Source organism: Falco cherrug, chromosome 2, assembly GCF_023634085.1.
Source record: "Falco cherrug isolate bFalChe1 chromosome 2, bFalChe1.pri, whole genome shotgun sequence".
Lineage (NCBI taxonomy): Eukaryota > Metazoa > Chordata > Aves > Falconiformes > Falconidae > Falco > Falco cherrug.
In genome coordinates this window covers 61,384,437-61,455,957 of record NC_073698.1, presented here as the reverse complement: position 1 = coordinate 61,455,957, position 71,521 = coordinate 61,384,437, and the positions used below count along the sequence as shown (strand labels likewise).

Below are 71,521 nucleotides of genomic sequence, written 5' to 3'. Positions count from 1 at the left end.
GGTGACTTGTTTTATTTGAAGCCTTTTCTTTTTTATGTTTTCATTGCGGGGAATGTGGTTATTTATAAAGTCTACAAAGATAGATAAATTCTGTTTTAATGAATGTTGGATGTGCATTAAGATGTTTAGCAATATTGTTAAGTTATGAAAGAGATCTTTATGCAGCAGAGAGAACAACGGTTTTAACACTTGTGATAAGAGAGATTCTTGCTCTTTGAATGTTGCCCTTGCTCCTTGGAGCGCTGAATCCAGAAGTAGCACTTGTTTGTATGTGTGAAGCCAAGCAGTTCTGTTAATTCTCAGGTGGACCTTTGAGTTTTATTTCAGCGATATTGTTCTAATGAAATACTAATTTCAGTTCAGAAGGCTTGATCACCACAAATTGTCACTTGAATTTTTGTTTCTCGATAACCTCCTTTGCTGACTTCAGAATTTGATAGTGATGTCATCAAAAACTTTCACAGTAACACAGACACCTGTGAAAATGTTGAAGGCTTTTTGTGTCATTGATCCTAATTTTGTGGTTTATAATTTTATTCAGTACCTAAATTAATAGAAGTGTTCCATACATATCTGTGATAAAGAACTGGAATGTGCTTAACAGTTTGAGAATACAGTGAGTGGTTTATCTTGGTATTCTAGAACTGTTTTAGTTCATATGTAAGTAATTTTTCTATACAGGTTTTGAAATTTTAAAATACTCATGAAGACTCTGTAGGAGGAATATGACATTTGAGTGACATTGGCAACAATAGTAAACTTTTTAAGGGAGAAACAGTATCAGAAAAGATTTGGTATAGAATTTTGATGCTTCTAGAATACACTTTAAATTTCAAAAAGGAAAAGCAATAAAAGTTAGAGTAGAAAACTGGTAGTTGAATAAGTCATGTGTAAATTGTGTTACATATGTTAACATATACTCGTGTTAGTGAAGGAAAGCAGTACTTTCTTGTTGACTGAATTAACTAGTGGATAATTCATATATTGAAAGTGACTTTCTTCTCATGTCTGTTAAAATCTTAATACATAGCCTAACTTCTGCTTTTTCCTATAATGCTAGTTTTCTATAAAGGCCTTGTGAATATAATGGTTCTTTTCCCTCAGAAGTCTGCTGAAATGTGAGCAGTTTGTTTTCTGGAGATTTTATAAAATTAGTCTTTCAGAAGTAAATGGAGCTTAATAAAAATACTTGTACATTAGTGAATTTATCTGTTTCTCTGGAGGTCAGGGTGGTAAATTTACACCTATATATAGGGTAGTCTTAAGTCCCTACCCTTTAAAAAAAAAAAAAAGGTTCATATAAACTACAGAACAAATGGTTGAGATTTATGTCTGTGTATTTGATTTTCTTGATAAACTCAAAGCCATCATATATATATATATATATTTGTAATATTGTCTTTGCCTGTGAATGTGAAAATATGTTTGCTTGGTTTAATTAAATTTGAATGGAATTTGTTGGGGTTAGGATTTAAACATGTGCAGGCACAGTGCTTTAATTTGAGTACATTGTCAGTTGCTGAGGATATTTGAAAACTTACTTCAGACATGAGTGTCAGGGGTATTTTTGTATGTATGTATTATCTTAATTCAGTTAGCTAACTTTTATTCCAGATTTCCCTGATGTTAGATGTAAAGCTAAAATAGTTGAATAAAACATGTGAACATGAGCCTTCTGAAGAATGATTTCTGTAGAACAGCCTCTTACCTACACTAAGCTTTATCAGTACAGGACAATGAGAGTACTCGCTGCTGAATAAATAGTCAGAAGAGGGAATAAAAACCTTTAAAAATAAAAGGGTATTTAGTATATAAAGGATGTTTAAGAATTTGTCCAGAGAGGATCATAGGTAGTGGCATGGCAGAGTCACAGTAACAGGATAAGGTTGATGCATTTTTCTGGATGGTGGTAGTGATCTAGGTTTTCATTTTGGTGGGGTTTGTTTGTTTGTTTTTCTGAAAAAAAATCACCTGAAGGTATTTTGTGTTGCTTCAGGAAAAGTGAATGCTGGCCTAATGTTCTACCAGCTAAGTTTCTTATCTCTTGAGGAACATAAGAAGGGTAATTGTCTTCTGGGGCTGAAAGTTGGTAAGTTGAGGGTTCCAGAACTTTGTACTGAAGGAGATAGACTGTCCGTTAGGTTCAGTACACTTTTGAAAAGAGGATACATGTACAATGGAAACTGGAAGCTTTTTCACCTCAATATTTCACATGTTTATCTAGATTAGTAATCCATATTTCATTATCTTCCTATTGCATATGTGCACATTATACACTGGGAAATCAAAATGTTAATAAATCCCGTAACATTTTTTTTTCTTTTTAAATTAGTTAGGTTTATGTCTCTCAATATAAATAAGGTAGGAAAATGGAAAAATTATGAAAATGACAGGATATTAAGATGTTACAACAGTAGTTGTTATTCTAAATCCTGGTTTCTGAGGCTGACGGGCCAGAAGATAAGTTTTTAAGACTGTTCTGTACTTCACAGAATACTTAAAATGAAAGTTCAGTTTCAAGGTTAAAAAGAACAATCTTCTTCCCAAAGCCCACAATAATTCTGTATAAATAGTACTATATGAAAAATAGCTATACAATATTTACTTTTATTGGTCTTTGGATATCCAGTTGCCATTTGTACTAGCAGTTACTACCTGAAAGATTTTTTTCTGATTTGGTAATAAACCTGCAAATTGACCTAATCTTTTTGTATCCTTTTTAGTGAAAACTTAAAACAATGATCAGGTTAAGTGATAATCCTGCTGCTAAATAAAAATAAAGACAAGATGACATTTGAAAGTATTTCCAAAATTCAGATCATGAAAAACTGTGAAGTTTACAGGGATTTGGTTAGTGCTTGGTATTGGTATATTTTATCTTTCTTGGATAATTACAGTAGCAACAGAGTGCTGCAATTAAGAGGTTAAGGACAGGTGAGGTACTTAAAATTTGATAAGGGAAATGATTGGATAACTAGATTAGAGATACAACACCTGGAATTCTTGTTAAAATTTTCAAATTACATATGTTACTACTTCTGTCTTCTATTTTAGTTATTAGAGATTAGTTTGATGCCTTTGAGGTGAGGGCTTTAGGACAAGATTTTACAAGAGATTATTGCTACATACAGCCTAAAAATGAGACCATTTAAATTCCTGAAGGGTAAAGGATAGCCAAAGTTTGGTGTGGTATTATTTTTTTTTCTTCTTTTTTTTTAACTTTTTTCTCCCCCCTCGCTCCCCCCGCCCCCCCCCCCCCCCCCCAAAAAAAAGAAAAAAAAAAAAGAAAAGAAAAGATCAAGAAGTAGTATGATAAGCTGTCTCCTTAAACTTAGTCCCTTGAGATGTGGAGAGATGCTAAATATGGTACGGTCTGAATGGGTTCCCTGCACTGGGAACACCGATTGCCTGAATATTCACTTTCTTTAAATGTAGGGCAAAACATTCTTTAAATATATATGATCTGTGTGTATAAGGTATAAAATATTAAAAGTGATTCAGTAGCGTGGCTGCTGCTGTGTACTTGAAAGAGTTTGTTTCAGTGCATTCATTGTTGATAGAAAAGTAATCCTTGTGTTTGCATTTTGTAGTCGTCAACAAGAAATTGAAGAGAAACTCATAGAGGAAGAAACTGCTCGAAGAGTGGAAGAGCTTGTGGCTAAACGTGTAGAAGAAGAGTTGGAGAAAAGGAAGGATGAGATTGAGCGAGAGGTTCTCCGCAGGGTGGAGGAGGCTAAGCGCATCATGGAAAAACAGTTGCTCGAAGAACTCGAGCGACAGCGACAAGCTGAACTTGCAGCACAAAAAGCCAGAGAGGTAACGCTCGGTCGTTTGGAAAGTAGAGACAGTCCATGGCAAAACTTTCAGTGTCGGTTTGTGCCTCCTGTTCGGTTCAGAAAGAGATGGAATACAGCAAATCTAATTCCCTTCTCGTATAAACTTGCATTGCTGCGAAACTTAATTTCTAGCCTATTCAGAGGAGCTCACTGATACTTAAACAGTTATTCTCCTAAAACCTGAACAAGGATACTTGATTTTTAATGGAACTGACCTACATATTTCAGAATTGTTTGAAACTTTTGCCATGGCTGCAGGATTTATCAGCGGTCCTTTCATTTTTGGGGAAGGGTATTGAAAATCTGTAATTATGTATCCTTCATTTGTTTCATTTTGTTTACCTAGACTGTAAGAGGCTTTTGCCTTCAGTCAGGCAAAAAGCAGGGTCCAGCAGTGAGCTGCAGTACCTGTCTAACAAATAGGTGTCTTAACTCTTTGTTTAAAATGAACATTTTCCTTGAGCATACATTGGACTAATTCTGGGACTTCGAGCATAAGCCCATCCATGTCTTCACGAAGGATCTATGTCCAAATCATGATATCCATTTTTAATAACTACTAACAACTCCTTTTTTTTCTCTAGAAGTTATAAAAGAGCAGGTTGCCCTTGTCTGAAGTCAAGCTGAACATGTGACTTGGGGTTGTTTTTTTTTTTGTTTGTTTTTGGTTTTTTTTGTTTGTTTGGTTTTGGTTTTTTTGGTTTTTTTTTTCATCAGCAGCTGGAGCAGAAGCTGAAAATGTCTTTCTGTGAGACAGTAACTTGCTACTAAAGGCTTTGATGCCTGCCTGCACCAATCATTCCAGGATCCAGAAATTTCAAGACAGACTTTAAACTGTAATGGAAATTTCTGCTAAATAATCATAAGTCTCAAATGCCTTTTTCAGTCTGTACCTCCTACATAATTTATTTTAAATTACTATTTTGATTGGCTTACAAAAGGAAAGACAGTAGCAATGAAGCTTTCTCCTCCATACTAAACATGACTTGTCTGTAACATAGCATCTTTAAAAAAAAAAAAAAGACAAAAAAAACCCCAAAACCGGAACAGTGAGTTACAACAAATATTAAGAGTATTAAATTACACTTGTTTTACAAATTCAAACCTTACCGTGAAAGAACTTAAGTTGAATTTAGATGTCTGTAGTCAGCGTACATTTCATATATAGAGGTTCTCATTTGATCAGATGGATGACTTTTTTTTTTTTTTTTTTTTTTCCCTATTGTCAGTGTGATGTGGAGAAGTCCCATCAGTTTTTTATAATGCAGAATAAACTTCCATGCCTGGAGTGAGGTGTGCTAGCTAGTAGCTGGTTACTAGTCATAGTAAGAAGTTTTCTCTTCGTATGCTTGCTTTGTTCGTATTAACTTTTTTTTCTTACACAGACACAATCTCTGGCTAACTTTAAATCTTCCAAATATTAAAATAATTGGGATATATATTATGTGAACTGAAAAACCTCAAAAAACTTTCACGCAGTCTTCATATTTATGAGTTGCATAACAAAGTTCCATAAAATTCACCAAGAAAACAAGAATTACAAGGCTTTATTTCCTGATCTTGCCTTCCCTGGACTCCTGAATTTCAAGTTCAGACTGCAAATGACAGTTTCAGCTGTCTTAAAATTGTCAAAATACTGAATGTTTAGTCCATTCTCCCCATGAAAGAAGCCCATAGCTCCATGAAGTATGGATTACCATTTGTATTTTTCACTAACAGTAAATGTATTTTTCTTATTAATTGTTTGCCTTAGGAATGATTTACATATTTTTGTTCCTTCTTATCATAAACATCTGCATTCCTCAGCTCAGCCTTCCTTGTATGTTGTTTCTTTATAAATGGTTGAGCTGCTGATGCAGGTATTGCCAAGCTAACAGTACAAATCATTTTAAAGAGGAAGCTGGCGCGTATGGCAGCCGAGGAGCACACTCTGCAGGACACTGGACAAGACAGTAAATATTCAACTTTTAATGCTGATTAAAGGAGTATAGGTAAAGAATACGTAGGTATACTTAATTGGTGAGACAAACTATTCACTTTATTTATATTTTCTATATTACTTTTTAATTTGGTAAATACTATCCAGTTTTCGTAGTTGTCCTTGTTGATTTGTGTGATAATAAAATTCTAGTAATAAATTGTCAGGATTCTGTGATTAGGGAGGGTTTAGTTGGTTGCTGTTTGGACTGGGCGGGATGATTTAAATTGAGTACTAGAAACCAGTTTTAGTGGCTGCACAATTTACCGTTGTGAGACAAAATAGGTGGCTGTAAAGCTACCACTTTAAGTCAGTTCACAAAAGAATTCTGAGAAAGATTAGTGAACATACAGAAAGGGATGTTTTACTTTACTAACATCTTGCCCTGTCCTCCCCTTTAGGAAGAAGAGCGTGCAAAGCGTGAGGAACTAGAGCGAATACTAGAAGAGAATAATCGAAAAATTGCAGAAGCACAAGCTAAACTGGTATGTGGAGATGTAGTTAACTGTTCTGTAGGGGAATACAGGTCCCTCTGCCTGATTTGCAACATAATTAAAATAAACAGATGGACCCCTTTCTAGATTTTAACTTACCATTGCCAGTTATGTCAGTAGCGTTGCTTTCCTTCCCTTGACCATAGGAGACCAGATCCTTAGCCGTAATACTAGTCTAAAAAACTAGTTCAAGTGTAGTTAGTTCAGGGGAAGAAAACTGCCTTCAGAATTTTAAAAATACATTTTTAACTATATCTCACAGGGAAGGTTGAAGTAAGTTTGCAAACTTGTTCAGCTTCTAGAACAGAAGTGACTAACTGTTTTGTTGAGCAGGACAAGTACAAACTGGATTTGAGAATAGTATAATGTTGATTTACAAGTGTTGAAAGGAATTTTCAGCATAAGCTTAAGATGTCTATGTTATGAAGGTCTAGCTTACGTTGGTCTCCAAGCCTATTTAAGCAGGTGCCGGCCTCATGAGAACTTTCAATATGTTTTAGCTGATTCTAATCATTAATGATAAGCCAAACTAAGCTTATTCTAAATCCCAATTAACTCTTACCGGTTTCAGTTACCCAAGTAGTTGCACGTTTTTCAGGTAAAGATGATGCTTCTTAAAACTGCTTGAACTATATCTGCTTTAGATCTCTTCCTGGTTTACCCTTTTCTCAACCCCCTATGGTGGAAATAAGACAAATAGAAAATTTAAAATATTAACTGACATAATGAACAAAATAAGCACCTTGTAAGACCACTGGAAGAGCTGTAAGAACCATAAGTCAGTGTAAGGATTGACTTACTCAAGATCAAGTAAAGATTGTTCTGAATTAGGAGGGAGTTTTAGATGGGTTTTGGAGTGGGGAGACCTGTTTGGCGGTCTGTTACTTCACTGTATTGTGCTTTCATCTGACACATGGCAGGTGTCGGGGGAATATCTCTATATGTACACTGACTTCTTTAATTAAAATGTAATATGTTGTTTGCTAGGTAATGCTGAAAAACATTGCAAGTAAGCACTCAAGATTTCAATACATTAGCTGTAGACAGTTTTCAGTGTTTCTCCTAAACTCCATTCAAGTAGCCATTTTATAAATAGTTTCACTGAAACCAGCTATGGCATCTAGCTCGGGTAGAACTGCTTACATACCTGTGCAGGACTGGACCTGTTTGGACATTAATATGGACTTGTAAGTGGCTTTTATGACTACAAAATATGCTGGCCTAAATTCTACCATTTTCATGTATAGGCTGAAGAACAATTGAAAATTGTTGAAGAACAAAGAAAGATTCATGAGGAGAGGATGAAACTAGAACAAGAGAGACAACGTCAGCAAAAAGAAGAGCAAAAAATGATCCTGGGCAAAGGAAAGTCTAGGCCAAAACTGTCCTTCTCACTAAAAAGCCAGGATTAAATTGCAACTCTGAACTCTTAAAAGAAACAAACAAAAAACCCAACAAAAAAGGAAAACAAAAAAAAACTTTGTATGGTAGCTTCATGTTGAAGTGTTGGTTGGTTTGGGTTTTTTTTGTTCTTTTTGGTTTTTTTCCTCTTTTATTTTTTTCCCCTCTCTTTTTTTGGTTTTGTTTTTTTTTTTGTCTTTTGAAAGTCTGGAAAGTTAGCTTGTTCTAATAGGGGCTGTGCTCTGCAATTCTTAAATATTTTTTTTTTTAAAACTTCCATTAAGTTAAACCCTTATCAGATCATTGTTGCCTTTTAGAGGGTAATCTGTTCTCATCAATTTTCTTTCTGTGGTAGTGGTCTGAAGCAGATCAGGTCACTTTGTGAATTGTGGATGATCTGATAAGGTTTTACTGACCTACTCATCAGAGTTTGACTCTGATAATTGACAGAACTTTATACTGGGTATTGCTGACTTTTAATATTTTTATTTTTTTTTAAGTCAGTAAATACATGAGTAAATTGCCATAGTATTACTGGACCTCTGTGGTTTATTGTTAAATCAGTGTCCTATGATACTGTCACATTGTTGCGCTTGATGTTCCTGATACAGGTAAGGAAATAGTTTGTCATACCTGCTATGAATACATAGAGGGAGTTCAGTATTGTCTCTGTTAGATTTGTTTTTATTACATTGACAGCATTCAACCAGCGTTCCCCATTGTGTAAATAAACCAATTTGCTGAATAAAGTGAAAGTCTTAAATTCATATGTTTAAGTAAATTTTTTTAGTACACTTCTATAACAGCCGAGTGACAATTTACATTGTTAAATTCGAGACTATAGTGGTATTTTTTTTTTATTTTGCTTTAAACTGTTGTGGCTTCTCCTGTTTATAATGCAAAATTACACACAGTAAAAAAAAAAAAAAAATCCCTGCAGTTGTGAATGTTTTTGATGGCTGCTGCTGCTGTTTTCATGAATGTTGGTTTTTATTCTGACAGAGACTTATTTCAGCTGTAGTATCACGCTTAAACAGCTGTTTGGCTTACTGCACCCGGACCAGTACTTCAATATCTAATCCCCTCCAGTTCACCTCATAATGCAGTATATTGTATAAGTTAACATCATTACCATATAATGAATCTGATGGGTCCTAAAGGATTTAAAAATGGAAGTTTTTTTTTTCCCAAAGAACTGGACTGGCTAGCATACTTGAAGTGAAAAACAGAAAGTGAGATTCTGTTGAAATACACTGTTTTATCCAGAAGGCAACTGTTACTCATATACAGATCTTGAACGTTATCCATTTATATATACAGGTTTTATTTTGAAAAATGAGAAACTACAGATTGAAAACCATATATAAACTCCCCTTTTGGTATATAATTCTTCTACCAAAACCTGGTTACTATAGCTTGTCCAGTTCTAAAACTTTCTTTTTCCTATTGGTGTGCAACATCTGTAGTAACCATAAAACAAAAACTACCAGTAGTTGTCTGAGCATTTGAATATCACTGGGCAAAGTTGGAAATCATTCCTGATGTTCCCAAAGGATCTGTTTCTGTAGATTTGGCAAGTTAAATGTGGGAGCAAGTTGCATGTGCCACTGAAAGCAGTATTCAACGTGCTTTGTATGAAACCTGGGCTTGGGGGCAGATTGATGTGTATCGCTTTGTCCAGTATGTCAAGAAAAATGTGAAGACAGTAAAATACCTACACTATTACTGTACTTAATTTGTCTATATCTTGTATTACAAAAGAAGGTTGAAGGTTGCTTAATGCATAAAAACAAAATTCAAAGCCAAATAAATCATGTACATGACCTGTTGGCAGGAGCAGGCTGTATTTAAAGCTCAACTGATACCTGTATTTCTCAAACAGAAAACATCCCCTTTTCCCTTATGAGAAACAAGCTATTAAAAGTCAATACTCAAAACAGACCTATGCATTTTTGTTTCCTCTCCTCTTCCAGAAGCAAGACACTTAAGTTCTCATATGTGCAGCTGTTGTACCAAAGCATTTTGTCCTACACTGCTAATTTGATGCTAATTAGTAGCATTTGTTCCTTACAGTTAACATTGCGTAGGCTTAGACTTGAGAGGCTATTTTCAGTCACACCTTCAGGACTACTGTGTGGACAAAATGTCCAGTCACAGTTAGGGTTGCCTTTTTTCCATTCTAAACTTGCTGCCTGTGTTTCTTTCCCCCAACCCTCAAAAAAGGGAAACCAGACACGTATTTCTATTTTTCTGTTGAGGCAGAATTTCAGTTGGTAGAAACTACTGTTCTAAAGCATTCTGTATTTCATAGGGAGGTCTCGTAGACCTGGTGTGGGCGGACATCATGTTTGCATTATTCTGGGGTTTTCTTCCTTTTTTAAAATGGAGGGCCTCAGGGATACGCTTGATTTCTAGGAAAATAAAGGTGGACACAGTTTGGGTAGGGGGTAAATTGGCTTTTGATGATAAGAGCTCAAGATATTCTTGTATTCCCTTAAAACTTGATACCTGTCTGATGCAAAGTAGGTTAGAACGTAGACCAGCATTTGCATAGTGATTTAACTGAGTGTGAGCTGTGTGTGAGTTTGCATCAGGATATGAACCTACCTAGAGAAATTGCTGTTAAAAATTGTGTTGGGTGTTTAATTTTTCTTCCATTATAGTTAAAAGTTTCAATTTCAAATTTTGGTTAGGCAGTTTTTTGGTTTGTTCTGGCTTTTTGCAAGGAGGTGGGGGTTTTTTTCTTCCCCCTTCCCCCTGCCCCCAGGAGGCATTTTTTGTTACCACCTATCTTGCACAGCATTCATTTCCCTTACATGATGACAGAAGAGATCTTAGTTTTCCCAAACCCTGTTCATAAATGTCCTGGAGAATTGTTCTAATGCTGAACAATGCATCTATCCAGCAGAGGCAGGAGAGAGTGGGAGTGCAGCAGAATCCTAGCAGTGTGCTGTTACTTTGGAGATTTGTTAAACCGCCCTTTGAACTTCCCATGTTTGCTATCATCATTTGTCCAAGCACAAGCAGAAAGCTGACTGCTGTGAAATGTGCTGGAGAGCTGGTGTCCTTGAAGCTTAGCAAAGCAGAGACGATTAGGTTGGCGAAGATGTCTAAGCTGCCAAGCAACTGCATACCTACGTACAGGCGGATATGTCAGTATTACCTTACTGAAGTATCACTACTTCATCCGCTCCTATCTTGTCTTGAAAAAGAAGGATCTTCATTGTCTCTGTTCTCTTAAGCTTTGTGTCGCCTCATACACCTCACCATGCCTATTGCCCTTGCTGACCCAAAGATTATAAACTCCTCTTTCCAGTGCTACTAACATGCCCTCTTACGATCCTTTTGAGCTTCTGTGCCATTTTTTGCATGTATACTGAAGGTGTTGGTTGTGATTCACTCACTGTGTGAGGTGTCTCAAACATCTTCAGAGTATTTGGGGATGTGTCATCCCTTTGGCAAGCAGGAGAAGAAGGATGAGCGCTGTGACCGCAGGGTCTCGGCTCAGTGCAAGCTCACATGAAAATCAGGTTGATAAACACTTTTCAGTTTGCGTTACAGAGGTAACATTTCAGGAGAGAACTGTGGAGCTGCCTGTCTGCCTACGGCTCTTTCCAAGACAGGAGAACCTGGTCAAAGTGCCCAGGCTGGTGCAGTTTCAGACCAACAGGCCTGTCCGGCTGGAGCTGCACCATAGCTTTTGCACATCTCTGTTCCGTTTTCATGCTAGTACTACCAAATGCGTGTGTTCTGGGTTATCCCCCTCTTCCCAACGCACTGTTCTGTTAGCCAGCTGAAGAGTGCTGAGCCTCTGTTGACATTTCCACAGGGAACAACCTGGTCAGCTCTGCTGCACAAGGGGACGTAAACCCTTAGAAAAGGCTGGTCATATAGAAGTTTGATCCCTGGTCTTGTTTCCCACACCACATATCTCATCGCAGACCACAACATAATGTAAGATTTTTGTTTTCTCAGGGTAATACTGGGAACCAGTGTAAAAATAAGTCATAAACAGAGAAGTAAAATGTATGGTTAGGACGTTCCCACTTCTTTTCTGATTTTTATTACAAGGCTGCTTGAATTCTGTGGCTGTATTTAGGAACAACCAAGCTCATTTTCTAAAGAAGCTATGGTTAACCAAGATTGCGGTTATAAAACAGACATGGAGAAGGCAAATTAACATCTACATATATACTCGCTCTACAGTAAATGCAGAAAATGTATTGTTACGGTGTGAATGAGATTTTAGGAGCTGTTTCAAGTATCCAGCATGTTTGTATAAACAGTAAACAATCCACTTAAATCAGTAAGTGTTAATCATGCCATCATTTGTCTTTATTAAATTTAGCAGTAATTCTATAATCTCTTCAACTTTCAAAATGGTAGATTTTCAAGTAATGGTGAGTGATGGTAAGCTGTTCCACTTAAAATATTTCACGTCCCGTGTATTCTCACTGCCGATGTTCAGACTGATGTTTAAGAGAATCAGGGATTGTGGGCCCGATCCTGATCCCATTCAGACGAGGTGCCTTTTTGTTACAGATTTCGCAGGATCAGAGCCAATGCCTATGTAATTATTGCCCAGATCACTGTCGGAAAGAAGCCGAAAGGGAGTTATTCAGCAGTAAACCCGATTTTTGCTCTCAAGCTGGCTGAGGTGCAGGAAATAAAGGTTTAAGCAGTGCAAATGGCAGATTCCAGGTTTTTCCCTGAAGGATGAGGGAAAAGCAGGTCTCACCTGCTCGCCGGGCTTGCGGATCCGTCCATCCGTCCGTCCTCCGGTCGGGGCGGCCCGGGCGCGGGGGGACGGGGCGCCGCTGGCCGGGAGCGGCAGCGTTTCCTCCCCCCGAAGCCGGTCCCCTGCGAGGTGTCCGCCAGGGAGCCGCGTTCCCCGCGCAGCCCGGAGTATCTGCGGGGCCTCCTGCCAAACAGCCCCGGAGAGCCGCTGCGGCGGCCGGAGCCCGCTGCTAACTTCCTCACCTCTGTGAGCTTTTTGGCTTTTAAACCCCGGTCCCCAGCCCGCACTTTCACGTTTTCTCCGTGTCCGAGGCGATTCCTGCTGCTCCTCGGAAGCGAGGCGGGAGAGTCGGAGGCCGATGCGGCGGCGGGTCGGGGACAGGGATGGGGAGGGAGTGCGGCTGCACCGCGGCTGCCCAGGGGCTCCGAGCGCCGCCTGCCGCCCCCGCCCCCGCCCCGCCCGGCCCGGCCCGGCCCCGCTCGGACCCGCAGGTTGCTCCGCGGCGCGCAAGGCGCCCGCCGCCCCGACCCGGCCGCGGGGATCGGCCCTTCGGGCAGAAAGGGCGACCCGAGTGGAGCAGCAGTCGAGCCCGCATTTCCCTAGATATCTTAACCTTTGTTGCTTGGCTGAGCTCGGAGATAAGTTCCCGGTTGTTCTCCAGGTTCTTACTTACAAGTGATTTTTATACACCTTCCCCGTGCATCACCAGGATGCTGGGGAGTAGAGTAAAACAGCTGTATTTACCTAAAATGATTAGCCGCTGGACAATAGAAGTGGAGTGATATATTTAGCTACAGGAGGATATTTTCAGACAATACCAGGGCTCTTCATTTCCTCTGGTTTACTTAAAGCAAGGATACGGGGAGTTAGAGGTCACAGTTTACTCACAGCTTTTACAAAACACCGCTCGTAACCTTTTGCTTCAAAACAAACAGAAGCAGCAGCATCAAAAAATTGAGGTAAACCTATCTTACACGTCTAAGAGCATTTATCAGGCTTAGTGTTTACATTGGCTCACGACTGGATACACACCACACATTTGTTTAAAAGTTCAATAATTAAGTACTTTCCTCCCCTCACTGGCGAAGCCCTCCTTTGATGCCCCTCGATGCGCATAGATACCCAGTCTCTGTCTCCCGCTCGAGTGCTAAGTTTCCGTCCCGGGAATCAGATCCTTTCCCACCAAATTGCGTCGCCGGATCTGCAATTCCTTCCTCACTGCAAATTAAATTTAATTAAGCAGTTTACTTAAAGCGTATTCGATGTTTTGTGTGAAAAGCAAACTGATTTCTTTGTTTCCCTGAGTGGTAGTTTTCATTAGAGAAGCTACCCAACACAATTAACACAAAATCTATGGGGCATCGAGCGCGCCTCAAACCTCCTCTCCCCTCTGTTGGGAGCGGGAGGAGCGTCTGTGCCAGGCGGGGCGAGGGGGGCTGAAACACCAGTTTAGTTAAAAACAGGGGGGAAAGCCAATATTTTTCTTCCAAATGGATCAGGGACATAAATTGCAGTGCCAGTCGTTTTCCTTATAAGGGCTTCTCCGCATTCGTCTAAAAGCTGAACGAGCAGCACCACTAACCCGATTTTTAAGTAAGTGCCCATATTTCTTAGGGAATAAAATGATGCGAAATGGGCTCTTTATTACGGTCTTGCCTAGCATGCTCTTCGCGTGCCTTAACTAGAAGGTAGGGAAATGGCAGAAAGAGCGCCGTAATTTCCCGGGATTTAATTTTTAATCCTTTCTGCAGATACTATTTTGGCAAGAAATCCCTGCTAGAAGAAATTCGGTAACCCCCTTCATTTTACGGGAGCGACTGTGACACGACACAGCCGGCGCTCAGCCGCGGCGCAGCTCCGGGCGCGGACCGTTGGCTTGTGCCGCCTCCCCGGCCCGGTGCCACCGCCCGCGGCAGCGGCACCGGCGCCTTACGTCGTATCGGCCGGCCCGTTTGGCGGGATAGCCGCGTAGGCGCCGGGCAGGGCAGGACCCGCGGCAGCCGCGGCCGGGGGGGACAGCCGAGGTGGACCGCTGTCCCCTGCGGAGGGCTGGCGCTGGCCGCTAGTGGGAGCTGTGGCCCCGTGGAAGCGCCGCGGCGCGCCGGGCACCGAGCGCGGCGGCGGCCGCACCCGCGGGGGCTGCGGCGCCCCCCCCACTCCGGCGCCCTCCACACTGCCGAGAGGCCCTCCGGAGCCGCTGGGGAGGGAAGCGTCTCCAGCGCTGCCCGCGGGCAGCTCCCTCTGCCCAGGAATTAATAATAAAATTAATTAGAAGGGCCAGGTGTCGGCGAGATACGTGGGGTCTGAAAAAGAACTGGATCCGACCCCCTCCCACCCCCGCGAGGGCGGAAGGGAGGGAAGAGGCGCTGAGCCATCCCCAGGGAAAGGCGAGGGAGCCCATCCCCGGCCTGAGCGCCGCCAGCTGCCGCTGCTCCGCGCCCCTCTGCGGGGGCTCCCCGTGCCCGACTCCTCTTTGCGGCGGGACGGCCCGCGGCTTCTTGTTGCGCAACCAGACAAACCTGGGAAGCTCGGAGACCCCGTGGAAAGGGTCAGTCGGGACCGAGCGTGGGAGAACCCCCTGCCCCCCCTTCACCCGGCGGGGCACCCGCAGAAAGTTGAGCGGGGAGCTCCTCGCCAGCGGAGGGCCGGCCCGCACAGTCCTTGCGCAGCGGCGCGGAGGTGGCCGCTGCCGCGGAGCGCGCTCTGCGCGGGGGCAGCGGGGAGGGTGCGGGGAGCCCCGCGCCCCCCGGCCCCGCCGCTGCCCCCCGCTCTTGAAAGAGCGGCACGCTCGAAAAACGCTTAGTTTTAGCAGACACAGATTTTGGGGGTTTAACTAATTTCACGTTATTCCGCCCCCCTCCCGCACAGCCCCTGCGTGACTAAGAGCGAGCGCGCCGTGCCCTCGCCCGGCGGCGGCCGCCCGCGGCGCGGCGGGGCCGGGGCTGGGGGTGTTACCTGCCGGCCCTGCTCGGCCGGGCTCGGCGCGGCCCCGCCCGCCGCCGCGGCGGTAAGTGACACGCGCAGCGCCCAACCAGCGCGGCGGCCCGGCGGCGGCCCTATGAGCGGCGGCGGCGGGGCGGCGGGGCCGCGCTTATATGGCTACGGCGGCGCGCTGCCGCCGGCCGCGCTCCTGCGCCGGGGACTCGCCGCGGCGGCAGCAGCGGGAGGGGCATCATCGTCGGCATCGCGGGTTGACGGCGCCGCGGTGGGAACGGCCGCGGCTGGCGCCGCTTTGCCTTCCCTCTCCTGCGCGCTGGGCTGCGCGGCGGCGCAAGTCCCACGCCCGGTTCTCCTCCTCCTGCCGCCGCCGCGCGCACTGCGGATCGCTCAACGGGAGAGTGAGGGACGTTTTGACGCTGCGACCACCCCCGTCCGCCCCCGTTTTGTGTTTGTGTTGGGTTTTTTAATTTATTTTAAAATTTTTTTTCTCCCCCTCTTTCTTCGCCTGCTCCGCTCCGGGGTCTTTGCCAGCGACAAGGACAGCAGCGCCCCTGGGGAAGCCGGAGCCTTGCGGATGCGCCTCCCCGGGACCGGGGGCGCTGACTCTCGGAGTGGATTTATTGACTCGCGGTTGCTTCCGAGCTCCCCCAAACAGCCCGGGCTGGTGCCTGTGCGGATTGCAAACTGCAGGGAGCAGTGAGAGACACGCAGGAGGAGCCTCCTGCCGAAGCTGTGTCCCTTTCCCCCGACCCCTTTATTTCTCTCACCACCATTTATTTTACCTTTTTTTTTAAAACTCATTTTCACGCGAGCCGTAGACACTGTGAACGTGTATGGCGCACTGGATCCAGATGGGAGTTGGCAATTTGAGTGGTATCTTCCAAGGCAGCCAGGAGACCCCCAGTAAGAGGAAGGACTGAGGCGTTTGCATTTTTTTGTTATTGCTCTTGTTACTTCGGAGGTAGCTTGGATCTTACCTCGCAGGAGAATTTCCTATATGCGAGTGGCGTACATGACTCAGTAGATCTGCTTGCAGCTCTCACCGAGTGCATCGTCGACCCTTCGCGTGTGATTTTTAATTTTTTTTTTTTTTCATCTTCCGTATCAGTCGTCCCGGCTGTTGGGATACCGGGCACCCACTTTGCTGTCGCTGCTCAGGTGCGGGGGAGCCGCACGGCGGAGTTGGCGAGGCTCCGGGGAGGAACTCGGTGCCGCCTGCGACCATGGCAGCGCGGAGGCGAGACGCCTCCGCCTGGAAGTACTGTTGGGGAGTCGCGATGGTTTTATGCAGAACTGCGCTGGCGAGGTCCATCGTTTTAGACCCCATATATTGGAATTCCTCCAACCCCAAGTAAGTTTCCATCCCGCTCCCGCCCGCCGCCTCCCCCGGGGGCTGGCGCTGCCCTTCGCGGCGGTGCGCGGGGTGGGGGGTGGGGGGGCGAGCGGTGCCTGGCCGCCGGCGGGGACGGGGCGGGGGGCACACGGCGAGCGGCGGCCGCCGGCGTCTTCGGCCTGGGCTGGCGGCGGGATCCGGCCCTCCCCGGGGTGGGCAGCCCGTGTCGCGGCGGAGCTGCGCCGCCGCCGTGTGCCCCCGGCGGGAGGGTCCCGGGAGGGAGGGGGAGCGGCGGCGGGACGGGACGGGGCGGTGGAGTGGGAGCGGGGCGGCGGCAGCGGGCTGCAACCTGCGGGCGGGGCCCGGGCTCCTCTGCCGCGGGGCCGCCGCCTCCCCGGGGCCGGAGCAGCGGCAGAGCCGGGCCGGGCTGGGCTGCCGGGAAGGGGTGATACTCTTCAGCTTCTCCGTCTGCAGATGCAAACTCATCCCATTGACTCCAGCGAAGTTACATCTGCTTGTAACAGGGCTAAATTTGGTTGTGGAGTTGATGGTATCGAGGCACATGTCAGTGAGTAATGAACTAAGTATTACCCATCACACAACCATTTAGTGTCATGCTTCATTAACAAACCCAGGCAACAAAGTACATGCGTTCCCAGGACTTCACTACCAAAGCACGCTCTTAAATAGAGGCATATCCTTTAAAAAAACCCCAACTTCCTAAACCTATATATACAGTTACTGCTGCTGGGATGACGAAATTTTGGGGAAGTGGACCCCCTTTTTAAAGGGAAACCTGAGGCAGTGATGAAAACCTAATTCTACTTCTCTTTTTGTCCCCTTTTGTTTTTGACAAGCGAAATAAGTTGGCCTTACACAGTTGTGAAATCCTTTGAACTTTTGTGATTAAACCTACTGGTTTAGAAAAAGAAAGATCACGATAGGAAGAAACAGTCTGTAATGAGTTCAGGGAGTTCAGCACCGGAAATGGGTTAAAACAATTTATTGTAATTCGTGCTATATCTTCAGTTCTATGTACGTAAAAGCAAACCATATGCATTCTGTTAATTGGATTTGGAATGTCCCATTAAATCCAGTAAGTACACATCTTGTGTTCCCAGGGGACTTTTTAGAGGAAATGTTAGGTGGTGATGAGATGAGGACGAACGGAGTATTTCCTGGATCAGGGATTAATTCTGTGTAGGTGGCAGGATCTCCGGGAGTCTGCTGAAGGTTTCAAAGTTTGATTCAGGAGCAGCGTCTCAAGTTTATCAAGTAGCCTTGCGTTACATTAGTCATTACCTACTGTTGTTTCCATTGAAGGAGAAGCGCGCTGCAGATTTCTGCCAGTATTTTTCAATAATGGGCATATTTGCTGTATCTCTCTCCTTCCCAGAAAAGTTTTCTGATATTTCATTTTTTTAAAAAAGGAAGAAAAGTAACTGGCAGGAATGCTGTGGACTTGCTCAGTTCAGTGTATTTATTCCTAACATTGTGTGACAAATGATCATTTTATATATGCGCCAGGTGGGAAGCCAGTCAAAATAAAACCAAATTTAGCTCCAGTCTGTGGCTCCGCTTCTGTGACGCTGTGTGTGTAGCTAGAGCTTTCCTGCGGCTTAGGAGAGGTACCATGTAACATTTGAGAGTAAAGAGACCTGGCCGGTTATAAAGCAGGCTTTATAATGCTGTTTGAATTCTCGAAAGTCAAAGGCTACGAGCCGGGGTTGCGTTGCATTAGTGGGCCTGCTGTGCTGGGGGAAAGCGGGCTGGGCTCAGCCTGGGAGGAGGGGGAAGGCTTTCGGATACCCAGCCCTGATGGGTTATGCCTACAGAGGTCACTCTTCCAATGCAGAAGAGCCGCTGCTGCGGCCTCTCCTCTGCCAGCCCCAACCTGCTTTCCCTTTCTCAACTTACCTTGATAGCTTTTATTAGCCATCAGTGAAATGAAAGTATCCGAGCAGCTGAATTCAACCCATCTTGCAGAGCCCGGGGATATGCTTCCTTTATCAAATACAAGTTGTGTTTCCATTTGGCTAATTCTAAACTATTTGATTACAAAAAAGCTTTGAATGTTGTTAATGGTAGATCTAATGATAATATCTAATTACTTTTTCAACTTAATGCACGCTTAAAAATAGGTTGTGTTGTTGATGTAATTGAGTTTTCCTGAGTGATTCATTGAGGCTTAATCACCACAGTGAAGAAGCACACTATTAAAATTACTCTTTTCAATTGCTGGGGCTAGTGATTTATAGGCCACTTGGAGGCCCGTGGTTTGAGGAAGCTTACAAATGCATTGCCGATATTGCTGCCGGTGAGACAGCTTCTCTTCTCAGAGCAGGATTTCTTACTAATTCTTGTCACAATTGTTTGCCCGAAGGATATGGAATAATTTCTCCTTAGATGAGGTTGTCCTCACTCTGGATTCAAGCTGAATGTTAGCTTGAGAAGTAAGCTGCTGAATGGATCTGGGGATCATATAATAATAAAGGTGCTTTCTAGGTTTGAAATAATAACTATCTTTGGTGCTGGTTAATTTATTCAGGGAAGCTGTGCATTTAACTCAATTGAAAGCTTCAACACATAAATCTGCTGAACAGGTAGGCAATTAAATGCTGGGCAAAGTTGTTAGTCAGGTTAATATAAAGTATGAAATAATAAATTTTAGGTTAAGGTGAATGTATAAACTGAATTGGTTTTGCACTGAGTTTAAGAGGTTATAATTTTCTAGCAGGTGGCTGGGGCTGAGGGCACGCAGTAGATACATGAACGCTGAGCTCCCTCCCCTGGAGGTCCCGGTCCTGTTGTGTCCCGCGCCACCCCCCACCCCCACCCCCTTTTTAGAGATTGGCTTTTACTGCCTCCACCAAATCACAAAATTGAAATGACATGCATTAAATAACTTATGCTTGTGACTTTAGACTTTACAGACTTCTCATCTGAAGAACCTTAGATCTCATGATCTTGAAAACACCAAGGAAAATTATTCTGTAGACTTGACTTCTGTTGACACTTTTTAATGGAGGACTTTCTGCCTGTGTTGTTTCTGCCAAGACAAACAGTGTCTATAGATAGCACGGATTACCTCAGTTTCACCTCAAGGTGAAGCTCAGCACCGCCTTTGACACACAGGACGGCACATAGTGTTATGGGGCACCTTTCAGTCAAATGGCGGAGAAATCTCATTCAAAAAACCCACTGCTAATGTCTGAAGTGTCGCTGTTCCCTGTGTGCTATAGGCTGCTGAGCAAAGTGGTTCTCCTTAGTGACATGTGGAAGGTTATCCTCACAAGTGGTGCCTTTGACACTGATTAAGTTAGATTATATAGCTGTTTTTTTCTCCTTCTGATAACCAGTTATATATGGGATATTTCACAGCCTGCCTCTGAATGAATGTTAACATGTCAGAAACTGATAAAATAAACTGCAATTGATGACCCTGTTAAATGTTCTATTCAGCAGCATATAGACTAGTCTGCTTCTCATTGTATCTGGAATTCTTATTTTTGTAGGTAAACAAATGCACATTCACTACAGATTGAATAGCCCCTTGAACTATGCTCTGCAGTTTGCATTTGGGTTAATCTTGTCGGTTTTAATATAGAGAGAAAAAAAGGAGAAAGCACCAGGGGTGGAATTGTTAGTGCTTTCACATCCACATTCCTCACATTTTGTCAGGATGATAAACTGTAGGTAATGGACAGCCGTTGTTTCACAGGACAAGCGAGCCAGCCGGAGCACAAAGAGCTTGCTAAAACGATATCTCACAACATGTTTGGGAGCCTTTCAGCTAGACAAGAATTTATTTGGGAGTCCTGTGTCATGGGACCTCAGCAATTACAGCTTCAAGCTGAAGAAACAGGAGTGGAAGGTTAAAATGATTTAAACACATGCTCCTAAATTGTACCCAAAACATAGCTGTTGACACTTGGCATGCTAATACAAGGAGTGAGTGGTGGCTTCCAGTCCATTTGGTATCTCTGGAGTTCGTAGCCAGGTCTCCAAAGCACAAGTGAATTAGCAAAATTAATTCAGAGCAAACTGAAGGCCGAATTCTTGAGCTGGTTATTTTCTCCAGCCTTTTATATGCGGAGTATAATTGCTATATTATTTATAGTAGTTATCTTAAAGCATGTTATCTGTAAGCTGTGTGATGTTATTTCACTTTGTTTAATGAAGTAATGGCCTTTAGAAAGGCAGTGGCTAAAAGTCAAGCTAAAATCACTTAAGTTCTCCCTCTTCCCACGCACACAAGAATGCCTCCTGCCATCCCCCCCCCCCCCCCCCCCCTCCGTTTTATTGAAAGGAGATAACATTGCTTTAGGTGTGACACTGGGGATCATCTCAAATTCGGCCAAGGTTCCTGTAGTGGGATGTCAGCGGATGACCTGAGGTGACTGCTGTGACATGCTGGGAAAGACAAGGCCTTGCAGCCCTGTACACCCAGGGTTGCTTTTGGGGCATTTTTTTAAAAAAAAAATTTTTAGAGTCTGGTCTTGTCGTCGTGCAAACCTGCAGTACTTGAAATTGCTTGTTGCAAATGAGAAGAAAGTGTTCTTCTGAGAAAAAAATAGGGATTAAAATGTTATTCATGTGGGCCTAATGTCTACCTGCCTTGGTTGCTGACATAAAGAAACCTGTTTTTCTGGTCATTTATCATACATCTACATGGATTTGCCTATGAGCTCATTCTTTGTGAGGCGTTGTGGAAACTTAAATAGGAATGTTAAACTGCTTGAAATATTTTGATTAAAATATGCAGTGCCACAGAATATAGACTTTTAACCAGAATGCTGTTGTCATGAGTGAGAGGAGTTGTGGGGTTTCTTTTTCTTTTTTTTTTTTTTTTATTATTTATTTTTTGTGGGCGGGGGGGGGGGTAGTGCTGCATGAAAAGCAGAGGAAGGGAGGATGGCAAATGGACAGTGTTAGAAGAGCTTGGAAAAACTCCTGTGGCTTCATTGTCTCTTTAAAGCCAGAGAACACAAAGACAAACGCAGTTCAGCCTTTCTCCCATGATGGAAAATGTAAACCGTTGACACAGCTCCCATGTTTAACTTGTTTAATTCTCATTTTAAATTCAGTGCTATACCAGCCGTGTGAACTCTGAAGATTTCTTTAGTAATCCATTTTGTAGTTCCGAATCAAAAACAAAGTGAAAAGGTCTGACACAATTTGCTTTTATTTTTAGGCAAATCAACCCTGGTCATAGTTAATAAGGGGATTACAACCCAGACTAGGTCTTTACAGATGTAATGTAAATCAAGGGCAGAGTATAAAGAAACTGATCCCTTTTGATTGAAGTATGGTAAAAAGGCATAGAGAAACTAGCAGCAGTAATCTGATTGTATGGCAATAAAACCACCATTTTCTGTCTTTCAGATAAAAATAATGTGGTAAATCCATGCAGTTCATAAGATGTGAAGGTAGATAAAGGGTGATGCCATGGCAACATATAGATTGGCTTGATGTTAGAAATGACACGTCTCTGAAAGGGGTGTTAGAAACTAAGGGCCTTGCTCGGGGCTGTAAGGTATTATGTGAGAACTGCACAAAACTTGGGGGCTGGGATTAGAAAGTATGAAAAGCCTACTTGTGGCTTGGGATGGTTAAAGCAGTAAAGAAAAGCTGCTCAGTTCTTGCTCATTGGTGGCGTATAATATGGTAAAGATAGATTTCATTTACTGCTTTCTGCCGAGATGGGGACCGATTAAAACTTAAGATGGCTGCAATTGTTAGGTGTGGAAGATTTTCCTTTTTAACTCCTGCCCTAGCAGCAGCCTCTCTGAAGAATTAGTTGCACTTGGGGTTTGTTGCCTTAATCTATTTGGGCTTCGGGCAGGAGCATGCTGGCAGGGAACAGAGAGCAGAGGGAATAGGTAGGACTGGGGTTATCTGGAAAGAAAACAGAGACCTTTTGATTTCAGCTGTGTTTCAGGCTGTGGTCTCCATCTCGCACTCCATGGGAGCAGTGTAGATAAACACGCTGCATTGTCTGTGCCTTGGCCAGGTGATACTTCAGCATCTCTTATGTTTCCCATCTGTGGAAATATAAAAGAAAAAAAACCCAACGCAAACAAACCAGCATCCATTCCTATTTACCAATAAAGCTGCAGATAACCAAACTGATCTGGCTTAGTCTCTAGGTGGTGTTTATTTCCGAAAGGCAGGCTGAAATCCAGTAATGAATGAGCTAAATATCTGCCTATCGCTGCCCCCCCCCCCCCCCCCCCCCAATTCATTGCGATGAGCTTGCTGTCAGCCCCTTGAGTTCAGCATGGAGACAATTTAGCCATTGTTTTGTCATTTAAGTGATCTGCAGCTGTAAAGGTAGTGAAATACCTCTCCTAGTGCAGCTACTTGCATTTTTTTCTTGCCTTTTCTTTTAAAGAGCCTTCAAAGTAGTTAAGACTTGCTTTTCTACCCAACTGACAACCGTAAACACCCACAACTTAAACTCAGCATTACATTGCAAATCAGGGGTATGATTCAAACGAGAAATATTTACTTTATTGCCTGCTCATTTGTCTCCTGGGGGGGGGAAGAAAGCACTCTGCATTTCTTAGGCAGAGTCTAGACATAAGGGGGAAAAAACACTGAAGCCTACAATAACAGTTGTGTCTTTAGTGGGAATGAGCCTGGGATGAGCTCTGCAAAATGGAATTCATGCTGTTTGTTTGGCAGGGGCTCGGACACTTTTAAAGTTTGGTTTGTTGGTGGGGTTTTTTTCTTCCTTTTCTTTTTCCTTTTTCTTTTTTATATAAAGATGTTAATTACATGCTTGAATTTATCATTCTTATCCTACCCCATAGTAAGATGGAATACTTAAAGTTCTGACTGAAAAGGGAACTCCAAACCCAAAACTGTCAAGCTGCTGATGTGATTTAACAGCTGAAAAATAAACAAGTGCATATAGGGAGCTGAACAGATTGGCAGAATATTCGGGGCCTGAAGTGCTCAGATACGTTTCCTCTCTTGCAGCTTAACCTTTGCAAATCTATATCAAAAGATCCAATTCATTTGCTGAAATTCTCAAAAGCGCAGGGCACCCTCATCTAATTTACAGGCTGGTCACATCCAAGCACCTTGCATTCTGCATTTGACAATGATTGCTAATGGGCCATTCAACTAAAGTATTTGCTTGTTAACAGGGAACAGAGCATGATAAATGTCCAGCAAGCTTGCGGCCTCCTTCAGCTTTTCAAATGCAGACTGGTGCATATTTATGGCAGGCAAATGACAAAGAGAGAAGCTGAATTACTCTGGCCCTATGCTTTCTGTTCGAACAAGGGTTAAAGTAATTAAAGAAATAATGCAAAAACCGATGTCCTTTGTTTGCCCACCATTATCCAACATTTAGCTTTCGAACCTGCCTGTCATGTCACATTTCAGAAATGTACCAGATAAGGCTCGGTAGGTTTGGCAGGGCACAGAAAGGAGTGGGTAATTCTTTACGGAGCGCATCCTGGGCAGTGCAGCATCCTTGGCAGTGCCGGCCAGGTCTCCTTGTTCCCATACAGAATCCTCTGCAGGTTCCCCTCCCCTGAGATAGTTTCTACTGACATATGTTAACTCGAAGATGGAATTAGACCACAGAGCTTTGGCGATTTGCACTTCTGTTCCCTAACTGGGGGGTGGTGGAAAGCAACTCCCCCCCCCCCCCCCCCCCGCCCCCAACATTGGAGAGGCTTTGAGAAAACAAGCACATTGCACTCAGCGTGAAAGCTAAGTATGAAAACGAAATGGCAGAACAAAAAACAGTGTTCCCGTTGCTCCGCCGCCCCCAAGGGCGGTTAGGTCTTAAAACCTGAAACCATAAAGCATGCACAGAGAAATTCCTGAAACTTGAAGTGTCTTCAGTGTCATTTTGAATTATTTCTTATGTTTTGTGCTTGTGAATCCATGTTTACTCTTAGCCTGATTTTCAAAAGTCTTCGAGCAGACTTAAATGCAGAATTGAAAATGTCATGTAGTATTTTATGTTTGTATTTGCAAGTAGATAAACATGTTCAAGGCTTCTGTCTAGCTCCTCTTCAACTCCATGAAAACACCTCCAGTGATTTCAGTGAGTATTACATTAGCTTGCAAGGGCTTTAGATTATAATTGTTTTTTCATTATAGGCAAAATTTTGTATTTTTTATAATGAACAAAATGTATCATTTTACTCAAGGAAGGAGAACATACAGATTTTTTTTTTCCCCCTGTTAACTGTGATGCAGAGAAGTTCCCTTTGATGTGATTATATACATTGTCAAAGACAGCAAATAAGAGCAGTACCTCTATCTTTTTTGGCAATCCTGGCCAGCCAACACCCTGTGTTTATTGCGGTATCAGCATGATAATTATAATGCAGCTGATTTAAACTTTGATGTATTAGCCTGTGCTTTCTTCTGGTTTTAAACATAGGTTCCAAGCCAAAAAAGATAAAGGCTGGTAGAGGATTATGTTGCTAGGTGAATCATTCCTAATGTATGGCATATACATAACTATAGGATGGGGTTTCTACTATAGTGTTCTTTTGAAATGTCTAGTGGTTAATAGCTAAAACAGGATTTACGAAACTTTTATTTAGTAGGATTCAGAGCTGTGTAGACTTTAAAGCATAATCAAGTTTTACACGTCAACAGAAAATTAGAAATTTTATGGCCTGTCTTACACAGGAGAATAGGTTAGATGGTGGAATGATACATTAGGCTGAAAAATCTGTGATGCTGCAAATTTTTTATCACTGTTCTGTTAGCTTTTGCTTTAATAGTGCATTTACTTAGATACCCAAACCAAAGAACAACGGTGGGAAAGATGAACAATGCACTGTAAAGGGAAGTGCATGTTTGAGCTAATAAGAGGGATTTAAAATGTATTGTTATTATTATTGTTACTGTTAGTTAAAGCCCAGTTGCAATTGAATGCTATTTTATTTTGGATTGGGAGTTCTGCCAGACTCCAGCCTGTCAGAGCTAAGAAGACTGAAATCAAGTCCAGGCCTATTTCTGCAGCGAACGGGAATCCTGGCTCCTTGCCTGTGGATTCATTCAGGAAGACCCATCTGGCTTTTGATGTTCTGCAAGTTTGAAGCAGTTTGTTTAAGGAACCTATGCGAGCACTAGTGAAAGCACACAAAACTGCACTTCTGACTCTTCGAGTGGTGCATTGTTTCACATTTTCATTTTTGCTGGTGCTCACCATCTGCTTACCTACTGCCTGAGCACCAGTTGGTTTCTATACCTGACTGGGTAAAAGTGTAAATTTGGAGTTGGGAATATCTTGACTCCTTTTGAGGGTTTGCAGTCCCATAGCATTTGCTGTCCACACTTCAGTTGCTTTCTTAATGTTTAATTAAGTTCAGTTTAGTTCAGAAGCCGTCTAACTTAATCACTGCACAACACCTGACCTTTAGGGTTTTTTGGGGGTTTCTTTTTCCAAGCTATGTAGAATAGCTGAACAGGGAAAGTCACATTGGCAGGCAAGGTTATTAGTATGCCTGATAAATATTTTAGAAGAGATGATTTTTAGTGGTAATCATTGTTCCTTCTATCAGACAGTTTTCAGGCACTTTTTGAAGAAAAACAAAACCCAAATCTTCATAAATTTACTGCTTACATAGTCTTTTACATTCTGTGGATTGGTGTGTGACACCAAGGCAAGCAAGACTGCACTGTGCGCCTAGGGCCTGACTCAGGAAACTGTCCTTATTCAGAAAAGCTCGTGTTGAGCATGTGCTGAATGCTGAATATTTTTGCTGAAGCGGGACAGATTTAAGCATGAGCGGTATTGAGTCAAGGCCAGAGTGAAAAGGTTTTTGGGGGTTGGACAAATACAAAGCTCTGAAGCTTCATGATTATTATTATTTCTTTTCAATATCAGAAAATTATGTCAGAACCTACAGTCCTGTCTGCGTTTGCAAAGAGTCTTAGTTTCCACATATCTTGCCAGTAGTCTCTGTAGCCCCACCAGGGGTATGTGCTATGTGCTGGCTGGGACAGCTCCAGTGGGTCCATCAGCTTTGCTCCTGGAGGTCTGGCTGCATTGGTAGCTCTGCTGGAACAGTTTTCTGTGCTTTTGCTTGCAGTTCAGTGTAATACCAGCAGCACATTTCCACTGACAACTGACTGCCGAGAGTGACCTGGCTGCTCCCAAGAGTCCCGATCACCCCCCTGAAGGATAACACAGTTTGCAGCTTGCAGTGGGTGCACAGGCTGAGCATCCATCTGGTAGAGGCAGAACGAAATGCCAGTGTCTTGCAGGTACAGAGCAGCAGGTTAAAACTGACTGGGTGGAGCTCATGCTGTCCCTAGCTGTCTGCTGAAGCCCTGATGGAGTCTTCCACCCAGGGCAGGGATGTCTGTTGTCACGTTGAATGCACTTCTGGACCCTTAAAGCACTTTTTAAACGGCTACAGTGCCAGTTTAGCTTAATTTGAGAGGTTTAGACCTGCAGCAGGACAAAAGATGGTTCTTGGTAGATCTGATATTACTACTGCTTTGGAGGTGGCAGTGGCCAACCCAGTTCTACTCTACTTCTGCAAGTCAGTCAAACTTTGGAAAAGTTGGTATTTAAGGTAAGAATGTAGGATCTCTGCACTTGCGAGTGGCTGAATCTTGGGTTTACTGTGAGACACAAATGCAGGCTCATGTTAGATCTCCCATTTGGATTTTTACTCAAGGTCATTTTCTCTCCCCTGAAAACTGTATTTTCCAATATAAAGAGAAAAAGGATGTGGCATAGGAGTGATAGAGAGTTGTAACTGGATTCTGGAAATCTTTGCATAACATTGATTTGCCAAAATAGGTTTTGGTCTGTCATACAATGCTGTTACTGATTTGGCATAACTTTTCCTGAAAGTTGTGAGTTAACAACTTTTGTTCTACTTCCAGTGTTTACTTATGCAGGCAAATGGTATGCAATAATATATTTTCTAACAACTGCAAAGCAGCTGGAATTTTTTCTTTGAATTTGAGATACAATCGCTGATTATTAATGTCTCATCAAGTAACAAGACAGTCTCCGCCCTCTTTTATAGACTTTGCTGGGAGCATGTCTTGGAACAAGACCATACAGGTGTGAACAAATTGTAGTTAAGAGAAGGAAGACTGCAAACTTTGGTTGGTATCCTTCTGTTGCAGCTGACATAAGACACATTTTTTTTTTTTTTGTAATGGGAATGGTGGAGAAGAGCTGAGTGTAGCACAGCAATAGAACAATCTGGTTTTATTGTTTATTTCTTGTGATTTACAGTGCCCTTTTTGAAAAGTAGTTCTTTGGCAAATGCCAGCTGCTCTCTGTTAGCTTTCTAAAAGCAAAGACTTTAGTGACTTGGGTAAGAAGCACACATGGTTTGGTTTGACTTTCTGTTCCATGCTCTGCATCTTTTCAATAAAGCGCCATCTTTCTTGGGTTTGGCACACCCTGCCTCCGTGAGCACAAGTCAAGTAGGGCATTGGTTTTGTGTTACGCTGGATTCATGGCACAGATTTTTTTTATTTTTCTTTTTTTAAAAAAAAATCCAAACCATATAAATACCAGATTATCTTTGCTGTGAGAGCAAAGAACTACTTTAATATTCCCAGTAGCATATTTTGAACAACAATTCTTTAATTAAAACAACATTGGTCTCTTCCTGTATTTCATGGCTAGCAAATGAGAGAAAACACCAGTGTTACTATCAAAGGGCGTCAGTTTTCATTACAGTAATGGTTCAATTGTGCAACGCTGTAGGCAGTGAAATTTAATATTATTGTGACTTGTGTTGTAATTGTAGGATGACAGAGGAAAATGGATTAAGTTTAAATATAAGTGTACACAGCAGCACATGGACTTTGTCAAATGGAAGCTGAGGGCTGGGGCAGGACGGGTCCCCCTCTGGCTCTGTCATAATGAATTAGTATTTTGTAAATAACTGGCCACTAGACTATAGATTTATTACCTTTTGTAGATATATGTGGACACACACAGACATACATGGATTCTGTACCGACTGTAATTGCAGTGTGGAGTTGCAGAACGGGTTTGTGCCTGTAGGCTTGCAGGGTATTTGAATGTCTAGGCTTCTTGTCTTCACCTTTCAAGAAAATATCCTTGCCTGCCAGTTTGTTAAGTTTTCTTCTGAAGGATACACCCATCCTTTCAGTTAAGGGATTGCTAACACATGAGTGGCCTCAGACTGGGAAGCCCTTTGTCATTCTTTTCTTCCTGATGAATAAAACTAAATTCAAGTTGCACATGATCTTTGCTTTAGAAAATCTCTAGAGACAACTAGTGTTAACCAGCAATATCCCATTCTTTCCCAGTTGCCCATATACATGCAGATTAAAATGGAAGATGGTAATTTGCCATCCATTACTGGTCTCTTCCATGAAAGATTAGGGACAATGAAGCTAGATGTTTCAGTTGTTTACAGTGTAGGCAAGTGGAAGATGTCCCCAAAACAGTGCCTGATAGTCTGCTAGTGTGTAAACATGAAGCCCTGTCGTGTTACCCCGTATCTTCACAGCACGATGTTTCTCAGAGGTATGTTCATGTTGAAACCTGTTCTAATGTTAAAGTGCAAAAGGGGGCAGTAAAGTGCTATCCAAAAAAATGTTTATTTTTTAAAGGTATTTCTTGTGGCAAAAGTTGCGTTTCTCAGTAGGCTTATAATCCTCTGTATTTAAAATAACAATCACATTAATATCTTCTGTTTGAAAGGCTTACAAATGTCACCAAAGCATATTGTTAAGCATTGTGGGATCAGTGTTTGCTGTGAGTATTTCCATGTTCTGTCCTTTAACCCAATCCCAAAACATGCTACATATTTGGAAGGTATTGAAGGCAGGAAGCTTTCCTCGGATATATTTAGGACGCAGCTATACGAAGCACTTCTGAAAGAATTCCAACTTTGCTAATCATGTCTGATTCTCATGTTGTGCATTACCAGCACTGTGTTTCTGAAAAAACAAAATGAAAAGAATGCTGAGGCTAGGGGTTTCTGCCTGAAGTGCTAAAGTGTGTAGTGGTGGCATGGGTCAAGAGTTGGGCTCTCATCCAGACCCGCATGCATCATTTGTCAAGAGGTAACTAGAAAGAGCAACTAATTACAATGCACCTACTGAGTGTTTTCCCTTTGAGAAATTCTTCAGTATAAACCGTTTATACAGATTGGCTGCTACTCTCCACTGCAGCCACTTGCAGTTTTTAAACTCAATATAGAAAGCATGTTTCTGCTGAAATGCAGTAAAAAGGAGAATGTGCCTGTGTGTGTTCCCATGCTTATGCACGAGAGTAAGCAATGATTTGAGGAGTGAGTCCCTGTTTGCTGAAGCTGAGTAAGTCCAGCACTGTTGTGAGGGTTCATATTTCTGTAAATGCTGATGAAATGTTAATATAATACACTTTAAAATAGAACATTGGTCATCTCCATCTTCTTTTTTTTTTTTTTTCTCTTTAGTGCGAAGCCTGTCCTAAAGCACATTAGTGGTTCTTTTGTGGTTACCAGAATTGATTTAGTAAATGGATCAGAATTCTCTAGTGCTTTAAGTACTTCTAGCAGAACAGTAATTGCTTTCTAGCACAATAATACAAAAAAGTTAATTGCTATTAATAATGCTTTATGTATGTCACGCATGAAAACTGAATATAAAATCTGTTATTTAAAAAAAAATTCTTTGCCAGCTTTAGTAAAAAATCAAATTGTACACATTTTCAGCATTTCAAGCTCCACCTGTGTGGTAAATATTCTAAGCCAGGCTGCACGTTCTTGTGCAAAAAACCCAGATCTTGTTTACCATTGTAGAGGAAAAAATATATCGGTGTTTTCTCTGAGAGGGTGTTTTTAAGGCAGAGGAAATTGTGCTTCCCTTTTATGGGAGGAAAACCGCACGTTCATTTTTGCACCCTGGATTTACGTTGGGGACGGAAGGGTAAAGCACAGTTTGGTCTGGAGGTTTTAGTTATGCAAGTGTGTATTTTTTCTTTGTTCTGTGAGTGAGAGTCAAGCAGCGAGGGGAAGGGCAGCTTTCCAGCAAAACTAAACTGTCTCTGGCAGGTGGAAATGGCGTCCAGTTGAAACAGATACACTGTTTTACAGCAAAACTCTTCTGGCAGCTGCGCGCTGGGGGGCTGAAAGTGGGGCACTGCCGCTGCTCGCCGGGCTGGGAAAGGGGGCTGCCAGCACCCCCCAAGTCTGTGGTCACCCCAAGATGCCACCCTTCCTCTGGATGGGAGTTGCAGTCAGCTACCTCTGCCAGAGCCCAGGGCTGGGGTAGCCCCAAAGGAGAGTGTGGCACCTCCTTTGGCTTATTTACTTTTTCCGTGAAATGAGATCACATCCATAATCTCATACACCGCAGCTTTCAAGGAACCAGATTTTCTTTTAGATAGTGTCTCCAATAAGATGTGTTTGGTGCTGGGTTGCAAGTGACCTTCCACATACATCAAGGGCAAAAGGGGTATGGTTCTTGCCAAATATATCTTAGCTGCAGGTTTTGTGCTCTCTAGAGTGCAAGGCACCTTTTAGACTTGTGAACCATCATAAGCTGAAGGGAGTGAGGAAGTGGGTGTCTGTGCTTCTGCAACAGCAATAGTCATGCGAGTTACTTGGTGAAGGAAACTCGTGACACATCTTTCTAGGAGACTAGTCAGGGCATTTTCTGGTGTATTTTAAGAGGGATGGTGTCTGTGGGTGGCTCTATATGCAGTGGAAACTCCGTGCCTTTAGGACTGTGATGTGATTTGACTGTCAAATCCTGCAGGTCCATGCAAAAAAAATGTTTTCTTTGGGATAGTGTGTATGCATTCTGAACCCATCCTTATTTTACGCCTATTAGAAATCCTGTGTTATATTTTAAATGATTTCCTCTTGTATTTTGCCAAAGGTAGTGAGATGATATGATAAATGAAACAGCTAAAATTTCATACATGCTCCTCATTCTCTGTCCCCTTAAAATTTTGAGAATCCATAATCGTGCTGCAGAATATTCTTGTGTAGGTTATGAAGATTTCAGTTATAAATGTATTGCATTGTCATGCCCTACTGAAGTTAATGGAAGTAACAATTCTAGTAAGAGCAGGTCCAGGAAAAGGCACCAAGAACGGTGGCATCCATTTGCATGGCTACTTGAGACACACAAAATGGTGGCATCACTACCATTTTGTGTCCAGGGTGGTGATTAAAACAAAATAAACCCTTGACCATTCCTCTTTTCAGCGCACTGCAAGCATTTCCACCAGGTAGTCTGAAAGAAGGTGGGCTCCTTTGGCGGTGAGGAAGGAGGAGGACAAGGAGGTACCACAAACTCCAGGATGGAGATTAGCTACAGTTTCAGGCACTGTTTCAAAGAATTTATGGGCTTGCTGCACTTTTTATTGCAGGGGAGCCTGAGCCCCAAAAAGAGGTTCTTTCCTTCCAATGGAGGTGAGAAATACAAGAGTGAAGCTTTAGAAACTTGTGTTACGGTGTTTTATAATTTGGCTGTGTATAATGTGGTACTTACCATTAAGGGATGAGCATGAATGTATTTGTTTATTTATTTGTTTGAATTCCATTTAGTTTCTACCCTACAAGTCCTGTTAATGCCAGTAACCATTGCTTACATGAATAGTTTAATTAACTGCGTGGAAAAATGTTACATATAAATAAGGTCAGCAGATTAAACTTAAATTTTATTTAAATTCAAAACCAACCCTATTTAGCATGTTCTGTAGAAAATTGTTATAGTATTAAAATGATTTAATAATCCTCCACTGGCAAAGAAAAAGAGGTTCCAAAACTCACTTAAAAGAATTTTAATAATATGAAATGCTATACTACTTTCGTTTTGAAAGTTTCATTTGCTAGTCTGTGTATAAAGCCAGTCTTGTCATCTTGCTGTGTCACACTGTGGTAATTTTTCTTGCACAGACGTCATGTAAGAGTAGTGCCTTTCTTTTTAACCAAATTCTGTACCCATTTTGAGACAGCGACTCCACATCAATCTTTTTTGATGAAGCTTGTTTTTCTGTCCATTCCATGGCAGTTACTGATCCTCTTCTGACTGAATTCACATTCACTTAATCTATTTAAACTTGAGTGAGATCAGTCCTGTAATATCACTGGTTCTGCAAAAAAATCATTTCAGGTTTACAGCTGGGTGTATCCCTTATCTCCACATGGTTTTTATATGATGATGGTTATGACAGAAACTAATGTGAAAACTGTGTGGCACACAGGACTCTTACAGAAGTCTGTGGTCTATGTTTTGGGATTTTACTCAGTTCAAAGGAATCAGTAAACTGGTTTTCATCTCATTCAGCAGGCTGTGAACAGCCCACTGCTACTTCACTGAAATCACTAAGACCTTTTCCTGGAACTTTTGTGCTTTGCATCAAGCTGGTAGGACTTTTGCCTTGCTTAATCACTTCTCCTGTAGACAAAATGATTTTCAAAATACGAATGTTGTTTCAAAAGCCAGATGATGAATATGTGTACTTTTTAATAACAGTTTCTTCTAAACAGTAAGGGCTTGTACATGGAATGCTATTCTGTATTCTGTTTCAGTTTGCACTTGTACAAGTAACGGACTAACATACTGTGTTATTAGTATTCATGACATTTCCTTAATAAAACTTTTCAATGAATAACTTTATAGTCAGGCTGGTAGTTAAACTTCATAAAGTTAAGTGGGTAGGATTCCCCAACAGAAGGTTTCAGGCTGCATTTTAAGAAGCATTCTTGATTGTTTGCATTTTTAGGGTTATTTTTGTTACATTAATTTAAAGCTAACTGCCTACACCAATTAGTTCAGGTAAGGTATTAAAGCAGAGAAATTTGGCACTGTTTCCCCGGTTAAATATACAAGACTTGCCACAAGTACTAACACGCTTTCTAAAATAGCATTTATTTAATAATTACTAGGATATAGTTAAAGCTAAGTGTGCATATATATATTTATAGTATGTGTGTATATGTATATAGTTTTGCAAGTTGGGAAGAGCGTGACAACAGATTGTTACATCAGTCAATACTGATTAACAAAGTAAGAATGTATTTCGCTAAGAATTTTATCTGTAGATAATTTTACAATTTCAGACGTGACTGGTAAGGAATAGTAAAATATTCTCAGTGCAAAAGTGCTGACAGGTAAAGTTGGGTTTTTTTGAGAATTTAATATAATGAAATTAGGCAGGTTTGAATGGTTATCATTAAGGAAAACTTTATAATTCAATAAGGTTGAATTTGCTAAGTTTCTTTAAACAGGAAGTAGATTCTTAAGAAGTTAGTTGGAAACTGCATAATACGAATTTTATTTTTTGTAAAATTTCAAAATCCAAGTTTAACTTCTCTAGGACTTTGGCCTACATTAGTACATTAGTGCCAGGAATTATTTGGCCTTAAAATAAGTGTGATACAGAAAATTATTCTAACATTGGTGGGAATGAGGAATGGAATATTCTGTTCCTATTTTCTGTTCACGTGTCACGTGACTTTTTGGTCTAATACAATACTTTTAAAAAGGTTTGGGAACTCTGCATGTTGCTGTTATTTGATAAGCTGCATGACTAGTTGGCCATGTGGGAGGGATTCACATCCATGGGTTTGCACAGATGTCAAGTGTTGCCACAGTACACCAGTTTTGGGGTGACAGTAAAAATGCCATCTGTATCCAAAAGTGCCAGACAGAAAGTGCATGAATTTCATCATACAGCTTTTACTGTACTTAATATACTTTTATGTGCTTTCTCACAGTGAGCAATAGGATTATTAATTGTGACCAAGATACTTTGAATGCTCTAATCTCACTATATCTGACTGCTGGCAGAAATGTATGGGAAAATTTGCTCAGCTTTTCTCCTAATTTTCTGTACGGGGTACAGGGACCTGTAGTGGTATGTAGGTTTCCCACTAAAGAACATATAGAGATGGAAAGCAGAAAGTTAGAAAGTTGGGTTTTTATAGAAAGCAGTGGTTCCAGTGCTGTCGCTATCCTGGCTGCTCAAGAAGAGCATGTCACTGTCCCAGCCAGCTATTGGAGTAACGCAGCTTCCTTGGAATCAGTCACAGGATTCTGAAAACCTCTTGCTCCATCTTTTATTATATTTCTGTTCAGGGCGGGGGAAGTTTTTTAGTTAGTTGAAGGCACATTCTGATCAGACTTCTAAAGCCAGTTCATCAACTTGTTTTACAGATTCCATCCTGCAAACGTTTCGTAAGTGTGGATGCTACCCCAGAATGCTTAAGGCTACATCAGCACTTGCAGGAAGAAAGATTCAGGATTAATCCTGAAGTTTTTGTTAACCTCTATCAAGGCTGAATGTGCATTGTCCTTTTCTTTTTTTTAGATACAAGTTTTTGAAAAATAGGATCATAAAACAGTAGCCTTAATTCTCCTGACACTTAGTAAATAGCTTCAGAAAATGCTTAGTACCCGGCAAATGATTTATTTAAAGTCTTTATGAAAACACAGTAGCAAAAGTATTACCCAAATGTAGGGATAATAATCATGCCTGCTACTCATCAGCCGCTGTAAGTTTTGTGGTCAAACTGAAATGCATGAGGGGAAACTTTCTTATTCTCTTCATCCATATTTGGGCTTTATTGTTGTAAGAAAATAAGGAAAGTAAATTGGAAAAATATCTTTCTCGCAAAGGTCATGATCAAAACTGCAAACTGTGGAAAAAATTTCAATACAATCAAGTTCTCGGATTAATCCTTTCATTTTCAGCCTTTTTTCTTTACTAATCCCATCAGCATTAGATCTTACAAGTTCAGAAACTCAAGTGGAAGGAGATTTACCGAGTTTAGTTCTAAAACTGTACAGACATTAGAGCCATAGCAAGAATATTCCTCTGCCATAAAGTCTTAACGAGTGCATTGGTTTAAAGCTCTTGTAAAACATAGTTTTAGCTGTCTGTTGGGGGGTGGTTCTGTCCTCTACCTTTTATGGGACAATTCCTGGCTACTTAACCAAGGCACACAAGTGTGCTTTCTTTCCAGTAGCTGTTCCTGAGGGTTGCCTGGCATGCCATCTCTGAACTCAACTTGTTTGTACTTGGAGTTTGCATGGAGAATGTATACTGCTGCTGCTTCATTACATCCATATATATATATATACAGAAGCTACAATGAGAATCAGGGGGTTTTGTTTTTCAGGGCAGCTTTTAGGTCATATTACTGGTAATGACAGACAGGTGCATGTTTCTAACCTTACTAATTTCATATTTGTTATGCATGGGAATGTAAATCAATTAATTTAAAAACAAAGATCCGGTCCTCTGAAATCTCATGTGTTTCATATTACATATTCCCATTATGTGAAGAAGAATTACTAGCAAGAACAAGTATTTGCAGCCATGGTGTCACAGAGTGACCAGCCTTTGTCCTGGCTTGCAGATGGGGGAATACAAGTAATTTTCATCTTTCTCGTACAACACTGCTGCACAGAAGCAAAGTGAAATGGGGCTGTGGTGAGACGAGGTGGTAAAGTCAGTCACAGGTAATGGAGGTTAGCTCAGAAACTCCATTTGCTTTTGCCTGGTCAAAGTCAATCCCCGAGGAGAGTTTGAGTCAGGATCCATGCTGCTCCCTGGGAACATTTGCTGGGTCTCTTCCTCCCCTCCATTCTCTTGGCGCCCTTGCGGAGCTGGCTTCTCCCTCAGTCACGCCTCACCAGGCCAGTGATGCCGAGGAGGATGCATTTCCACCTTTCCATTTGTTTTGCCATTTCGGCTTTTGGGAGGTGGTCACTGCATTCCTGTGGCATGTCCGAAAACTGGAGGAGGAGGTGCAGCTTCGCCCCATCTCCAGTGCATCTCAATTTGGACAGCTGTGGCCAAGCTTAATTTCTGTAGTCTGGAAATTGCACTGCATGACACAAAAGAGTGCAGTGATTTATACATCAACAGTCGCTTTTCTTGCCATAACATTTCATTGTTCTTTCTCCCTAAATCTGTAATTACATGTCTTTGTCCTGCTACGTGCTGCTTCACAACAAATATAATTCTTACACAGGCTTTGTGAGTGAAAATATTCCTGCTTAATTAGCACAGATCATAAACTTGCATTGTGTGGGAAAAAGCAGTTGTAAATGATGGATCTGAAATTTGGGGTGTCGCATCATTCTTTTCTCTAACTTAGTAAGTTCTCCTGCAGCAGTACTACATGTTGGTGGGCTCCTTCAGCCAAGCTGGGGGCTGGAGGACGCCTGCAACTTTGTTCTGCTTGAGTCTTAATGCTCTACAGTTTCCGGGAAGGCTGCCTGTGAATAAGCTGGATTTACTACGAGTGCTGTTTAAATGCGAGCACTTGGAGAAGGGTGTTCATTAGGCAGCAATTGTTTCAGTCAGTTTTTCAGGCCGATTCTCCATTAAGGAAGACCTTTGGAAAAGGCTGGCAGGCAGGAGAAAGAGTAAAGAAAGTCAGTCTTTCAGGTCTGTGCATTCGAGGATGTTGTGTTGGCTGTAGTTCTAAAACACGCACTTCTTGGCCTTAATTGGAGCAAATATATCATGGAGAAAGAAACAAACAAACCTGCTGTGGCTTTTGTCCTTGTGAGAACAAGGCTCCTCATTTTGTGGATGAATCAATACTATAAGTAATTATTTATATTTTTCTTTGTGAAGAAGTGGTGAAGTTTGGCTGTTTAATTAGTACGAGTAGGAAAGATACAATATTGAGGCTAACCCCAAAGGTTTAAGCTCGCAGCCGGTTTGTGTAAGAAGTCTTCATCTACGCTAAGGCAAAAGCATACCCGTGTTTCACTTGCAGCTCAAGAAATTAAAAAAAGAGCTAAAATAATGACAGCAGTGGTGGAGTTTATGAAGAGGAGAAATCATAGTGTAGCAGTTGCACTGTCTTGGAAAAGTGTTGTATCAGAAGCATGTGTGATCCTTGGGTCAGGTAGATCTCTCTTCACTCCAGGTCTATAAGCATCATCCTGGTGAGTGACAGATGTTCCTTTGTCTTGTAATATCAATCAGCATTTACAGTATGTTGTTAACTCTTGAAGTCTAAGTTGTTTCCTTTTCCACGTGGTTGATCAGGGGCTTTGAAGGATTATTCTTGTCATTCTCCCATGTCCAAAATAAGCAAAATATGTGCAAGAATAGTAGAAATGTTACCAAAGCAGCAAAACAGGATTGTAGCCCGCCAGACATACTCGCTGCTGTAAATGGCCAAATGTGGAAGAAACAGTAGTGCCTGCCAGAGAGACGTAAAATATACTAGAGTTCCCAAAACTGGGATAAGGACTGTAAGACTCAATCCATCTGTAATTTCCAGATGTAAATAAACATCTTGTTGATATTTCTTGTTGATATTAAATCGAGCCAGGCCCAAACTATTAAGATCGGGTTTGCTCTGTCTGTTATTTTGTTTTTTGAAACTATGCATTTGTTTCTTTCTGTCCACTGCAGTTGCTGCTTTTCTGGGTGAGATTTTATCAAGTGTCTCACATTTTCCCTTTTTTTTTTCCCCTCTGTCTCTTTTTTCTTCTTCCCTTCCCACCCCCACCCCACCCACCCCCCCTCCCATTTTAGATTCCTTCCTGGACAAGGATTGGTACTATATCCACAAATAGGAGACAAACTGGATATTATATGCCCAAAGGTGGACTCTAAAACTGTTGGCCAGTATGAATATTATAAGGTCTACATGGTTGATAAAGACCAAGCAGATAGCTGTGCTATTAAAAAGGACAATACACCTCTACTCAACTGTGCCAAGCCAGATCAAGACGTTAAGTTTACCATCAAGTTTCAAGAGTTCAGTCCTAATCTCTGGGGCCTGGAATTTCAGAAGAACAAAGATTATTACGTCATATGTAAGTTCAAAATTTCAGTTGTTCATTCTTTTAAATATAATTGTTTGTTCTTTTGTATGTTGTCTTGTACATGATCGGCAAGCTAAGAAGAATGTGAATAGGTTTGTATTGTTTCCTCTGAAGATATTTTCTTGCCAGCATGTTTTCAGCATTATTCGTGGCTTCTATGGGGTGTCTGTCTCTTTTTTTCCTTGGTTTGTGTAAACCAAGTTAGATTGTACTTCTGTGCCTGTAAAGGGCTTCTCCTCCTGTTCACTGTTTAGTGGTCTGTATTCTCATTGAAAGTTGCATGCAGCTGAACCATGATGTTTCCTGCTCATAGCTGGTGATGTGCCATGATATTGGCCTTGCCTTCGGGTGCTCTTACGCCAGGAGTAGGAGTAGAGTGGCCTGGCCATTCTGAGCTGAGGCATCCTACGTGAGACGGCTGGCCATTGCTCCAAGTAGTCCAGGGATTCTCGCAGGAAACACCTTTTGGCCACTTTGGTGCCAACTTTGACAGTGTAATTTGCCCACAAGGGTTATTGGTAGGCTCTAGTTCAGCATGCCTAGCCACAATACATACCTACTGTGTCCATACAGTAGCTAGCAGGGTTCTTGGGCAAAACCTGGACTAGCATGATCTTGAATTTCCTCCTTTTTCATGGTCCTGGACTTGTAAAAAGAATGTGCATGACACAGGCCTGTGTCCAACAATATAAACTTTGTGTGAGTTTTAGTCTGATCAGGGACTTATGGCTGAAAGCAAGTCTGGAGGTAACTGCTATGTTTAGTGATTCAAATTACTTATGACATGTGAAGTTAATTATGTGAATCAGGAGTTAGCATAAGCAGACATCTCAGCAGTACAACAACAATTTACATTAGTTTAGGTTTTATCATTGTAATATTATGGCCTGCAGATCTCATTTAGCCCCATGGGAACTTCTGAAGTCTTGAACAAGGATCATCAGTTAGTAGGAGATGGACAAATTCTGTGCGTGGGCTTTTCTGCAGTTAAAGGAAGTAACATACTGGTGTGTCTTATTTCATAGAACGATAGAATCATCGTAGAGTAGTTTGGGTTGAAAGGGACCGTTAAAGGTCATCTAGTCCACCCCCTTGCCGTGAGCAGGATCATCTTCAACTTGATCAGGTTGCTCAGAGCCCCATCCAACTTGGACCTTGAATGTTTCCAGGGGTGGGGGCATCTACCACCTCTCTGGGCAAACCTGTTCAGTGTTTCACCAGTCACTGTAAAACATTTCTTCCTAGTATCTAGTCTAAATCTGCTGGCTTTTAGTTTAAAACCATTATCCTTTGTCCTATCACAGCAGGCCCTTCTAAAAAATTTGTCCCCAAACACATTTCTGCCACCTCCTTGAAAATAGGAAGGCTGATAACTATTTTATGTAATGTCTGCCACTCTAAATGTTTCTTCATTTTTTTTTAGTTAAAAATACTGGTAATTTTACAGGTGCCCTGAGCAAGTACTTTTAGAATGGACATGGAAATACATTTAATATAAGTTAATGCGTACTTCCCAGTTATATCCATAGCGGTACACACTGTGTATAAAACAAGTTGTATGTCACAGGAAATATCTAAGAATTCTCTGTATTAAACATTAAATACAGAAAATAATAAATAACCGTTATGGGAGATACAAAATAACATTTTTTGGATTTTAAGGTTTGACAAAATGATCACTTAATATAGGTGCTTTCTCTGTTTAGTCAAGGGGATATAGAAAAACCTGACCGCACTTACACAGCATTTAAATTTGACAAACTTCCCACTGAAATCCAGTGAGATTTACTAGGGTAAAAGCTGCAAGATTAGATGTTGAGAGATAGCTGTCTGTAACTCCAGTGAAAATGTGTAGCATAAAAATGACCACGCTCAAATAATGGGCTTTAATGATGAAGTATGTTCAGTATTTAGTGCTGCTTTTAAAAACATCCACAGCGAACCAGCTGTAGTGGAACGAATGGCTGCAATTATCAGCTGAAAATTATGGGCACAAATGGAGCTTTCTGATACCCTGTCAATTCTGTCATATCTATTTCATGGGTTTACCCAAAGAATTATTAAATATGTCTCATTTTCATTAGTTTTGTATAATTATTTCATTATAGCAGTAAGACATAATAGACGTTGCATTTCCTGGAAGATTACAGTGGGGTTTGGTTGAAAGAACTTGCTCAGTCTACAGCCTAATGCCTCAAAAATCACACTGGCCTTCCAGTAATAACGGAGTGTCTTAGGATATTACTTTCCCTGCTCATTCTGGCATAAACAAATGGCAAATTTATCGTTATATTGCTAGCATACTAACTGAGCTGCAGCAGGGGTACCCATACATTTTAATAGGTTGGACCAAAAGAACCCCAACCCTGAAAACCCAGCCATCCTGAAGCTAAAACTCTCGCTTTTCTACCATTCAGGGGGAAAACAATGAACTCAGTGATGTTGGTCTCAGAAACACTTAAGCGGGGTAGAAAACTAGGCCAGGGCTCAGCTAGGACACCGTTTTGCAGGGATACTGGAGCTAGATAGGATTTTAACAGTTTGTGTTCAAAAGCTTGTGACCTGACACAGCCTCGTCAGATGCAGTTTCTGGTAGTCAGGACGTTTACTGACATTTTTATAAGTAATATAATACATCTTAATCATGTACGCAAATCAGGCTGTAGATAATTTGCGTATATCCCTATTGCTAAACCTGTAATTTAACAGGTGTGCTTGGGCCCAAAAGAGGAATGCAGTGAGCTGACTCCAATACTGCTCTGTCCTTTTCCTTTTCCTTTTCCTTGTCCTTCTCCTTCTCCTTCTCCTTCTTCTTCTCCTTTTCTTCTTTTTTTTTTCTTCCTTTTTTCTTCCTTTTCTTCTTCTTTTTCCTTTTCCTTTTTCCTTTTTCTTTTCTATTTGTTTGGGAGTTTTGGGTTTTTCTTGATTTGTTGGGTTTTTTAGGGGGTGGGAGAGCTATGAAGTGAAGACAATGCATTTTATGTGCCAGCTTTTGCTTTTGAAGTATTTTAGGATCTTGAATTCCCTCAACTAAGGGGCATCAAACAAACCTGTCAGAAGAGTTTACTGAGCCCAGTGTCTTTGCAGTGCTTGCTATGGCTCTGTCTACAGACCAGTCTCACGCTGTTTATGCTGGCAGGCTGTTGTCAGTCCTTTAAATGTTTTGTGCATCATCATCTACCTTTATCATCCTGCTATTATTTGGAAACATGTTTTGTTTTTCTAAGGTAATAGTATGTGGTTTGTGGAGCTGTATTAAACAGTAAAATCTCTATTAAGATTAGGGGGTTAGTAATTTTGGGAGGAGGAGCTGTAACACAGGATGAAGCAGCTTCCTGAACCCTGTGTATCTTTAGGGAAATGTGATTGTACAGGAATTCTTGAAGCCATAATTTTTATAACATTCATATGTATTCATGATAGGTATAACCGAAGATCTTTTCTACTCAGTACTTCCCTAGGTCTAAGCATATAAAAGATGCAACTTTTCTCATTCCACAGTTCAGAATTCTTTAAAAAAGTAAAATGTAGATGAGCTTCTCATACCTGTTTTCACATTTAATGGTATTTTAATCCAAAAATAATCTATGTATTTCTTGGCAAGGTACTGCTCTGTAGGAGTATCAGGATCCAAAGAGTTAATTCCATGAACAGCAGTACTTGGAAAGACCATAGTGAATGGTATTGTGAAAGCAAACAACAAATGATCTAACAGAGTGTCCTTGCTTTTCTTTTCTTTGCCATCATCAGTTTTTGGTTCCTGGGAAATTAATAGATTCATTTTCCTGTGGTTACCTGATTTCTTTTCAGCAGAATGGGAGAAGGTCAACTGTACTTGAGATCTCAGAAGTATTAATGTTAGATTATCCTAAAATATATGACCATTTAGCTAACATAAGTCTCTGAGGAAATCCTTACTCAGATGCATGAAGGAAGATACATCATGCCCAACAACATAAATATCTGTGCAAAGCGCAAAGTTAAGCAGAAGAAGGGTATGCAGATTTGCAACTCTGATGTTTGCATTAAAAAGTCTTTTTATGTCTTTGCATGGTTAGGGAATGGAGTATATTTGTCTGCTGTTGTGGACTGCTCAGAATGAGCAATGAGTATCTTCTCAGTGCTAGGAGATTGATCTGCAAGCACTTGGGTCGTGGTGCAACTGTTTTAGTACCTCTCTCAGATGCAGTGTTTCTTCTATGGGAGGGAGACATGTTAGCATAGTACAAGCATATATAACATGCCAAAGATGTTTACTTTTGGTGAACAAGAGTTGTTCCAAACAAACTCGGCCTTTAGTCATAGGACTTCGGGAATGCTGCAGTACCCTGGATTTGCACTGAGGCCATGCCCTGGGGAAGCCGCACCAGAGGGAAGGGAAAAGTGCCACTTGCCTTCAGGCACCATCATGCTCCTGAGATAGTTTGGCAAAGTGAGCACATACTCTGTTCACTTCATCTTTTCTTTTGCATGAGTAAGATGAAGATTTTGGGCTGGCATCATCAGCATTAAAAAATAAGTCATGTGCAATGAAGCCTTCAGCTGTTAAAAATTCATAAAAGAATGGCTTTAGTTTTTGGAAGGGCCTGCAAAATGATGTCAGGGCTACCTAGAAAAGGTTCCTCTAAAATGCTTGCTCTGCCTGCGATCTCATTAGCCAAGCTTGCCCAGCTAATGATGCTCATTGGCTTTGACATTGGCAAAATGGAATACTCAGCTTTCCTTAAATGTTTTTTGTCAACTTTTTTCAAGCGACCCACTTCCACAATTGGCCTCTGGCTTAAATTAAAAAAAAACCCTCATATATATATGTGTGTGTGTGTTTGTTTGTTTATTTATTTATATATATTTATTTTTGATCCCTGACAGATTTAAAGGTTTATACTGGCTAGTAGCACTACATTTTGGGTAGCTGCTTTAACAGTACCATGGCTTTTAAAACTGATATGGTCATTCTGAAGATTTAGCATTAGCTGGGTTTGAAAAAAATCACAAAGCTTTTTATGTTTTCACTTTGTCATTCTGTTACAATTAAAGGGCAATAACTGTCTGAGGGAGAACACATTAAAAGACAATATAGATTGTGCCCTGAAATACAGTGCAGCTGGATAGAATAAATCTCTTTGCATGGCCAAATAGATTTACATTAAAATGTTATTTTAGTGTTCTGACCAAACAGTTTAAGTGCTGGCTAATCTGGCTGGCTGGGGATTCTGACACCTCTCTGAGGCAGGTTCCAGTCTGCAGCCCACTGCAACCTCCCAAATACCTAGTGAAAGCAACCTGAAAGGAAACCTTAGGTTTTCCTTTGTTTGGAGGTTAATTCCAAACTAGCCAAAATTGGAACAAAAATTGTATCAGAATTTCAATTACATTTCTTTTGCAACAAAGACATTTTTTGTGCTTTTTGTTAAAGACTCTGTGGTCCAGGAGTCTATTACTTATTTTTGGTGGTGGTGGTGTTAATGAAAGCCTATGCGATAGTAGCCACCCCGATTCCAGTTGTACAAAGATCATGTTTTTTCTTTCCTTTGTCCTCTTTCCTCAAAAAATTAGACGAATTATTTCTTTTTGGTGTAAAATGATATGCAAAGGTTCATCTTTGACTTTCCTGAGAGTAGAGTCTTTTAAGGAATATAACAACAATACCACTTAGTTCTTGTTGAATTAAATATAGATACAGCTCACACAAATAATATTATTGGAGAAAAAAAAGACTGCCTGTGCAGCTTCAGATTTCTAACACAGTCTAAGACTTACAGGATTAATGGAGTCATGGTCCCTTTGGGGTTTTGTCCCAGACCACACAGGCCTTGTAAGACAATAAGGCTATTTTAGATTGATGTACTTTGTTCATATTCGGTGCCATTACCTAGGCAATACCAACCGTTTATCTCCTTTAAAGTAGACAGAGATAGTTCAGCAGGAAATCTGTTATTATTTCTCTATTCCTAAGGGAAAGAAATGAAAGAGAGGAATGCTCAGTTTGTTAATTGATGGCATCTTGTGAAAAAATACATTTATCCTCCCCTTCACCCCCCCAAATATTCTAGATAGATACAGAATCAGATGAAAATGAAGAATATTTATTTAGACTGGAAGAAAGACTTAACCAGGAAATACTCAAGAATTAAACAGGTTTTTACATTTCATAGGAAGCTGTTTAATATTTTTAGTCACTATATTAGTTTCTCATTTTTTTTAGTTCCTTATAAACAATTTATAAATACTGGCAATACAGTATATTCACAAAGAAAGATACAATATTCTCACTTGGAAGTCTTTATGTGTATAGTATACATACTAACAATAAGGGACATTTGCAGTGCTTTGCAAAAAACAGCTTAAACCCTGACCTTGTGCAGGTTGTGTATGTTCCTAGATTTACATATGCAACCTTAATAGGACTACATGCAGAAGAAGGTTGTGCTGACTGTGTATTTTATCCTTTATGTGCATGGTATGAGTAACTTTAAATCAAGGGGACATGCCATGCTATGAGGAAAGTATCTGTCTGAACTAAAGCGTAGAAGTGCACTAGCGTACTGAAACACATTTAACTTTCATTTTGTACACAAGTTTGGTGGTGCACATTTATCTCATCAAGTGGGATAATGTCTTTTTGTTTATACAGGTACTTCTATTACATCTGTTACATCTTACAGTTTTTTAAGACCTAAAATAAAAGACCAGGAACTGCATAAGCATTTATAAAGGGTTTAGTGAAATTGATTTTAAATACTTGAAATTGTTTGCCTCATTGAAGTCTTTGCATAGCAAGACTGGAGGGAAACATACTTAGAGAAATGCATTAGCTAAAACACAGGGTTGAAATGGTTGAAAACCAGGGTAAAATGTCAGTTTGGACTTTCTTCTCTGACTTTAGTCAATCCTGGAAACTTTGGAGGAAGAACATTTCAGGAATAATTTCTGATAAATCAGAATATAAAACTAAGCCCTAATGGGCAGTCTTCCAGTTGCTTTTTTTCAGTCCCAAGGAAATCATACAAGTATTTCTGTGAGTAAAAGCAGGATTAGTCTTAAGGTATCTAACTTAGCAGTTCTTGAGCCCGTATTAAGCTGATAAGGCTGGCTTTAAAAAGCATGTTCACATCTTTCTTTAGAATGATTTATCTGGTTTTTGTTCAGTAGATGAAGACAGCAAAAGTCACCACACCACAGCAGCAGACTAGGCCTCACGTGCTTACTGAGCTGCTGTGGGCAAAACAGAAGTCTGCCAGGGAAACCAAGAATGAATTTATTTTTCAAGTATTTCACATCGGCACGTAAACACATTAGACCATGACAGTGGGGTAGACAGCAGAATCACACAATGGTTGAGTTTGGGTGGCACCTCTGGACATCTAGTCCCCTGCTCAAGCCCTTGCTCCAGCAGGCCCGGCTGCATCCAGCTGCCCAGGACTGTGTCCAGCTGAGTTCTGAGTATCTGCAGGGATAGAGGCTCCACAGCTGGCCTGGATAACCTGGTCACCCTCATATTTAAAAACATTTTCTCAGGTTTAAACAGCATTCCCTGTATTTTGATTTTGTGGCCATTGCTTCTTGTCCTGTCACTGGCCGCCACTGAGAAGTCTGGCTCTTCCTTCTTTACACACACACACAGAAACACACAGACACAAACACACACATATCCCCCTGGTATTTATACACATAACTAAGATGTGTCTGAGTCTTCTTTTCTCCAGACTGAGCAGTCCCTGAGTCCTCAGCCTCTGTACAGGTGCTCCAGTTCCTTCATCATCTCCATGAGCCATTTACTGGACTTGTCCATGTCTGTCTTGTACTGGGGAGCCCGTGACTGCACCCAGCACTCCAGCAGAGGGGAAGGGTGGCCTGCCCCTGCCTGCTGGCAGTGCTCTGCCCAATACAGCCCAGCAGGCCATCGGCCACCTTTGCTGTGAAGGCACAATGCTGGCTCATGGGCAGCTTGGTGTCCACCGGGATGCCCGGCACCTTTGCTGCAAAGCTGCTTTCCAGGTGTTTGGCGCCAGCCTGTGCTGAAACTATTCCATCTGCCATCCAGAGGCTGCCATGGCAGATTGGGTAGCAGAATCAAGACATTAATTAACCTGTGTTGCAAAAGGGAAAAAGCCCCAAACCACAAAACCAAAACTTAATGATGTTATACCGTTAAAACACTAGTGGAATCTTAAAAACCTTATGGACATAATAGAAGTATCGGCTCTCCTGTCTAGTTGACTTTTAAAAATTCTAAACGCTGGAGCATTAACACACTCATCCCATCGGAGTTTCTGAAAATGATCCGAAATGTGCCTGTGTGGTACTTTCGAAAGAAGCTAAACCCTGTGATTTCTTATGGTGAGTATTTGAATTAGAGGTTCTGTAGCACCTTGGAATTCCAGATTGCTTTATTTCAGCGATGTTCTCTCATTAAGTTTTACTCCGTGGATATTTTAAAGTTCTAAACACAAAAAGAAGCATACTGCAATCAAAACAGTGCTTAACTTGTGATCGTCTTTGCCAAGTGCACAGTCATCCGATAGTATCATAATCGATCTTGGTGCTAAGGTGCCAAACTCTGTGTTGCTGAAGGATAGTTAGATGATGTAAATAGCTTTTTGTGTTTTGCAATAAAGCACACTTTTGCTGTGCTTGATGTAAAAGCAGGAGATGAAGGTATCTTTTATTGAAGCAAACATGTGGAAAATTGCTCTAGATTGTTATAGTACAGAGCATCTCCCCTGAAAGGAATGAGGTTCATCTGTAGGGCAAACTCTGACTGTGGCACTTCATTGGGGTTACTCCTGGACTCCATGTGGTCAAAGCAAATAACATCATGTCCATCTAAACTGTTACAACCATGAGACTGGCACATTTTCTCATCTATAGTGTTATATTCTAAACTGTCACTAGGCATTAACTCAGTCACTGGTGAAGTCCTACCACCTAGAGATGAACTCTGCCTCAAAATGATGTTTTCCACTTCAGTGCTACTCGTATAGCAATTACTGGGTCATTAATATCATTGCCTGCAATTAGTGACAGTAGAATGAGCAAGAGGTTTGTTATTTATTTAATACGAACTTTCACTATAACCCTTTCTTATCCAAGTGCCATAGGCAGAGACCAGAGAGATTTTCAAGGCAGATGAACATACTTGAAGGGTGGTGTTGAGTTTGTGCAGTACAGAAAACAGGCCCTCATTTAATGTTAAGGCTTCTGCTTTTGTTTCCAGCAAGCCGTCTTGTCATTAGCAACAATCAGTGTAACTTGAATGCTAACTAATTCTATTAGTTCTGTTCAGCTGAACTGTTAAGCAAAGCTGGCTGTGGCAGTGGGGAGATACTTCTCCCCATGCATGAAAGGCTTTTGCCAGTAGCGTGCTGGGAGAAAGGATAAACTTACCTAAAATACCTATTTGTGGTTGATGAAGTTAACTAGCTAGTAATCTGTTTTAGATGCATACTTTCTGATATACGCAGAATACATCATAATTAGTGGGCTTCTATCTGCCACAGTTACTTCAGCGCTCACAAATATATAATTTGTTTATGTAAACTAGAAGCAGCCATGTGTGCAGTAGATGATTATCTGATGTTTCTCAGAGTATGTGAAATACAGCACTGAAATACTTGTAGAAATTCTTAACTATAATGAAATACTTAAATTGTCATTCATAGTGATACAGTATTGAGGCGCTTTTGGTTGGGTTTTTTTGGTTTTTTGGGGGTTTTTTGGTTTTTTTTTTTAATCTCTAAATAATTCCAAGAGAATTTTGACAAAGGACACTAGACAGCAGTGAAGTGAGTAGGATTTCATTGTGGGTGGGTGGATGCTGTGACCTTCTGTAATGGATAATAATTCAGCAAATAGTTTACCGTTTAGTACACTTCATCTGTGGTATTCCTTAACCCAGAGATAAAGTAGTGCTGTTTTTAAAATGATAGGCAGCAGAAACCAGTTTGAGCTCACAGCTTTTTCAGTACTTTCCTGTTCCATCTTGTTCACTGTCTCTTTTTCTCTTTATGGAAAGACTGTTGAAATGAAGGGCAGGTTTTTGTTTTGTTTTGTTTTGTTTTAACACCTGTTTTCTTGTGGTATGATGCCATGTCTCCCTGAAATTCATAGAATCATTTCGAATGTAGGAAAAATTACAAGAACTCTCTTCCTGTTTTGTGCTTAATACTTGGGCGGTCTTTCTCAGTAGAACAACATGAGATGTGAGAGAGAGTCTACAGATTTCCAGCAGTGTGCCTGGAATTAAACAGTTGGTATATTCCAAGGTATATTATAGTACAGAACCACTTGGCTCTGTCTTGCTTGTGTCCTCCACGTTGGCACACACCCACATCCCCCACACCCCCAAAAAAAACCCCACCAACCTGAAACAGTAATAAAATCTGTCCTTTTTTTAATGCAGGAATACAAGTGGAGACTTTTATGGCGATTTATATAAATACCCCTATATTGCATCTAAGTATCACAAATCACACCATTAGCATTTGGACACTTCGAGCGGTGGTTAGAAAAGTGAATCATAAAGTTTCACTGCAGAGCTTTTGTCTTCTTCCAGGCAAGAAGAGGCCTGTTTTTTGTTTTACTTCATTTTGTTCTGGTTTTAGCTTGACTGGGTAGGGCATTGCTGCTTACTTGCGGCGCAGAATATAATTTGTGGATCCTGTTTAGATATAAATCCCGAGACATACAACATAGGACACAATTTAAAAATGAAAAAGGATGAGAAGTGGAAAAGAAGGGAGAATTCTTGTCCTTTCCTTCACATAGAAGTTTTGCCTTGTGTGTAGGTAAGAGGGGAAGAGGCTGGCTTCAAGAGTATTCATAAACACTCCATAAGCTTTCATTTAAGGAATAAAATATGTATCTTAATTTGAATAAATTTGTCAAATAAGACTGAGAGAATGAGAGTGTCTGAATGGCCTTTAGGTTGGGAAACTGCACAAAATTCTGCTGCCACCTTGTCTTTGCAAGGAGGACAAATAAAAAACCCCAGACATTAGAAAATCGCAAAATGACTGGTAAACCATTTTTATATGTATTTTGTGACTGTCTCATTGTCCTAAAATGTATTAATTGAGCAAATTCAGCAGGTTCTTAATCTTTATTTTATTAAAGAGCCTTTCCTTATCTCTATAGATCAGTAGAAAAGTTAGGATGAGATTTTACTGTCTGTAGATAGAAACACAGACGATATGTTGACAGTATCCTGTGCAACTGTTTGTAATACATTTAAGCTTTAGCACTTGTGTTCCAGGTTTGGGACTACTGATAGTTAAATTTTGGAAGACAGTTTCATCATATTTGTAAAAAGTGAGAAAGTTGCAAAGTCAGTCTCATTTTTTGTCATTACAAGCAAGAGTAAACCGTTAGCTGCTAGTAGTGGGAATTGGTATGTTTACCTTGTCTCTATACTTGCCACAGCTCACCCAGCGTAGTGTTTGCCAAGCTACCTGTTCTTTGGTGAGCAGCCTGAAGAATTTTTTTTAGGTTGTTTCAGATCTCCATGCAGATCTGGCATTGCTACTAAGGGTGTGTGTGTTAATTTCATTTAATTAAAACTCTCTTTCTATTACCTCAGCTGCCTTGTTCTTCATCCTTGACTGGTCTAGAAACAACCTCTGTGTTGTGATCTGTGATTTGTGGTTCCATAGTATGTGATTTCTGGTGGTTTTAAACCTGTCCCATAAATTTAGATAATTTATGGGAAAGAAGAATTATTTATTTGGTGCTTCACTAAGTGAGTCATTAGAAGGACCAAAAGCAGATGAAAGCAGTCAGCACAAACACATAATGCCTGGCTGAAACAGTGTTCATTACTTAATAAAATAAAAAAAAAACCTCAAAACCTTTACATGCATTTAGTAATCCTGTGAGTACATGTGAGATCAAGTGCAGCTTTGCTTTTAAGACTAACTTCTTATTACTGTTGATCTAAAGCTTTCATGGATTTTTGCTGCTGTTCAGGCTTCTCCGTTCTGTTTCTAAGCACAGCTGGGGAAAAGTGGAGATTGGTAGGGTTATTTGATTTTATTTAGCTCTGATTTGGAGAAACCTGTTTTCTGATGCTGAATTCAAGCAGTATTTAAGAAAAAAATGGTGGAAATCACTACTGTTGGACAGTACTGATCTACCCCAAAGTAACCTGTAATTTTCATTCTTCTATTAACACTAGCAGCAATTAATTCTTGATGACCTTGTCAACGATGTGTCTTCGATACATTGCCAAATGGCTTGTATTGTCCAGCACACTAAGGAGGGGCAAAACCAATATTGTCCTTGCCCATCAGTTGACATCACTCTGCCATTCCTGTAGTGGATTAGGGTCCATTTAGTTTTCACAGGAGAGTTAAGTACGATGATAATTTCTTTCTTCAGCTGTGTAGTCCATTTCGTATTCAAGCTCTGTAAATAAATGTGTTATAAAGTTGTGTTGGTTCAAAGGATATGAGATGTAATTTCCAAGTAGGCAATGTTTTTCATAATCCTAAAAGTATGGTAATAATTGTGGCAGAATTAAGAGGTTAAGTTTTTTGTCTGCTGGTGTTTTCTTTTAAGTAATTGTGATGGCGTTTTTTCATTTTGTAATGTGTGTTTTTAGGAGTGAAGGAAGTTGAATTTTTGTGACTGTGCCTTCATTTCTAATCTCTTTGTGAATGAAAAACTACATACAGGCACAAATCCAACAGCTTAATTCTCCATCTGATTAGACCAATGTTACCAACCTGATAGGTTGAAAACAGCCAAGATCCATGCAGTGGCTTTGCCTCCTGGGAGGCAGAGTAATAACAATCAAATGAAGACATATTAAAATGTAATATTACTTCCTCTCCATGGGGACTGTATGAGAATCATAGCCAGGAACTATTCTTGTCAGCTGACTCTGTTTCGCTCACTGATTCCCTGCCTCTGCATTTATGACTAATGCATTTTGTACAATAAACAACACTTGGGAAGTTTTAAAATCAAATAAATGTAAAACACAATACATCGATTCACTTGGGTGAAAAAAAACCAGCTTTTTTTGTTTGTTTGGGCTTTTTTTCTCTGTGTGTGGTTTTGTTTTCAATAATTTATATATTTTGAAGAAGGGAGGGCAGAGCTGGAATGAAATTTTTTTGTCTGAATAATTTAATTTCCTCTTGTGTAAGGAAGAGGATATGTTAAGGCAGTGTTTTACAAAACTGAAAATGTATATTAGCTTCTCCAAAGTAAGTATGTATCAGCAGACTCTTAACCATAATTTTATAACAAGTAATTCTTTTTCTGAAAGTTGAAACCCCAAACTTCTGTTCCTTATAAAATGGCAGCTGCTATCACATACGAGGAATGCAGACATATGGTATCTGTGTATGTGGAGCTTGAACATCATTTTTGACTGACTGCTGTAAACATTACCTATAAATTATTACGATTTTTTCAGAGAGTCTTAAAATTAATAGAGATTTTAGGGCAATTGTATGTGGTTATTTGTAGGTGTGGATAAACTGTTGACCGAGTAATTTGATGTGCTTTTGACTGTAATTATTAGTTGTGCAATTGACACCAGTGGAACGGGACAGGTCTCAGAAAATCAGAGGTACCTATCCATCAAAAGATGTAAAGATATTTTGCTACCTGTTTAGCGAAATGGTGCTTACTTTTAGTTTCCTATGTGTTACTGTATTAATACAAAGTGTGGGATCCTGAGAACATTTAATACTTATGAGAAACTTTATGTTAATCATTAATTATACTTATTTATGTTAATATTTAAGTAGTATTTAGTCTTGTCAGCACAGGGCTGTGTGCTGGTAGTTCGTGTGTGAGTAATTGTCTCCAAAATATTTAGACCTAAATATAAAAAAAACCCAAACCTGTTCTTTTGTGTATATATATATGGATATAAGCATAAACTGGATGGACGGTCTAAAATTTGGTCATATAAACACACCAGAGAGTAGCATTTCTGTTTCAGACACAAGAAACTTGTGTTACGTTTCTGTGTTTATACCCAGCTATCCCAGACACTTTTTTTTGGAAATACCCTTTAAGTGTGAGCAGAGCTGCAGGTACAGGGTCACTTTACTGCAGAAGTGTGAGTGCAGTGGAGGAGCTTATGTGATATTGGGTATAATTTCCATTTGAAGATCAGTAGAGAAAGGCAGCAGCAAGTGTTTGAGGAATATTTTGTACTCCCTCCCTTGTTTGACTTCTGCACTCCACACTGTCAAGGGGGCATTAGCAGTGTGAAACTGTTTTCTCTCATGTCCCAGATTACTACTTCTTTTCTGTGCAGTTTTTCAAAGCTTGGAACAATGTGTTTTAAAACAACCCGCTTTCTTCCTGGTACACTAGGGATATGTGAGGTTTTATTTTGAAAGTCTTAATGAATTTTGAAAAATAATTTCCTCCAGTGGCCTTGGGTAATTGTCGGCTTAATTACAGGGAGAAGCTGAGATGGAAACTTTGCTTTGTCACTGAAATGCTCCTCTCTGACAGTTCCCAGTTCCTTGGGATGTAGCAGTCTGTACTCTGAGCTATAACATAGGCTTTCCGAAAACCCCTTGAAGAACTGTGGAAAAAGTGAATACTTTTGCAAATTCATTCATCTGACATCAAAGCTATGAAAGCATTCTTTTAGGAAGCAAGCGAGGCAGATTGTGCTCGTGTAGGCACACAACCAGATTTATTGTACATGTGGGCCCCGCCATTCGGAGACTGTATTTGAAGTAATTCTGCATTCTTTTGGCTGTCTTACTTTCTTGTTCTGTATCGAGGTCAGACTGCATCCTCTGCATCTTATTGAGGTCTCCTGCTCTGTGGGTTAAATGGATCGGCCTTTAAAGCATAAAAAGGCATTGATGTTCAGAAGAAGCAACACTCTATTCCATTAAAATCAAGTGGTTGGTGGAGATCTGAGCTCCCATTGCCTCGATTAAAAACCAAACGAAGAATAGCAAAAAATTCAAGACAAAGTCAGTGTTTATTAGTTGTACTTTCAGTTGATGCTCAGCTTTGGTATTTCTATTTACTGCCTTTTTTTTTCTCTTGTCCTTGTGCTGGTACATTGGCGAATAGGTCATAAAAAACACTTTCAGCATAGACACATTTGATTTATGTCCAGAACGAGTTCTTAGTATTGATTTTTTTCCCCTCTGGAAAAAAAAAAAAAACAAAAGAAAACAAAACTATATGTCTCCATTATTTTCTGAGCCTGGCAATCCAGTGGCACATTTCAGATCGGCTTTTATCGTAAATTACTCAGTGTGCTCTTTCATATTTTCAAAAGTCTTTTTGCAAGTCAGAAAAAAAAGAAGCAGTTGCACATACAGCTATTGTCACATTTTTACAGGGGGGAGGGAACAAGAGGAGGAACTGGGAGGGACCACGTATGAGGAGAAGGGAATTTTAGGAAAAGAAAGCACAATTTGGGAAGTTTGTATGGTGGCTGTAATTTGAGTTGGTCACAAAAGAGGCAGAAGTGGAACAAAACCAAAAAGTAGATCAAAGGCTAGGAAGCAGGGTTCAGCGGTATGGGGTTTATATCTTTATGGCTAGAGAGAAGATTAGAGCAAGAAAAATACTGCCACAGGGCTAGGAAGACATTGTGAAGGAAAAAGGAAATATACATAGGCTGCATTTGAAAGAAAATCCCCAAGGAGGACAAAAGAGAAGGAGCGAGAATTAAAAACAAAGGTCTGAACAGTGTGAAGCCCTGGTTGAATTAGATCCTGAGCTGAAAGGAGAGGGGTAGAGGCAGGAAAGTGCTGCTTAAAGTAGTTCACCACAGCCATGACAAGCCGTGAGCTCCATTACATGTCATTTTCTATTTGTTTTCTCCAGTTGGTGGCCTGGTGCTGATGCGTGTGCACGCATCCGCTCCTACGTGGCTTGTGGGCCTTGCATAAACAGCTGTAAGAAATGACGTTGAAATTTCAACCCCCAGGACAACCTGGGGTGGGAAAACCCCTGGTGCGTTCCTGTAAATAGCAGAGCCGGAGCCCAGTGCTGGTGGATGAGCCTGCATTGCCACCGTGAAGGGGCACCAGTGCGGACATGGACAGTGGTTCGGTGCCTGGCATGGTGCAGGCTGGCGCCGTGATGCCTACAGCTGAGGAGCTGCCAAATAGTTTTCCAGCAGCTGTTGGGGGTTCACAACCCTAGACTTGTGACTCAACGTTTTTGATTCTCTGAGGGAGCTGTGCTTCATGCTCAAATCACGTTGCAGTGCCAGCTTGCGGCAGAATTGGGGTTTTGTGGTGCCAGCCAGCGCCTAGATAAGCGAGAACGATATAATAAACACAGGGGAAAGCATCCGTTTGTTTGTACGAGCTGAGAGGTTTCCATGAGAATAGAGTGTATTCCCCCACCGCCACCCACCCCTGAGGAGGCTCCTCAATGCTGAGAAAAGTGAGATTGTACTTTAAAATATTAAATGGTTTTCCAATCAGTGCAGAATCTCAGCTTTTACCTGGGTCTTTTGTATGTGTTCACTTCTTCCAGCAGGAGATTTGTAACAGAGGAAGCAGGTGTAACGTGGTGATTATAAAGATACTGTTGGGGTCAGGGTTGGGGAGGGTGAATTTTCAATGCTTTGCTCCTCTGAGTCTGCCAGGGCTTCCTTTTCAGCTGACTCCCATCACCTTTTAGCAAGGTGCTGTGTTTTCGTCCAAGTGAGTCAGTCAGTCAATTGTGCGTAGAAAAAAAGGTTGCTGGGTAAATTTGAAACCTTGATAACGCATTCCTCCATTTGTATATATTGTATGGCTTACAAATGTGTTCATTCCTTTGGCTTTCAACATTTCACAACATTCCGTAGGTCAGCCTGAGCAACAAGAACAGGTCCCGGTAGATTGAAAGGTTTCTGCTTTCAGACATTCATGTTCACATCACTTTGCCTGTTGATTTCCTGATTTTTATTTATTTTTATTTTTTTTATTTTTCTTTTATTTTTAATCAGCAACATCAAATGGGTCTTTGGAGGGCCTGGATAACCAGGAGGGAGGGGTGTGCCAGACAAAAACCATGAAGATCCTCATGAAAGTTGGACAAGGTAAAGACCATCTGCTGTTTCATGAAATCGCTTTGATCAGCATCAATGTCCTTTTAGTTTCCAGACTTCCTTTAGCCATGTAGAGCAGAGAGCCAGCCGAGTCTAGTGTGGTCATTCCTCCCTAATAGTCTGAAAGCAAAGCCTATTTTCTGTTCCTCGGCTACTGACAGATTTCTGCAAAAGGAGGGTTGGTGTAATGAGATCTCTTCATTGGAGAGATCCCTACAAGGAAAGGTCACCTGGGAGTAGTGTGTTTCTGTCATTTTTATTTTTATTTTAAAAACAAAAGCCACAACTCTGCTGCTCAAAATTATTTAAAATACATGAAAGGAGGGAAGCTAATATTTCTATAGTTTGCTTGTTATGAATTGTGATTACAGGGAGGGTTTTGTTCATTGTCTCTTCACATATAGATAACCTATTGTGCAGGAAGAAAGAATTATTCTTCTACGCAGAAGTTGGTTTAGTAGTCAATCAACTTCCTCAGTTAAACTGAAATGTCATCTGCAAAGCTTTTCTTGCCTGTTACAGGAGTCCCTCTAGTTTCTGCAGATGGCCTCACCATTTAAACCTCTGAAATAATATAACCATTTTGCTTTAAAAGGAAAAGGTCCTTTGCATAAAGATTCTTCCGTTTAAAAACGTTTGTGTCCCGTGAGGTACCCAGACCTGGCTTATAAAGCTCTGTACCATCAAGTGCTGAAGCTGTATGAGTCATCTTTCTCTCCCCCAGATCCAAACTCAGCGGGGCTGCCCCGGCACACGGATCCCACCAAGCGCCCTGAGCAGGAAGCTGGCACCAACGGGAAGAGTTCCACCACCAGTCCCTTTGTGAAGGACCACTCAGGTAGGCGTGGTGGGGCTCACGCCTGGAACGGGGCTCTGGCGCAGTCTCCTCCTTCGTCCCCAAACGCATTTTATTTTACCATTAAAGTGACAGAAAAACAAATGTTTTTGTACCGAGATGGTGCAAAAGCCCATACTGATGCTCAGGTGCATAGTGTCTGGGAGTTGCAAGTTCTGGCAACAGCTGCTCTCTCCCCTCTTCCACTCTGCAGCAGAAGTTAATTACATCTTGTGAGAATATCACTCATTTACAGGAAAGTTTTGGATAGGACATTCACTAAGCAGCTTTACGATGGTAAATGCCACCTTACATTTAGTACTCTGGCAGATGAACGAGTCTTTCTGTCTTTCTCTTCCCGTATAATCCATTATCAAGTGGTTCTCGACAGCCATTTATAAAGTTTATTTCAAGGCATCTATAATTAATGTCCTGGTCTTTTAACTGACCATATAATATCTACACATGAATGGTTGGTCTTTCACTAAATTTAAAGATTTTTTTTTTTTTTTTTAATCTAAACAAGATAAACAGATGGTTCTGAATAAGTATCTTCAGGATGCATTTCAGAAATGAGGTGAACAAGAAACAAAATTAGATTTTAAGACCTTGGGTCTCCAGAAGAAAATTTGGTGGATTGGGTGTGCTACAAAGCAAAACTTGCTGACAGTTGATTCTGGGGTTTCTGAAAATGGCTGCAAGATTTCCTTGCTAATTCTGCCATTAGTTACTGGGCTAACAAATCTTTGATTTGGCAGTCACTAGGCAGGCTTCAGCCATTTCCTACGGAGATTCTGGTGGGAAAAGTTCACAGTTACATAGACGCAGCATCTGCAGAATTCCTCCACCTGTGAGTGATCATCAAGGGAGGGAGGTTGGTTCAAGTTTTCAAGTGAGAAAGTGTCAAATGAGCATTCATTTAACTTTTGTGACAAATAATACGACAGTGTGGTGGCACCAAATATGCATCAGGCTGTTCAACACATGAGGTTTTCCTGAGTACCAAATGTGTGTTGTTGTTTTAAGTAAATGTAAGTTAATACAAACAGATACATGCCATAGGCATTTTGCCTGTCTCCTGCCCTGCCTCCAGCTCCTTTGTTTCATGTGCAAGCAAGAGGAGTCCACGGGGGGCGGCACTAAAGGCAGTCTAACTTAAATCAATATGCGAAAGATAAAATAGCAGAAGAATGGTGTGACACTGAACAGTACCAGTTGTCCTGAGAATTGTCATTTCCCTCTGTTATTTTCGCTTTGCAGTCCTGTCCCACCCTTCTTTGCTGCCCGGGGCTGGCTAGCATCTGTTAAAAGATGCGGCATGCATCAAAGGCTGCCTTTGTCAGTGCCAGTCCTGGCCGCTGATGGATGATGATGTATGAAACAGGGTGGTTTGGGAGCAGCACAAAAGTGAGACCAACAGACACAAAGTCTTGTTTAATATTGATTGCTGACTTCGGCTGTTTGCATTTAGCTATCTAACAGGGTAATTGGTTTGTCAAAGTGCAGCTGTCAGTTAATTCTTCCAGTCTTGCTTACTCTACACATTTTTAAGCAGTGTAAACAGGTCGTAGGATGGCAATAACTTTTGTCTGTTGTATTTCCGTTCTTTCCAGGATCTAGCACAGATGGCAGTAAGGCTGGGCATTCCAGTATACTGGGTTCAGAGGTGGCCTTATTTGCAGGGATTGCATCAGGGTGCATCATTTTCATCGTCATCATCATCACTTTGGTGGTTCTTTTGTTGAAGTACCGGAGAAGACACAGGAAGCATTCCCCGCAACACACGACAACTCTCTCACTTAGTACGTTAGCCACCCCAAAACGCAGTGGCAACAACAATGGTTCTGAGCCCAGTGACATTATCATTCCTCTAAGGACTGCAGACAGTGTCTTTTGCCCCCACTATGAAAAGGTCAGCGGCGACTATGGACATCCTGTGTACATAGTTCAAGAGATGCCTCCTCAGAGTCCAGCAAACATTTATTACAAGGTCTGAGAAACACACAACCAACTCCGTGGTACAGTTGAGTCATAGAGGAAACTCACTGGTCAAATGCTTTCTGTTGGGGTTTGTGATGATGCCTTGTGCACTAGCATTGACTCAAGCACAGGGGGGAGAAGGCGACAGCTCTTTCTCCAGGAGCCGGTGCGAGCTGGACAGCTTACCTAGTCTGTAGAATTCCTATCTCGGTGAATAAGTATTCACTAAAAGCTGGAAGACTTTTACGTAGAAGATGCCCATTCTGATTGCTGTACTCTTGTTACATTCATCATCCTCAAAGCCATGTGCTGCAGGCGTTCACGCATGTACGAAAGCCAAGGGAAGATGGAGTGATCCATGGATGTTAATAGTTCTAGGCATCCTGGGAAGGTGCTCTAGGATATATCAAGCTTGAAATGCAATCTTCTGACTTTTGTGTGTGTCTCTCAGTGCGTACTGGATTTGTCACATAGACCTTGGTGTCTAAGTAAGACTTGTTAAAGTTCTCTTGCTTTTAGTCTGTCACTGTTCCATTTGTTTCTGTTATCCGGTGCTCTGCCATCCTTCACATAAGATTTCCTTTCACTCCACCTCCTGAATCACTAATGGAACATTAATGTTTGGAGATCTGCGCTCCATCCATCTGCTACAGCAGCCTCACTTGAATGGGTAATGCGGTTATAGAAATTGTGTTTGATAGTAAGGAGCCTTCCAGCCAAAAAGTTGGGCTGTCAACAAAGTCAAGAGCCGGACTGGGTGGTGGAGGGAAGGGCTGACTGCAGTTGCAGTTGAATACTGCTGCCTCAAAAATAGAAGCTGAGAAGAAAAAACAAAAAAAACCCAACATTTAGGTAGCACAGCACTTTGGTATGCTAAGTTTTAAGAGGCAAGTAGGAGACACAATAACATGCGCAGTGGATTAGGGCTGCATTGGAAGGAATTAATGGTTATCAAATACCAGTGTGCAGAAAAAAAATAGTACCTTCAATACAGTAGAACAAAGGGGTATTGTTAGCAAGTGAACAAGCTTGGAGAGGACAAGACAATAGCAGGCCATTAGGATATATTAGGGCAGGGCTGTTGTGGTACTGGCAATAAAATATACAGCTTTGAAGCTGTAGCGAAAACGTAGTCTGCTTTGGATGACTTTTAAGCAGACTCAGCTGCTATACTATCACATTATACTAAACACAGGGAAAGCATGTAAGAAAATAGCAGAGAGCCAAATCTGACCAAGATGATTATAAGCCAATGGGTCAAACAAGCTGTAATTCTATCACTGGTAAGGTTGTGGAAAAAAAAGCCTTTCTCATCTCTAAAAGTAAGACAGAATTTCTTTCTGACTGAGCCTTTTGACACTTTGGTTTATTGTAGTGCTGTCCCTGCACAGTGGGTGTAGGTACTGTGACTGACACAGGCGTTCATTGGTGCTCTGTTGCAAAGTTAAAGCACATATGGCAAACCTCTTGCAGTCCGTAAGAATAAAATAAATTATGACACTGAGCTGGAGAAGGAAGATATGTCTTATTTATAATTGGTGTATAGAACACGAGGGATATAAAGTGAGTTTTTCTTTCGTTCATTCTTCCTTACTTTTTTATTTTGGTTTGCTTTTTTTACTAATATATATTTTGAGATTGCACAGAAAAGAAACTGCTTCTGGGAAAAAACATCAGCCATCCAAACAATGGGAGCATATTAAAAAAACCACAACCAAATCCAAAGCGTCTTGTAAGAGAAAACTAGGAAATATAAGGCCCAAAATATGAGGAAGGCAATGTTACTGCATCACATATTTAACAGTGATAAGATATGCCGGCATTTATTTTGTGTGTTGCATTTTCCCTTGCCTTATGGGCTGATGTGTTCTGTAGATTTCATTGAGGTTTGTAGAGGGGGGTTTCAGGTTAAAGTTTTCTCTTTAGTATGGCTATTCCCCTAAAGCTCCCAATCTGGGGAGGAAATAAAAAAACTCTACTTTTATATGTGCTATGCAAATAGACATTTCTAACATAGTCATGTTACTATGGTAACACTTTGCTTTCTGATTTGGAAAGAAAATGTAGCAACAGCATTTTGGGGTTCTTAGACCTCCAGTGAGCACCTGAAAAAAAAAAAAAAAAAGAAAAAAAGAAAAGAAAAAGACAAAAAACCTGTCATAGAAATGATCACTCTGTTTCCTGAACCTGAAAATGATGTTGGGATGTTGGTCCAAAAGAGAGAAACAAAACAAAAAAAAATCCCAACCCATGGTTCTGTGGAGGGTTACCATGGTGACTAACTACAGTACATATGTAATTCTTTTCAACAACCCTTCCTTTCTGTGAATCCATCCATACAAGGTTCTCTTGTAAGTCATTAAGATTTTATTTTGGGGGAGGGGGAGGAAGGGAAAAGATGGGTTTACTGATACTGATTTTTATTAAATCAAACCTATGCTTCATCAGTTGGCTACATTCTAGTTATGTACTAAACTGTGAAAAAAAAAAATCAGACGAATTGCTCAAGAGCAACCTGCAACCAATTAAAAAAAAAAAAATGTACTGTGCGTCTGTTTTGTGTCTAGTGCAGAATTATGACAATCTACCAACTGTTCCTTTATTTGACGTTGGTCCAGCTTTGAAAAGTTACTGTAAATGCCTTGCTTGTATGATCATCCCTAGTCACCCGACTTGGAATTTGCACCATCATGTCTAAGTGAAGATGCTGTAAATAGGTTCAGAGTTACTGTATATGGATTTGGGGTGTTACAGTAGCCTTATTCACCTTTTTAAATAATAATAATTAAAAAAAAAACCACACATGAAAACAAGATAAAAATGGCTTTTCTTAACCAGATTGTGTATATAGAGCAATGTTGGGTTTTTATAAAGTCCGAGCAAGATGTTTTGTATAAAATTTGAATTTTGCAATGTATTTAGCTACAGCTTGTTTAAAGGCAGTGTCATTCCCCTTTGCACTGTACTGAGGAAAAAAATGGTATAAAAGGTTGCCAAATTGCCGCATATTTGTGCTGAAATTGTGTACCATGAATATTTATTTAAGAATTTCTTTGTCCAGTTTGTAAGTAACACAGTATTATGCTTGAGTTATAAGTAATTTCTTCTTTTTGTTGGTTTTTTTTTTTTTTTTTGTTTTTGTTTGTTTGGTTTGTTTGTTCTGTTTTAAAACTAGCCGGTCATAAGTTTGAAATCTGCTTTAGTTCCACATTGCAATTAGTTCCCGGAAAATGAAAATTATGAAAATCACATTCCACGTCTGTTTGAAACTGAATTTGTTCTTAAAAAAATAAAATATTTTTTTCCTATGGAAAGCTTGCCTTCTAAGTATTTCCTTATTTTGTTTTGCAATTTTTTTCCTTTTCAAAACATGAAAGTAAATAAGAAAGCCAACAAGCCTGCCTCCCTCTGCCCCTCCATCCCTCCTTTCTCTCTCTCTCCCTCCTCTCCCCCATCTCTCTTCTTGCTAATGACTTAGAGGAAAGAAAGCTCTTCATAATACACCTATTCTGTTAACCTGCTTCTTTCCCAGACTTTCTCTTACATCATATATCATATATATAACACCTATCAGCAGATTTTAAAAAACACAGGGGGGTCTTATGCCCTTGGAAGTCAGTGAGCTTGAGTCAGGTGCAGTAGCCAGATTGCCTGGATGATCTGGGAAGTGAGATCATAACCATGCAAATAATTCCCAGACCTTATAGAGTGGATTTACACTGTGGGCAGTCAGAGAATAAAATATACCTGGAGCCTTCTGGGCACTGTTGCTGTCACTGCTGCTCCTGAGGAGGGGGAGTGAAAGCCTGGGGTGGTGGGGCTGAACAAGAAGGAGCAGCGGGTGGAAGACATTGGGACAATGGCAAAGGATTAGAAATGCTGCAAAGTCAAAAGATCTCTGCGTGGTTCTTTCCCTGGGGCTGTGCATCATCCTGTCCCTGCTTTACTGCGCCTTAAGTTAAGGGAGATGGGGGCCACTGCGCTGATGACACAAGCCTTAATACGAGATCTGTGGTGGTGTTTGCACTAATTTTCATTTAGGATAAGCAGGTACCTAATTTAATAAATAATACTTTCATGTTTTGACAAAGTCCGGTCACCCTGAAAGTGAAGCACCTTCCAGTTTGTTAGTACATAAGTGGCATGATCATCCATGGAGCAACAGGTGGGAAGGTCTGCAGAGGGCAAAGGTGCATTTTTAATCGTAACAACAGATGCAAGTTTGTCATAGAATTTTCATTGAAGAAAGGCAGCTAGATATTCATAGTATTGGTCACACAATTCCCAGTTGTCAAATTACGTTTCTGCATTATCAGGGAAAAATTGACTGTATGACAAAGGCACTAGATGCTTTGCAATGGCACAAGTATTCTGAAACTGGACAGACAGAACACCCTAGAGACAGTGGAAAATTGGGGTTAGCACAGCTTCTTGCTGACGGAGCTCATTTCACAGATCCAGTTTACAGAATCAGTGCTGGAAGGCGACTGTAGGTGGAAAGTCACGCAGTGGCCCTTAGGTTCACCTCCTGACTGTGCCACAGGTTTCCTTGGGAGAGTTACTTGGTCCAGCAGAAGGCATATGTGTCCACGGTAGAGCATGTGAGCTTCCTCGGACTTCTCAGTAAATCTCTTGGGCCTAATCCTGCATTTATGGCTGTAAATCATTTCAAAGGAGATAGACTTGTGTACTCGTAGGCACGCACATACTTGGCTGGATTCAGGCTTCACTCCCTGCTTCGTGCTTGCACATGGGGCATTTCGCTTGCTCATCTTGGTTGGTTGTTGTGGGGTCCCCATATTGGTAATGGCTGTGAGGTGCTCAGGTGTGATCCATGCTAAAAGTCTGTCTGATACAGCTGTCTGTTAGAGCTGTGACTCCAGCTCTATTAAGACTAAGGCTATTGTTTTTGTTTTAGGCCTCGGTAAATGCTGGAAGATGGTGATAAGAAAAAGAATTTGATAGTGTCAAGTTTACATGGCATTTTCAGTACTGTGCCTCTTTGTGTCTATGGTAAACATTATTATATAATTACATATATAGTATATTTATAACTAGCATGTATACTGACACCCACCTATTTTTGTCACTCTTTTTAGCAATAAGGTAAAAACGGCATTGCTATTGTCCTGGTTTTGTCTGGGATAGAGTTAATTTACTTCGTAGTAGCTGGTACAGTGGTGTAATTTGTCTTTAGAGTGAGAATAATGTTGATAACACACCGATGTTTTAGTTGTTCCTATGTAGTGCTTACCCTAAGTCAAGGACTTTTCAGGATTCCCATGCTCTGCCCGTGAGCGGGGGCACAGGGAGCTGGGAGGGAGCAGAGCCAGGACAGCTGACCTGAACTAGCCAAGGGCATATTCCATACCATAGAGCATCATGCTGAGGGTGTAAACTTGGGGGACTTGGCCGGAGGCTGCTGATCACTGCTGAGGAGCTGGCTGGGCATCAGCCAGCAGGTCGTGAGCAGTTGTGTTGTGCGTCATCTATTTTTATTGGGTTTTCTTCCCCTCTCTCTTTTTGTTATCTCCCTTTTCATTACAATTATTGTTAGTAGCACTAGTAGTATATTTTATTTTATTTTATTTTATTCCAATTAATAAAGTATACTTTTCTCAGTCCCTGGGTTTTACCTTTTTCCGATTCTCCTCCCTGTCCCACCAGGGAGGGGGGTTGCAATGAGCGAGTGGCTGTGTGGTGCTTAGTTGCTGGCTGATGTTAAACCACGACAGCTATAAATGTTGTCTCCACTTGGGGAGCGGGGGAGGGGTGGTGGTGGTGGAATGGTTTCAGATGTAACTGTTACAGTTACCCCTGGGGACAAGGGTGCTGGGTTAATGGCAGGGCCTTGCACATACACCTTCACAAACATAACGGAACCTCCACTGAGTCTGCTAAACTCATTTTAGTAAATGATATGTGCCTTAAGACAGTCAGCATAGTCATTGACTTACAACCCATCTTTTGTAACTTGTAGAGAAAAAAAATCACACTTATATTGTGCATTGCTGCTGACACTGCACTAATAATTATCAAACAAGCACAAAAATCAGAATTTACTGCCTTTATTATAAAACTGGTTCCCTGACAAGAACTAGTCCAAGTCAATAGGCTCCGCTAAGTGGAAGATAAAATTATAATTCACAGTTGTTACCCACATGGAGTGGAATAAGGATCAGTTACATAAAATAGTGCCTGACAAAGTAAGCACAACAATGTTACTGCCCAGGTTTAAAGCATACCTCTTTCTTTAGCTTTTCTCTTTAGCTTTGCTGTGATGCATTGATCAAATGCTCAGTCAGCAGCTTGCCCATTTTGATTCTATGGGCACCACAAATTTTCTTTTTGCAGAAAAGCTTAAAATTGTGTAGTGGTTAGCAAAATAAAGGAAAATGAAAACTAACTCAGTCTAAGAGACATTCTACATCTTCATAGCCACAATATAGATTTTGGTGGCGAAAAAGCTCAGGGTTTAAAAACACCTAACATACTCATTGTACAGGTGGCACGTCATTATATGAAGCATCAGATCAGAAATCAAGTAATGTTTGTTTAGGAAAAAAAAAAAAGATGAGTATTGGAGGATGTACCACAGTCTATTCATGATTGTGCCATGCCTAATCTGAATGGTGCTGGGTTCAGCTGGCTGAGCTACCGCCTGTGAAATAAAATACCTGTCTTTCACACGACTTATAGAAATACGTCCATGCTTAATTAAGGCATAATGCAGCCCATAGGAGTCACCCTACAGATAAAATCGTGGGGCTGATGGTGGAGCTGGAGTTCCTATTGGAAGTAGCATGCAGGTGATATCCGTGCCTGGATCTGTGGATGGTGGGTGAAGTGCTGGCTAACAGGGGCTGGTGACTTTTGCGAAACAGGGGCAAAAGCCTGCGCATGTGTGACAAGGATGGGGAGGGGGGAGCTGCAGGTGGCTGTTCCTAGAGAAAAGCCTGTGGAGCACAGGGAACAGGTGAAGAGAAGGAAGGTGTGTGAGAGGGCAGTGACTTCCTGAGGAGGAGGCTTGGAGACACCTGTAATGACAAAATCCTGGGGAGAAATCAGACCAAGATGACAGGCCCAGCTGTGGAGGCAGCTGGAGAGACAGGGTCTTTACAGCTCTGGTAAAGGCTTTGGTGGAAAACAGGTAACAGCAAGCAGAAGAAAAATCTTGATACATGAAAGACAAGTAAGTGTAGCATTCAGTAAGCGTTGGCTGTTGTTTCAAGCAGGTGAGGAGGTCAGGCCAAGTTGCTCTGCTAGACACTGAGAATAGAAAGAGCCAACATGGGATGAAGAACCGAGACCAGAACTATGTTTACTGTGAGCTGGGATCCTGTGAAAGAGAGGTAAAAGATCTGCAAGAATCGACTGTAGTACTATTAAAAGTCTCTCAACAGCAGGGAACCTTGTGCATAGCTGTCATAACCTCTGGAATAGGACTTGTGTTTTCATAAGTGCATTGACACAGCCTCATGTGCTTAGGCTGCTGAAGAAGTGCAATTAATTTAATATTATGGGGAATCCATTGAGGCTGGGAGAATGGTTGCCTCTAAATCAGACCTTCAGTGGATATAAATTAGCATAGTTCAGTTTGATACCTGATCCTACTTATCACAGTTCAGAACTGCACATGCATAAGCAATACTCATAAAGATTTTATTATACCTCTTAGCTATGAGAAAGTGCTTTATAAGAGTGTTGTCCTGAATATTATGAAGACTGTACTCAAAAACATACCAACAACGACGTGCTTTTATAAAAGACTGCTATTAAATGCCATAAAAATTGTATTTTGTATTTTATTGAACATCTTCAGCGATCTGCTGTATCTGTTCATTAAAAGTAGGTTGGATTACTAGCAAATGTATAATAAAAATTGTTGTTCACATTTTAATGTGTCTTTTTGTCCTCTCTTCTAATATTTAAACTAATTCCTTCCTACTTCTGCATTCAATTCTATTCCATATACATAACTGGCTGGTCAGCTGTCTGCTGTTATTACATTATCTGTTCATCCACACCCCCCACATTTCCAGTGTTTCCAAAGCTCATAATTTGATCAAAATACCTAATTTTGGCTTACTTTAAACTCAGCTGTTAGAAGTATATGATCACATGAACAACTTTATGATTATTCAGAAGCAATAGCATTTTAGCCTTCATCACCACAAGGAATACTGGAGGATGTGAGGCCAGAAGGCAAAAGAAGATGCAAAAGAACTCTTTGTATATCACTGAAAAATCCCAAGATTTGGGGAAACCCAAATAATGATGCAAGGGTTAAAAAAAGTCGCATGTGCTGCCTTTACTTCACACTCTTTCATTATGTGTTATGTTTTCTTTTTCTACCTAAACAACAAAGCACATGTGAGTTTTGCAGGCCTCAAACCAGTTTTCAAGCTGTAGAGGTTCATACTGATTGCTGGGTCTGGAGATCTTCTCTTGAATTTCCACTACTGAGAAAATGGTGGCTGCTTTGCTTCAGCTTGTTAATCACATACCCTGATGCCGTGCCCTGATCACCTGCTCAGGATGCCAGCCCTATCAGTCCCAAAGCCCGTTCTGTGGCTTCGTATCTTCGCAGATAATGTTGCACTTCTGGACAAAGCTTTTTTTGCTCACTATGAAAGTTTCTTCTCAAGTGTCGCCCTAGGCTTTCCTCCTTTTATATGGATGGCTCTGGATTTCAACTGGTGACAACATTACCATGAGAAAAAAAAAAAAAGTTCTGATGGAACACAGGAATAGTCCTTGTACCAACAGTGTGAGTGTGTTTTCCTCTAAGGCCCATATTTTTCAGTCAGCTTTATTTGAATTTTTCTGCGGCTTTATCTCTTCCTTTTGTATTTATTCAATTCCATCTGAAGGAAAATAGCATGCAGTAAAATTTCTAAATACAATTTAAATATAACTAATTCAAATCTGTTTGGTTTTACATCTCCATTCATCAATACATTAAGCTAAAAATACCTCAGACTAGTTTTTCTTGTTTCTTGTAATTTTTAAAAAATGAAATCTATTAAAATCTTTTTTCACAAAAGTGTAAGCAGTTCACTTTGGAAGGCATCTCTGGTGCAGAATTAACAGTGGCTGGTGTGCAGCTCAAAACTGAGTGAGCATATTGTATGGAATTACTTTTGGCAATAACCAATATTTGGTTTTGTTTTGTTTCCTTAAGTCAGCTCAATACTGAGAAACAGCAAGTGCTGTTGGTTTTACTGTCAGCGCACCAGACTGGTGACAGCCAGCTTGGGGCTTATTTAGGTATCTTTGTCCTTTCAGTCTCTTATGACGAGCAGTGACAAAATAAAGTCTGGATGCTTTGGCCACCAGTAGGTGTAACCTATGTGATTACACACAATACAAGGGATTTATACTAAGACATTGTTCCTGCAGGAGAAACATAAATCCCTTTTGCCAGCTCCCCTCCACCATCTTCTAGTGCTGTGTTTTAAAACAGCAGCCGCTATTCCTTTGGATTTTTCATCCAGCCTAAATATTTCAAAGATAGCATCAGAACTATATTTATCAAGTTATGCAACACTTTTGTTTTTCTGCGTAGCTTCACTGCTTGCAGCATTTCCACAGTGTCCTCTCACTCAAGACACCATTAATAGACCAGCGCCTACGAACATTGAGATGAGACTTGGAAGACTTATTTTTGCATCAATTTTTTGCGAGAGGTCTTACTGTTGCATTTTAGTTGTGTCATGTTTCTGACAGATGAAATACGAACACACCTTGGCGCAGAAAGGCCTCATCCCTGCTCCAAAACTTACAAGGACTGATTTTATTTTCTCTCATTCATTCACCAGCAGTAAGGGATTATCTGGGCTGTTCAGGCTTTTGCAGGGAGGCAGAGAGGAGGTGACGAGGCCTCAATCCCCAAGGGCTTTGGTCGTGACTTCTGAAAGGGAAGAGCTACTCCGTGTTGCACAAGATGGGCGTTCCACATTGCCCTTGCCGTGGCACTGGGTGTGTGATAAATGCAGGGCTGAAGCTCCGAGCCTTGGTACTCAGTCATTCAGCTTTCTGTACACGGCTGTGACACCAACCATTTGGAAATCAAAAGATTTCTTGGAAGTGGGCTGATAGTGTAAGGAAGGCATGTGGGGGCTGATCCAGGGCTTTTGGTGTGCCTTAGCTCATCTGCTGTGCCGCGGCCCAGTGCTCTGCCCGCCATGTTTTGCAAGAAATGAACAATGAGAAGGATCCAGCTTGATTAAATGCTTGGAAGAATCAGGGAGGCAGGGAGAAACAGCTGCAACTATCACAGCAGCATCTTCTGCAGACCTGGAGGTGGTCACCAGCTTCTCAGGAGAGGCGGTTTCTGGGTTGCAGAAGGAGGTCTGGGAAGGCTTACACTCCCTGTTTATTGCTTATTTGGTGGCTCCACTTCACATTACTGCTGGCTCCTAGAACAGTGTCCCAATTATGGTTTCTTAAGCCTGGAGTTTTTCACTGATATAGTTGACTGATTTCAGTGCCTCTGATTGCTAACCAATTGAAAGCCATGAATCAGGTGGCAATTAAATCACTGTAAAATATAAGACTCATTTAATAACATTTCCAGGTCTCTTAGAAATGATGACTCTTGTGAAAATCCTACCCATTGCCAGCTATTTTAAGATAAATGTAATCGAGTGTACCAAGTTCTTCTTTCAAAACAGTGAAAATCAGAACTCCGAGCACTCTTAATCAGTGTTTAAATTCTGATATATTTTTTTTTAAATCTTTCTAAATTCTAAGCCTGAATGGCTTTCTGTGGAGGTGAGTTTTATAGTTCAGTCACACATTATATAAAAGAGTGTTTTCTTTGATCAATTTTTAGCTTTCCACCTTTGAAACTATTCTTCTGAGACAGAGAAATCAACTTCTAGGTTCTATCACTTCTTAGCATATTTCTACCTTCTAAAAAACCACATTAATTTTATTCTTATTCTTATGGCACCCATGCTCCTCAGCCTATTTCCATTTAGTGAATTTTCCATGCCCCAAACAATTTTTTCACTGTACTTTGAACTCTCCCTTACTTCTGCTTTATTCTTTAAAAACAAAGAGAGAGAAAATATATGTAGTTTGCTAGTCAAGATTGCATGGCTTTTTCCTATAGCGTAATCTTAGAATAGCTGAGGAGGAACTGCATATGAACAGTTTGGATGTCATCGTGGCCAATTATTGTGTCCGCAGTGTTGTGGGAAACTACTCTTGTAAAACATCTTGGATGGTGATAAGTACTTTAAGCTTGCATTAATAGTAGTAGGATTTGAAACTGCTCAGCACCTCTTAGGTATCGTAACCAGAGAGAGAGGATTATATTTTTGGCTGCAGTCACAAAGCTTAAGAGGTCCTACCTGATTACAGCAAAATCAGGATGTTCCCTTCATAATACAGTAACAGGAGGTATTTATCTGAATACTTTGTCACTGTATCTTCCAGTCTGGTGAATAAAACTCCTTTTCCAAACAGGCCTCTATCCAGTTTTTTCCTCACAACCCAGATGAATCACTCCTGTACTAACAATTTGGACATATTGCTCAATCCAGCTTTTGTAGACAGAGCACACTTTGAGCAGAGGCTGGGTCCTTTCCCATGTACTACATGTCCCTGCTAGCAGCCAGGCTGTCACCATCTCCATTGTCTCTAGAAACATGCATTTGCCTTCCAGTTTAGGTCCTTCACTGGGGGTGGAGTCCTGGGTTTAAATACATGGCCAGTGTGACTCAGAACAGAGATATGGATGTATGATTTCAGGTTAGTGCTCTGTCAGGTATTTTGAGTGTGTCATTCTTTTCTGTTGGAGTTTTGTCGCTTTTGGTAGCTGAACAGCCACTGCTCAGAAGAGCCTGTAATGTACTCACAAACCAGCAGTTGCAGGAGTCAGGCTCTAACCCTGCTCATCCAGCCTCACCAGTTATGTGCAGTGGTGTTATCCTGCTGCTGTTCAGTAAGAGAGGTGGATCAAGGATATCTCAAACCCTGACATTTAGAGAATTCCCCTTTCATATGGAGGCACAGCTCGTGTCTCAGAAGAGACTGCAAACCCATCCATGCAGCCTAAACCCTGTCTGAGGGCTCTGACGCTTATATTGCCCTGATTCAGTGCATGTCTTAAGTGACAGATCAGGTCTTGCTGGCAATGTGCCTGTTTGTAAGCTCTGCACTGAGCTTTTGGCTTGGGCTGAGATCCCACACATGTCATTAATGGTGGACAGTAAAATCCATCAGGAGGGTATTTTTCAGAAATTAAGGTACCCGCTGGGTCCAACATCAGGCGGAGGTGTCAGCAGCACCCATCTGAAGGATTTAGATGAGGAAAGGCACAGCAAAGAGCCTTGAATGCTTCTGAAGATCGGAAAAAGATGAATCTGTCAATTTTTGCTCTAAATGGGAAGCTGAACTTAAAGTCATGGCTTAACCAAAGGGCAGCATATGGCAGGACTACAGCTGTTTGAAATCCCCTTGCACTTCACACTGGCACTTCGGCAAACGCTATTGTGTTACAAATACTGGATGACACAGTAAATCTAAGGCCATATTCAGCTGTGGCATATGCAGTCATAATTCCCACTGACTTTGTATATATCTACACCAAAAAATGAACGGAAGCGCGTAGGACTGAAACGAGTATACGGTGATTGAAAGCAATCCTTCTGGCAGACTGAGAAACATTTGATGCGGTTAGATCCCTATAGCAGGAAGCATGAATGCTATAATGTGGAAATGGAGGAAAAATTAGGGAATGCATGAGGTCTAGGAGACACCTGGTGATTTTAAAGACAAAACTGGAATTTCTGCATTGGGACAACAGACACTCTGGCTGTTCATTATAAGGGGAACGGGGCTCCCCCCACCAAAGAGCCATTTGCCACCTTTCATACTTTGTTTCTCATCTCTCTGCCAGTTTCTGCAAGGAAAGAAAGAACTCAGAAGGGATTGTTTTCTGGAGTGAGAGCCTACAGGAGGCCTAAAAAGAGCATTATACAAATATATCAGAGAAGAGATCAAGTTGCAGGGGAGCTGTGGCTGCCAATGATGAGATCTTCAGTTTCTTAGTCACTTTAGGTCAGAAACCAGGTGTTATGTTGTTGATCCCATGGCTGCTTGCCATCCCCTGCCTCCTCCTGTAACGAACAGTCTCAGCTGTATAGCTTTT

General features: G+C 41.1%; 2 protein-coding genes and 1 long non-coding RNA gene across 4 annotated transcripts in view; 2 read left to right on the top strand and 1 right to left on the bottom strand.

Moving 5' to 3' along the window:
* Positions 1–8,476, top strand: part of ARGLU1 (arginine and glutamate rich 1) — a 9,649-nt gene extending 1,173 nt beyond the window's left edge. Inside the window, exons 2-4 of one of the 2 annotated variants that reach the window (XM_055702019.1) lie at positions 3,591–3,816; positions 6,216–6,299; positions 7,556–8,476. In XM_055702019.1, the coding sequence (XP_055557994.1) occupies positions 3,591–3,816; positions 6,216–6,299; positions 7,556–7,720 (475 nt within the window). In that variant the 3' untranslated portion in view covers positions 7,721–8,476. Of the gene's footprint in view, positions 1–3,590; positions 3,817–5,730; positions 5,992–6,215; positions 6,300–7,555 lie in introns of those variants that run through there. The other variant, XM_055702020.1, reaches the window with a different exon arrangement.
* On the bottom strand, positions 7,841–12,927 carry LOC129735355 (uncharacterized). The gene is made up of 2 exons (XR_008730890.1): positions 12,448–12,927; positions 7,841–12,298 (listed from the first exon to the last, which is right to left on the bottom strand). It is a non-coding gene; the product is annotated as an uncharacterized LOC129735355 (long non-coding RNA).
* Positions 12,928–15,558: 2,631 nt separating this feature from the next.
* Positions 15,559–61,669, top strand: EFNB2 (ephrin B2). The gene is made up of 5 exons (XM_005440938.4): positions 15,559–16,738; positions 38,211–38,494; positions 55,443–55,535; positions 56,269–56,382; positions 57,993–61,669. Exons 1-5 carry the CDS (start codon positions 16,611–16,613, stop codon positions 58,373–58,375), a joined length of 1,002 nt encoding a protein of 333 aa, XP_005440995.2. The 5' UTR covers positions 15,559–16,610; the 3' UTR covers positions 58,376–61,669.
* The last annotated feature ends 9,852 nt before the right edge of the window (positions 61,670–71,521 follow it).

Coding starts and splice junctions, on each gene's coding strand:
- EFNB2 (XM_005440938.4), top strand. CDS start 16,611: ATGGCAGCGCGGAGGCGAGACGCCTCCGCCTGGAAGTACTGTTGGGGA. Junction 16,739..38,210: donor TGGAATTCCTCCAACCCCAA/GTAAGTTTCCAT, acceptor CTCCCATTTTAG/ATTCCTTCCTGGACAAGGAT. Junction 38,495..55,442: donor CAAAGATTATTACGTCATAT/GTAAGTTCAAAA, acceptor ATTTTTAATCAG/CAACATCAAATGGGTCTTTG.